Source organism: Oryx dammah, unplaced genomic scaffold, assembly GCF_014754425.2.
Source record: "Oryx dammah isolate SB20612 unplaced genomic scaffold, SCBI_Odam_1.1 HiC_scaffold_15, whole genome shotgun sequence".
NCBI lineage: Eukaryota > Metazoa > Chordata > Mammalia > Artiodactyla > Bovidae > Oryx > Oryx dammah.
In genome coordinates, this window is record NW_024070199.1 from 35,156,714 (window position 1) to 35,227,246 (window position 70,533).

The window sequence follows — 70,533 nt, forward strand, 5'->3', positions numbered from 1 at the left end:
AAGTACTCCTGGGAGTGTTTGGATTTTAAGAGTCTCGACTAAGGGAGACCAAAAGAAATGAACAACTAATGGTGGAATTTCAGACATGGTTGCCTTAGACTGAGAGAGAAATCTGGGGACCAAGGACACACGTCAGGGCTCCTAAGTGACAGACGGAGGCACCTGCAAGGGTGTTAAAAGAAGATTTTTAAAACTTTTATGTTAGAGTACAGTTGATTAACATGATGCTCATTTCAGGTGTACAGCAAACTGATTCAGTTATACATATACCTGTATCCATTCTTCTTTAAGTTAAAAGAGGACTTTTGAATTGGGTGAGAGATGATGTTATGAGAATGTTAGGGCTACTTATGAGAATGTTAAGGCTACATTTGTTCTACTTTCTGGGTATCCTCAGATAAGTGGAGGAAACAAGCATTCTCTTGATTCTGGATTAAAGAATCCAGATTTTTTTCTCTTAGACATCTGGGCCTAGTGCAAACCGTCCATAGATCCCATTTCCTCAGGGTACAGGACTTATTTCTCTTTTTCAGAATATTCTTCTATGCAGTCCTCTCTGTTTGCGGTCTCATCAAGCTCACTGCCTTAGAGAATTTAAAGAGGAATGTAGACATTGGACGAGGATGGCAGGCGGTCTTTCCTCCATCCTCCCACTTTACAGATAGGGAGGTTGAGACCTGCAAGGCCATCCTTCTTCCCGAGTCAGACTGCTGGTTGACGGAAAGGCGATTCAGAGTGTGAAGGTGCATTCTCAGCCCAGTGCTCTGTGTCCGTCTGAGGCCATGTGTCCATCAGGTCTTGCCCTGAAAGACCTGAACTTGGACGGGTCCTCTGGCTCCAGCCAGGCCCAGCCCCTCTGGAAGATGGGTGTGGCCCCGGAGCCCTGGTCCCTGGGCTGCCGCGGGCCAGCTGGTGTGTTTCACTGGGCTGCATCACCCCACATGCTGCCTTCCACATGGACTCTTCCACGGGTGTTTGCTTTTTCTTCAGTGAAAGAGCCTTCCATTGAGGAAGAATTCCAAGTATTTAGACTTTAGCCACATATAATGATTTACAAAGGAGGGCTTCACCCCGAGTGATACTAAGAATGTGGAGGTGTCTTCCGAATGCCTCAAAAGGAGATGGGGAAATAGGAAAGGCCTGGGGACTTAGGAAGAAAGTGGGCTTAGAGCAGCTGCGTGGCCGGGGACGAAGAGGAAGAGGATGGGAACGAAGGGCTGGTGCCCTGTGTGGGAAAACTTTCTGATTAGCTTTGAAGCTTGGAAACGTCAAAGGCTTTTTTCCACGTCTTGTGTGTGTGTGTGCATCACACACCCACTCATACCCATATACCCACTCTCTCTCTCTAGCATATATACACACAGACACACAGAGGACATTAAAGAAGCTTTTGCACTTGAGAAGGAATAGAGTTGGGTGTGCCTTGCAGGTGGGTGTGCCGGAGAGTGGGCAGTGAAGCAGGTGCTGGGCACAGGTGTGAGGGTGTATTTGTGACCTGGGCACTTGACTTTTCTTCCAGCAGGCCGTGCAGACTCATTAAAGACTTGTATGCAGGGAAGAGACATGGCTGCATTTTTCTTTTAGAAGGATGACTCTTTCAGCCGTTATGTAGAACTGAGGTGGCGTTAAGGGAGGGATTGGAGTGACGGGGACCTGTTAGCGCACGCTTTCCAGAGGCGGCATGAGCCTGAGGGAAGGGGCGGTGGAGACGGGCAGGAATGCACTGGGGCCTCTGGGGCTGTGGGGAAAGAGGAGATGGGGCCGAGGCGCCTGCGGAGAGGGGAGGTGGATGGAGGTGCCGTGTACAAGGATGAAGGTATATATGTACAAGCAGGATGCTTTGGGCACATGCGTGGAGGGAGAAGCACGTCTGTGTCCAGGCTTGTGGAGCACCTTCTGGGATGGCTGCTGTGGATGGACGCACACCCTTGAGGCTCAGGCAGGGATGGCGCCGGTATGTGGCTGCGGAGCCGGCTGCCGGGCTGGTGGCTGAAATGGTGTGCGTGCCCTGCTCTGCAAGCACATGTGCAGTCAAGGACTCTCTTCGCTTCCTCCTGAGTTACTACGCATCTTCTCAGCATCTCCCATTCTTTCACTGTCCTCCCTTCTCGCCCCTCCCAGAGCACAGGCGAGGCCAGCCTGCCGGTCTGGGGTCTCTCCCCACGAGCCAGCACCCTCTGTCTTCTTTTATGAAATGCAGTAATTTGCACCCACCTGGGCTCTGTAGTGGGCTTCCCTGGTGGTTCAGAGGGTAAAGCGTCTGCCTGCAGTGCGGGAGACCTGGGTTCAATCCCTGGGTCGGGAGGATCCCCTGGAGAACGAACTGGCAACCCACTCCAGTACTCTTGGCTGGAAAATTCCTGCAGGTGTCTCCTGGTTGGTCCCTTCCTGATTCAGACATCAGGGTGGGATGTCCTGGTGAGGGAGGGGATTCCTGGCTGGCTGGAGAGAGCAGGAGAGGAAGGCGGATGTCTACTTGGAGTGACTCGATTTCTGGAGTCTCACCAACCGCAGCTGGAAAATACTGGATGCTTTGCTGGATTGCTCCTGCCAGGTTGGCTAAGCAGTGACATAGCTGTATCCCATCACCTCTTGGCTCTCAGTGGTGAAAGGGAGGCCATGCAGAGGCACAGGGAGGAGGCAAGGGTAGGCAGAGCATGCAGGGCTCTGATGAAGGGGGGACGCCTGGCCCCGGAACAGCTTGGGGCTCCCAGAGTGGGAGCAAGCAGGCTCTGCTCTGGGACCCTCACTCTGGTGAGAGCGGGCCTGGACCAGGGGAGCCAGAGTAACCGTTCTTCTCCTGATGGCCTGGTCAGGGGCTCATTCTATATTCTTCTCTAGTTAAACACCAGGGTTTTCTGCCTTTTAATTTCTTTCTTTCTGCCAAGCTTCACAACACCAGGGATCTTAGTTCCCCACCCAAGGACTGGAGCCCTGGAAGCACAGAGTTCTAACCACTGGACTGCCAGGAAATTCCCAGTCAGCCCTTCGATTTCTGATGTCCTGTAAGCACGGCTGTGCCTGCGTGGTCACGGAGGCTCAGGTGGGCACTGTTTCTGCTGCTCTGGCTTCTGCTCTGCACTTGGCCATCCACATACCGGGCCCCTTTCCCCTCACTTCTCCGCTTCCAGGGTAAGGCAGAGAGTTCCTGAAGCCTGGGCCGAGGCAAAGGGCATGGACTTGGTTACTCAGCGATCCGGACAGACCAGAGAAGCAGTTCACAAAGCATTTCTATATGAGGTGCCAGAGAAAAAAACTCGAGGCAGGCAGCTTTACAGTGCTGGGCCCGGAGAGCAGTGAGATGAGCGAGAGCAGGGTGGGGACATGGGTTCAGATGCTGCACAGGTGGTTTACTTCTGGTTCATGAGGGCCGTGCCCTTAGAGCAGATCTGTGGCCCTGCCTGGGAAGGTCTTTGTGCCACCCCTTCACCTTCCTGCTCTCTTTTAAAAAATTTTTTTTAGAGTACAGCTACTTTACAATGTTGTGTTAGTTTCTGCTCTACAGCAAAATGAATGTCATGTGCTTCGTTACTCAGTTGTGTCCGACTCTGTGCGGCCTGATGGACTGTCGTCCCCCAGGCTCCTCTCTCCATGGGATTCCTTGGGCAAGAATACTGGAATGTGTTGCCATGCCCTCCTCCAGGGAGCTTCCCCACCTAGGGACTGAACCCAGGTCTCCCACATTGCAGGCAGATTCTGTATCAGCTGAGCTATGAGGGAAGCCCAAATCAGCCATACTCACACACACATCCCCTCTTTGTTTTGGATTTCCTCACTGAGTGGAGGTCCCTGAGCTATACAGTAGGTTCCCACTAGTTATCTATTTTATACCTAGTGTATATATGTGTCAATCCCAATCTCCCAGTTCATCCCACACCCCTCCTGCCTTGATATCCGTACATTTGTTCTCTATGTCTGTGTCTCTGCTTCTGCTTTACAAATAAGATCATCTAGACCACTTTTCTAGATTCCACATAAGTGTGTTAATGTACGATATTTGTTTTTCTCTTTCTGATTACTTCACTCTGACTGACACTCTTTAGGTCCATTCACATCTCTGCAAATGGCACAATTCCATTCTTTTTTCTGGCTGAGTAATATTCCACTATATATATGTACCATTGCTTCTTTATCCATTCCTCTGTTGATGGACATCTAGGTTGCTTCCATGTCCTGGCTACTGTAAATATTCCTGCAGTGAGCACGGGGTTGTGTCTTTCTGAATGATGGTTTTCTCCTGGTATAAGCACCTCCCTTGGTAGCTACTGTCTGAGAGTCTACTGTCTACTTTGTTTTAGAAAACGCTTGGATTCTTTTAAGGTGTAAATATACGTGAAGGGAAACATTATAATGCTGTTATGAGTTGTTTTGGCCTTAGTGAAAATGGAACCGCTGGCAGCAGCAAACTTTGAGAAAGGGGAGAGACGGTGCAGGAGAGGAACTGGAGAGAGGGTGAGGTGAACGAGGAAGCAGAGGGTGAAGAGGGAGGGGTCCAGCACCAAGAAGGGGTGCTGATGGCCCTGGCTTCCACAGGCTGCATGTCCCACCTCGGTTTACCCACAGGAAGGCAGCCAGAGCCTGCAGTTCACCTCAGTTTTTCTTGCCAACTCCTCAAGTGAGAACTATATTGTATTTTCTAACTGCAAGTGTTCTAAATGGTGCTCTTCACTCGTAGGTTCTGTGTGTCCTGACTAATGACAGTACAAATATCCCTCCTCTTTCATACAGAAGGAATTCTAAGCCGTAGGAGATGGGGCCACTTAGCGGGCACCCCCAAACAACCCACCACCAAGCAGGGCTGGGTCTGGGCCCCAGCTTGCAGATCTGCAGCTTGGAGCAGCAAGCTACTCTCAGTCACATAAAGGCTGCTGTTTTCTGCCCAGGTCCCATGTGGCCTGTTTGATATTCAAGTATTTAAAACATTTATTTATTTGGCTGCACCGGGTCTTAGTTGCAGCATGCAGGATCTTCGATCTTCTCTGAGGCATGTCGGATCTTTAGCTGTGGCGTGCAAGCTTTTAGTCATGGCATGTGGGATCTAGTTCCCTGACCAGGGATCAAACCCAGGCTTCTGCATTGGGAGTGCAGAGACTTAGCCACCTGACCACCAGGGAGATTCCCTGCTGTTCTGCATTTTTAACAACAGGTGTGAGAGGAGGCTTTTCCTTCTGCTTGGGCACAGGCAGGACTCGCTTGAGGGGGTCTACAAATCTCCCAAAGTTACGGGCAAAGCTCTGAGTGTGTGTCAGTGTCTGGGTGTTTCCAAGGATGGGGTTTCTCAGTGTTTACAGCACCCTCTGTGGGCCCGAAGTGGCTCAGGATGGCTGCATCAGAGCAAATTGCAATCTAACTGAGTTCCACTGAGCTGAGTTCCCTTAGTGCCGTAGCTTAGAAGGAAGGAAGGGAAATATTTAAATACAACAACAAAAAAATGCCCTTTGAATACAAATCAAATAACACACCTCTACTATGTTAGGGAGTTCTCTGTGACTTTCTGTAAAAACTCCAAATACATTAGGGCTATTGTTCTCCTTACCGAAAGTGGAGATGTTAATAATTCCTGTCCGACCATTGCCCCCAGTGTTTTGTAAGGATGAAGTCAGATAATATATATGAACTCATTTACAAACCATATGCTGTTTTTGTATATGTAAAGTATTTTTATTAAGAAGGAGAATGGGTTGATGAAAGAAAACACGGCACTTGGGAGAAAGGATGAATTTTATTTGGGGGCCTCACCTGACATCCTGTCATCCTGTGTAAAGGTGGTGCTTCCCACTGGCTGCACAGGGGGCCTGAGGCTCTGGTCTAAGCTCGATCTTGAAGCTACTATTCGGGATGCTGATGGTGGTGGGAGAGAGAATACTGTACACCGAGAGAAGGAGAGCAGAGAGAAGCTCGCTTGGCAGAAAGAACGAGTTGCTTTCTAAATCCCCAGGCAGGATTTGAGGATTTAGCACACATTTTGTCTCCGTCCTAGGTATTCTTCCTGTACCAGTTTGAACACCAGCGACATCCTAAACAGCTAAGAGTCCCAGTCATTCACACTGATGTGTATATGTGTGTGTGTATATGTGTGTGTGTGTAAATCTATGGAATACGTTACTAAATTGGTGGGCCTGAGATATGAGAGTGGTGGCTGCTATTCAAGATGGTATGAGGGGTATTCAGGGTACAAGAAGGAGGCAGCCTGGAACTGCCCGGTGACTGTCCCCAGGCTAAGTCAGGACCCTTTATTCTAGCCCCCTTTATTCTAGCATCCGAGAGAACAGATACAGGACTTAAGTACCGAAGGGACATCTGTTAAATACTGAGCCCCAGAGAGAAAACAGAGTGGGTGGCAGAGAGGGAAAAAATAGAGTTAAATATTTCCTCTGAGCAGAGAAGAATGGACCCAGGCCCAGGGCTATAATTCATGGAGCCTTAGATGAATCTCCAGCTGCTTCAGCTGTCTCCACATCTGGGGGAAGACAGGCCAAGAGCTCCGGCACTGCTGGGAGCCCGTGGCTGATGTCTCCACAGTTTAACACTTCCCAAGCCTTCCAAGAAGCTTCACAAATGCCTCAGTGGATGTTGTCTGCTTTGCCTGACTCTGGCATGGTGTCCATGAAAAGCAGATTAAACATACTTGAGACTTTCAGGGATCTTTGCCAGAGAATGCTAGAGACATACAGCACAAAAATGGTACATTCTTAAATGTATTTTCTGCTCTAAATGTGAACATGGTAAGTATTATTTGCTCAGTCATGTCCTATTCTTTGTGATACCATGGACTGTAGCCCGCCAGGCTCCTCTGTTCATGGGATTCTCCAGGCAAGAATACTGGAGTGGGTAGCCATTTCCTTCTCCAGGGACTCTTCCTGACCCAGGGACTGAACCCAGGTCTCCTGCACTGCAGGCAGATTCTTTACCATCTGAGCCACAATGAATTAATAATACCTTGTCTGAGGAGTTGAGAGACATCCCTGCCCACTGAAATCTTGCCTGGACCATAGAACTTCTTCCTCCTTTCTCCCCGACTCTTTTCTCCTTAATTCTTATTTCCTTTTTGAGAAGATATGCCAGGATGCTTGGTTTTTTCAAGAGGCAGAAGTCACCCTTGGTCCTGATGTTAGTGAATAGAATCTGAAAGGGGTGAATTCTGAGTCTCCTAAGAGAACCCCTCTCCATCCTCAGGGCATCACCCTCTGGGGCTGATCTCCTACCTGAAACCTTCTGCACCCACCTGGCTCAGCCATACCATCCACACCCGCTCGGGGGACTGTCATGGAGACTCATGTGAAAGGAAAGGAAGCCCTGGTTTTGATGAGTTTCCAGTCAAGGGTGCCTGTAGCCCAGTCCCAGGAAAAGGTGTAGCATTTAATTAGCAAAAGGCAAGCAGTTCAGTTCAGTTCAGTTACTCAGTCGTGTCTGACTCTTTGTGACCCCATGGACTGTAGCACGCCAGGCTTCCCTGTCCACCACCAACTCTCGGAGCTTGCTTAAACTCATGTCCATTGAGTTGGATGAAAGACAAGCAAGTTCAAATCAAATACTCATTTGCTAGAAATGAAATACACAAATGCTGAAGGAGCTAAGACAAAATGAGCCATCAAAGCTTTATGAGTTACATGAAGTGTTTTCCTGCAGGAGGCTAGAGGTAGAGACAAGCAGAGTTGAGGTTGAGAGGGCATCCCCGCGTTGGGGAGGGGGTGAGCTGAAGCAACAGCTTTGGAGCAGAAGAAGCCAAATTGATTAATTGAGCCAGAGCCAGGTTTTCATGGAAAGGGTAAAGAAAATGAGTTATGAGATGAGCAAAACATCTCTCTAGGCAGCCTTAGACAAGGAATTTTCTCTGGACCTCAGTGGCCTCCACTATGATATGAGGGTCCTGGGCTGGGTGACTAGGGTGCTGGGCTGAGGTCCCCTCACAGAGGGGACACAGATAATTATGGGAGGAGTATTTCAGGCAATCCCAATTTCCCAGTCCTCCTAGGAGCTAGCCTGACCCTCATTGCATTTTTGTAATTTTTATTTATTTTTCTTACTACTTTTTATTTTGGCCACACTGCACAGCATGTGGGATCTTGATTCCCCAACCAGAGATCAGACCCAGGCTCCCTGCATTGGAAGTGCAGAGACTTAACTACTGGACTGCCAGGGAAGCCCCTTACTCCCACTTTAGATCTGGAGCTCCTGGTCTGCGGTGAGAGGCTGAGCAGAGGTTAGATTTGGGTGCATTCATTCATTCACTCTGTATTTATGTGTGTGTGTTAATCCCTCAGGCGTGTCTGAGTCTTTGTGACCTCATGGACTCTAGCCCACCAGGCTCCTCTGTCCATGAAATTCTCCAGGCAAGAAGACTGGAGTGGGCAGCCATTCCCTTCTCCAGGGGGTCTTCCTGACTGACCCAGGGATCGAACGTGGGTCTCTCTCACTGCAGGCAGATTCTTTACTGTCTGAGCCACTAGGGAGAGTTCCTACTGGCCAAGCAGTGGACTAGGCCCTGGATGGATAACTGCACGAGACAGAGGAGGTCTGACTGTTTTTCTAGTCGAGGGATTTGGAGGCAGATAGTCAATTAAAGAGTAAAGATCCAAGTGAACAAAATAGGTTTAGATAGAAGTACATGCTGTGGAGAAAAATAAAATACAGGCTCATAATCATGATTTGGGCTTGCTAGGTTGGGTGGTTTAGGAAGACTTCTCTGAAGGAGTGGCACTTGGGCTGAGGCCAGAAGGCCAGGAATAGGTCAGCTCAACAGGTGAAGGGCATGATGGCCAAGCCAAGGTCTTCAGATCTGGCAGCAGGGCAGGCCCCAGTCTTTCTCTGGGGAAGAGGTGCTTTTTATTTCCCAAAGATCTTAAGATCTCAGAGGGTGACACTTGCACTGTCCAAAGCAGGGCCGCCACCAGAGTGACACTGAGGGCCCCTGAGGGGAGCTGGGAGAAGGTGGTCCCGCTAGATTTTCTCTTTTCCCACTAGAAACACCAGAAACTCCAGAAGGTGATGATGGAAGCATCTTGGAGGATCAAGTAAGGCTTGGTAGTAATAATAATAATAAAGAATCTGCCTGAAATTCACAAGATCTGGCTTTGATCCCTGGGTCAGGAGGGTCCCCTGGAGAAGGGAATGGCTACCCATTCCACTATTCTCGCCTGGAGAATCCCATGGACAGAGGAGCTTGGGGGGTTATAGTCCATGGGGCCACAAAGAGTTAGAAAGACTGAGCAACTAACACAGCAACAATAAAAATACGAACAACACTGCTAGATAACTTTAAGAATGCTTTTCTATGATGCATCAAACACTTCTGAGCATGTTTTAAAAATTCACTTATTTAATCCTCTAAATGTGGAGAAGGCAATGGCAACCCACTCCAGTACTCTTGCCTGGAAAATCCCATGGATGGAGGAGGCTGGTAGGCTGCAGTCCATGGGGTCGCTAAGAGGCCGGCATGACTGAGCAACTTCACTTTCACTTTTCACTTTCATGCATTGGAGAAGGAAATGGCAACCCAATCCAGTATTCTTGCCTGGAGAATCCCAGGGACAGAGGAGCCTAGTGGGCTGCCATCTATGGGGTCGTACAGAGTCGGACACGACTGAAGCGACTTAGCAGCAGCAGCAATCCTCAAAATGAGTATAGGACATGGTTTGTATCAGTATGCTAATTTTAATAATGAAGAAACTGAAGCTTCAGGAGGTACAGTGAGTTACCCAAGCAGACACAACTAAGATGGGGTGCAGCCAGGACGCACACGGGGTCCTCTGAGCTTTGGCTCTCAGTCATCGCACTCTGTTGCCTTCCACAGGCCTCCAGCGGTCATTCAGTATTTGATCCAGAAGTGATCTTAGATGTTATCTAGACCTGAGATTTCCAATGCAGTCTTCTGACTGAAGACCTCTGATGGTGGGTGGTCCCTCTTCTTTTGACAGATGAGAATATACAGAGTCAGAGATTCGGATAAATGACGGAAACGGAGGGTCCATGTGGAGTTCTGACTTCTACTCGAGTATTCTGTGTGCTCAAACTGCATTCTCCTAGAGCCTCAACACTGTTTAGGAACCCCTGGAAAGAGCAACTGGACAGAAGTGCAGCTTCCCAAGAGGGGAGAGACCAGGGTCACGGAAAACGATGTGCATGGAAATTGGTGTAGTGCTGAGCACAGAGTCAGGGCTCAGTGTACGCGAATGCCTTTGGGGATGTCCACATGGCCCACTTCTGTGCTCGAGGTGTGACTGGGGAAGGGGAAGTGAGGCCAACAGGTGGGGAAGGGTTTCTTCTCCTGAGCCCATCATCACCAGTGACACATCACAGTCCCTACCAAACCCCATGGATCACAGTGAACATAAAATGTCATTGGAAACCTTGTAACACCATTAAAACTGCTGCGTGTAGGAAAACAATTGCCTGCCCTGAAGAAGTGACTTATGATCACCCTTGTTTGTCTGTGTTTGTCTTGTCTTGTTTGTCTCTTTAATTACAGCCCCTCTTTAAACACTTGGACACAGAAGGCCTTTGTTGATGTGAACTCTCTCTCTCACAGATCTCCACATGCACACTCTCCCTTTCATTTCCAGAGCATAAACACCATCTCTTACTCATTCACATAATGAATTTCAGCCCCACTCTCAGCTGAAGTGGGGCCCCAGGAGAATAGTGGGCACCGGAGCACTTTTCCTGTTCCAAAGCCCCAGGGGGCTCTTGCGCCCGGATCCTTTATGGGGAGAGAATAATGGGCAGAAAGTGCTCTTTCTGGGACCAGTCCCAACATTCTCTTCCCTTCCACAGCAGAGTTGTTGACTCCAGCAGCCACTCTCCTAAGAAACTTCCAAACTTCTTCCGCACACCCCCTTCTCATGCTTCAGATCTTCATGCACAGTCCCACTCTTACATGCTCCTCCTCTTACAAGCTCAACCCAGAGCCCTTTGGTTCTGGAAAGATTTTCTAGGTCTCAGGAGAGACAAGAGAGCCTTCCTTGCTCTACTGCCCTCTTTCCTTCTCAGAAGAAAGACGTAGATTTTACTGAGAGCTAGGAAGGACCTTGGGGCCCAGAGCCTGAAACAGGGCTTCCAGACTCCCCTCAAAGTCAGCGGGAACTCGTGGCTTGATGGCATCACCACTGTGCACCCTTCAGCTTCTTACTCCAGAGTCCTTCCTGTACTTGGTCAAGGATCACAGGAGAGAAAGGCAGGGAGGAAGTACTCTTTCTTTCTTTTCTAAGAAATACTTTGAGGATGCTCCCTTAAAAAATGTTTATTTTCATTTATTTATTTAGCTGCTCTGGGTCTTCACTGTGGCATGTGGAATCTCATTCCCTGACCAGGGATTGAACCCAGGCCCGCTGCATTGGGAGCCTGAAGTCTTAGCCACTGGACCACCAGTGAAGTCCCAGAAAGTACCTTTTCTTGATGTTTTTTCCACAGTCCACCAGTGCCTCAGCCCCTCTTTGGCAGGAAGACCACCCTTTTTTCCACATCCCTGGGCACTGGTGTGCTAAATAGGGCTCTCCACCACCCAACCCCTCTCCAGTCCTGAATGGCAGCATTTGCCCCCTTGAGCGGTGTGAACACTCCCACAGGACCTGGTCCGAGCTTCTGTCACGATGCCCTGCATCATGTGGGATGTGAGATGGGCGCCACTCAGTCCTGCCCTCCTACCCTCACCATCTGCTCTCCTCCCTGCACCGCCCCCCCACCCCCAGGCTGCTGTCTGTCCTGGAGGACTGGTGGTCCCCCAGGCTCCAGAGCATAGATAATTGTGCTCAAATCATTAGGACATGATTTATAAGTTCACATAACTAAAATGTTAGTGATGACTGTGTAATAGCAAAGTTCTTGAAAACTAACCATCAGTACCAGCCCATCCTGCCCACCATCTGCCCCTGTGGGTGGGCCTGGGCAGCCATGGGTTCCAAACAAGCTCTCCATGGGCCCCAGAATGTGCCCTTCTGGCAGCAGCAGCACATGTACAGGGGCAATTCTTGGTTCTGGATTTTTTAGGGGACACTGTGATGAGGAAATTGCAACGGGAGGGCTGAGGTGGGTCTGGGAGAGAGGGTTAGCCTCCAGTCTTCATATTGCATTCCTGACCCCAACTGCCTTGAGATAAAGGCTAAGACCCAGGGCGCAGCCAGCCGCAGGTCCGGACTGATGCTCTGGGCACTGGGGCCGGACGCAAATGCAGACTCCGCCGCCGGTTGCTCTGGCCAGCCCACGCCTCCTGCCTCAGCGCAACGCCACTCCCTCCCCGCCAAGTGGCTCTGCGCTCGGGAGGCGGGATCGAGTTCTTCGGTGGCCCCAGGAGGCTGCAAGCTTTGGGAGGCTGGGAGAGGAGGGAGGGAGAGCGCTGACTGGGCAGTCCAAAGAGGAGGGGGCCTTTAATAGGCTCGCCCAGCGCTTGGTTTGCTGCGCTGTGAGCCGCTGGGGTTCGGAGAAGCGGCCGGCACCTCCCTCTAGCTCTCCGCTGCAAATCTTCGTGCTTGCACTTGACAGCAATTGTACTTAAGCTCCCAGGGCGCGCTCTGCTTGGAAAGGCACAGGTAGGAGGCGCGAGCTGCCCGGTGCACGCTCACAGCTCTGGGAGGAGTCTCCCTCCCTGGGGTTCTCCTTTCTGGGAGCTGCGGGCGGCCCGGGGCGTCGGTGGTTCCGGTGTGCGGGCTGCAAGGAGACCGTGCCGGCGGCCCGGGAGCCGGGCCGGGCCCTTCCGAGAGCGCGGCTGTGCGCTGCCCGGCGCCATGCTCCTGCTGGGCATCTTAATGCTGCTTCTTGCCGGGGCACCCGCTGGCGGCTCAGAGCCAGAGCGGGAGGTGGTGGTCCCCATCCGACTAGACCCGGACATCAACGGCCGCCACTACTATTGGCAGGGTCCCGAGGACTCCGGGGATCAGGGACTCATTTTTCAGATCACAGCGTTTCAGGAGGACTTTTACCTACACCTGACGCCAGATGCTCAGTTCTTGGCACCCGCCTTCGCCACTGAGCACCTGGGCGTCCCCCTCCAGGGACTCATCCACAGCTCTCCGGACTTGAGACGTTGCTTCTATTCTGGGGACGTGAATGCCGAGCCAGACTCGTTCGCCGCCCTGAGCCTGTGCGGGGGGCTACGCGGAGCCTTTGGCTACCGGGGCGCCGAGTATGTCATTAGCCCGCTGCCCAACACCAGCGCGCCGGCGGCGCAGCGCAACAGCCAGGGCGCACACCTCCTCCAGCGCCGGGGCGTCCCCGGCGGGCCTCCCGGAGATTCCACGTCTCGCTGCGGGGTGGGCTCAGGCTGGAACCCCGCCATCCTGCGGGCCCTGGACCCTTACACGCCTCGGCGGATCGGCTTAGGGGAGGCTCGCAGCCGACGCAGGTCCGGGCGCGCCAAGCGCTTCGTGTCTATCCCGCGATACGTGGAGACGCTGGTGGTGGCGGACGAGTCCATGGTCAAGTTCCACGGCGCGGACCTGGAGCACTATCTGCTGACGCTGCTGGCCACCGCGGCGCGGCTCTACCGCCACCCCAGCATCCTCAACCCCATCAACATCGTCGTGGTCAAGGTGCTGCTTCTCGGAGACCGCGACACGGGGCCCAAGGTCACGGGCAATGCGGCCTTGACGCTGCGCAACTTCTGCGCGTGGCAGAAGAAACTGAACAAAGTGAGTGACAAGCACCCGGAGTACTGGGACACGGCCATCCTCTTCACCCGGCAGGTGAGTCGATCCGTCATCTCTTTGGACCCAGGTAGCCCCCATTTGTTTGGGTGGCGGGAGTCTCCGCCCTTAACTCTCCGAATGTCCTTTATGCCGCGCAGGTCACCGCCTCACCCCCGAGTTTGAATTTCGTTGATCTCTTCCGACTGCCACTTGGGCTCTTCGGGGGAGACTGCCGCTAGGCTCGGCGGAGCTCTGACTCGCGTGCATGCGGACGCACGTGGGCGGTGGGAGGAACGCCCGCTCCTTCGGAAGGTGTTGGCCCGGCGCGGCCAATGACGCCGAGGGGCCGGGACCCCGGAAGTTGCCGCCCCGGAGCCGCGGTTGGTCTGCACGGCCGATAGGGAGCGCCCCGAGGATGGTGTTGGAAAGTCCAGCCCTCCTTCAAGGGGGGCGTCCGAGTCCTTCCGGACCCTCCTTCCCAGGCTTCCTTCTTCTGCTCCGGGCGGGACCTGCAAGCTGAGCGCCCGCTGTTCTTCTCGAGGGCAGCACGTTGCAGTCCTCTGTCCGTCTTGGGCCTGGGAAGTCTGGATTGGGGTGGAGGGCTCGTTTGGATTTTTTCGTGGGTTGCAGGGAAAGGACAGACTCAAGTACAGGGAGCATGCCCTTCTTCCTTGCTGCTTCTCCCTCCCCCCCGGGCAGCGCGGGGTCTGGCTCCTCTCTGAGGGGCCTTCTGGCCCGTTCAGAGCAGGCAGAGTAGTCAGAGAGTTCGCAGCCTGGAGCTCCGAGTGGAGCTTTGCTGGGAGCTGAGCTGAGTTGTCGGGTATCCCTGTTGGCAGATCGGGGGATGGGGGACCTGGGCGCCCTGAGGTAGCCCCGCCAGAGCAGGCTCACTGACACGTCCTGTGAGGGCTCCAGCTCCCTCCCCCGGCCGCGCAGAAGGAGTCAGCTCAGTGACGGAGCGCCCGCAGATCCCAGCTGCAGGGCTGGAAAGACACTGAGTCTTGGGATTAGAAAGGTCAGAATAGCACATCAGAGAAGCCTTCGGTGCTATGGATCTATTGACATTTTAGATTCATAGACTGGGTGCTGTGTTGTCAGAGTCTTGAAATTTCTCAGGTATGAGAGACTGAGAGGGAAGAGGGCAGCCGTGTGACCCGCTTCCTCTGACCCTGGGAGCTGGGGTTTGAATCAGTGCCAGGCTCTCGCTTTGTTCATGTCATAACCACAGCCTTCTGGGGGCGGCACGGAGCCCTCGGGTACCTGTGCGGTCCTGAGGCTCTGCTGTATTGCAGGTGGACTGGTGCGCTCAGGGCTGGGGCAAGAGCCTTCCACACTGACCCAGCTGGCACAGCTGGCCCTTCCTGGGGCTGAACGTCCTCCTTTCCCAGCCTTCTCCTCCCACCACCTGGTTCCTCTAGGGAGGTCTTTGGCCTGAGTCTGTTTCCTTGTGCTCATTCTTCCAACTGAGGTCTGTGGAGCTGTCACTGCCCCACTCCTCCAAGTTCTGCCCGAGTCACAGGGAAGCTGCAAGGGAGGGGGCCTCGACCTCTGCACACAGAGAGCTCGGCAGTCAGAGCTCTGCTGGGGAGAGAGCAGAGGCCGTGAACAGGATCTCTTAATGGGGAGAGCAGCTGTTGGCCTACCTGCTACCCAGGATGCCCCGTGAAGGTTGCTCACTGGTCTAATGTAACAGACCTGTGTCTCTGCCGCCTTGTGGTGTGCCTCACTTTTGGAACCAGTCCTGGGAACAGATCTCCTGCAGGAGTATAGGTCACGCTGTTGGAAGGATCGGCCTTGTGAAGCAGTAGCAATCAAACAGCGTGACAGCTTCTGTCCGTTGCTGGTGTGGGTTAGATTCCCCCCTCCCTGGGGGCCTTGTTGCCCATGCATGTTAGGCACAAGATGTGTGGCCACTTGGGTCAGAGGCAGGGGTGTGTGCGGTGTGACCCCTCAGAAGCTGTCTTTTGCTTAGGCGTCACGAGGGCAAAGCCAGAGAGTAGGGAGGCTGTGTTGGCAGGCCTGTCAAGCAGATATGTACTTTATGCTTTAGAGCAAACATCTCTCCCCCACCTCCTCATCAGCACAGACTCTGGGGCCTGCCGCGTTCTCAGAGTCTTAGGAATGGCTCATTCCTGAGCTCCCGGGGGAAGATACAGTATGAGATGAGAACGCCAGCATACAGCTGCGCTTTCTAGACAGAGGCCGGCGTGGGCTCCAGGAGTCTGGATCTACCTCTCTACGCCAACACAAGAGGGACTTTTGTTTTACTTTGTAAGTTAGTGTGTTAGTCGCTCAGTCGTGTCTGACTCTTTGCAACCCCATGGACTGTAGCTCACCAGGTTCCTCTGTCCCTGGGATTCTCAGACAAGAATACTGTAGTGGGTTGCCATTTCCTTCTCCAGGGGTTCTTCCCAACCCAGGGATTGAACACAGGTCTCCTGCATTGCAGGTAGATTCTTTACTTTTGTAAGGGTCAGGAGTAATCCTTTAAATCAGATGTGTGAGCTTCTCTGCTTATATTTATCAGAATATTGGTGTAATTAATGCTTTTTCAAACTAAAATTTGAAAAGAATCATATATGCATGCTAAGTTGCTTTAGTCATGTCTGACTCTTTCGACCCCATGGACTGTAGCCCGCCAGGCTCCTCTGTCCATGGGATTCTCCAGGCAAGAATACTGGAGTGGGTTGCAATGCTCTCCTCCATTGGGAGATCTTCCCAATCCAGGGTCAAAGCTGAGTCTCTTAAATCTCCTGCACTGGCAGGCAGGTTCGTTATCACCAATGCCATCTAAGAAGCCATATATAATTTGTTTGGATTAAACATTTTTAGAAATGCGCTTATTTTGTAAATTACCTTTGTCTCTAAAGGACCTTGAACTGACAGGTAAATTTAGATCACCTATTTCTTGGATCTCCTGGAGATATTGGAAAAATGGTGTGATTGTCTCTGATCACATGGCTGTGTTTTTCACGGGGTGGAAGCAGTTAGGAAGAGGTCGGGCTTGGCTGAGACGTATTTCCTCCTGTGATGACAAGGGGCGAGCAGCTCTGGGGAGCTCCAGGTGCTCTGGGGTGCCCGGCAAAGAGCAGGAGAAGGGCTGGACGGGCGGATGTGGAGCTCCCTTCTAACCTCTCAGTGCTGCGGCGGTGGCAGCAAGCCTGGGCCAGGCTGTGGGAGCCTGCTGTCCTCTTGGCAGGCGGAGGGAGGGATGTGAGGTGTTGAAATCAAAACACTGGGAAGACGAGACCCAGGGAGGATCCTTTACTGTCCCCAAAGGAGGAACCATGGATCACACAGCAAGGATTTTGATAATTTGAGGAGTTTCCTTAAAGATTCAGAATGAGTCTAAGTTCCTGGAGGAAGAGTGCATGTTGGATTGTGCAAAGCGATCAGCTTCCAGCTCATAACAGCCGGGTGAGGTCACACGGAATTGGAACCAGGATCTGTGGAGAATGAGAGCCAGTTGTTCTGCGTGGACTTTTATTTCTATGAGGAGAAGTTTCTATGGCTTCCGCTCTGCTGGGCAGGGGTCCAGAGGGACCACGCTTACCTGGGTCTTCTCTCTTCTTTAGGTTGGATGCCTCTGCAGTTTGGGTAGCTCTGTGGTTGGCTGACTTCCATTCATTTATCCATACATTCTCTTAATGCTTGCTGAGCGTCTATTACTTGCAGTGCTTTCCTGGGCGTGGAGATACAGATACTCGTAAGATGGGGCCTCTGGCCCCCAGGAATTCGTGTGTCAGGGACTTCCAACAAAGAAACAACCAATACAATGTGGTGTGACTGCCTTGGTGAAGACCAAGATCCCTCTTTGCTGGAGGCCAAATCATTCTCTTTAACACTGGTGTGCAGAAGCCGAGGATAAGGGACAAACATGCTGGATGGAAGGACTGGCGAGAAGGAAGCAGGTAGTGTCGATGGGACGGGAAGCTTTCTTCCTTCTTGTGGGAGGCCCGCTCCTCCAGTCTCTGCTCTAGTTTGCTCCCTGTGATGTCTCCTCCATGGGACTGACAGGTTTTAGGGTTTGTAGTTTGTGGGGTGTGCCCGCTTACTTCACGTACTTGTTTTTCCTGAGAGCTCTGAGTACTGCGCGTGCTGCTCCCTCGGCTGCTCCCTTCCCTGATCTCCCCCAAGCTCTCTTCTTCCTCTTGTAGGCTCTTCGAGGCAGGGTCTCTGTCATCCCCTTCCTCTCCTCACTCTTGCTCTTGCCTTTCTTCCTTTCACATCTCAGGCTTGGCACTCGTCTTCCCGTTCTGGCCTTGGGTCTTGTGGGGATGTGTATGTATACCATGGGTATATGTACAGCATAGATGTGTATATAGAGCACTGACTCAGTGGACATAAGTATGATCAAACTCTGGGAGTTAGTGAAGGACAGGGGAGCCTGGCGGGCTGCATTCCCTGGGGCTGCAAAGAGTCGGACATGACTTAGTGAGTGAACAGCAAATCCGTATCCTACACCGCATAGGATCGATCAGCATTCCGGAGTCTTGTTTGGAACAGAGGCCAGTTCTTTCCATAATGAACTACATGCAACATGACAGTAAAATTTAGTGTTCAGACAAAAAATGCTAATAGCAAAATGATAAATGTCTTTTATACATAGCTATCAATATAATAAAGAGAATCATAATTTTGTCAAGATCTTTTTTTTGCTTGTTTGTTTTGGTTTTACCTTGTGTTAGTTTCAGGTGTACAGCAAAGTGAATCAGTTATATATATACATATATTGTTATTGTCATTGTTTAGTTGCTAAGTCAAGTGCAACACTTCTTCGACCTCATGGACTGACTGTAGCCTGCCAGGCTCCTCTGTCCATGGGATTTCTCAGACAAGAATACTGGAGTGGGTTGCCATTTCCTTCTCCAGAGGATGGATCTTCCTGACCCAGGAAGAACTTGTGGCTCCTGAATTGGCAAGTGGATTCTTTATTGCTAAGCCACCAGGGAATCCATACATATGCGTGTGTGTGTGTGTGTGAGTGTGTGTGTGTGTGTGTACTTTTTCAGATTCAAAAGAATCTTGTCTTATAGATTATATACAGTAAAACCTTATTGTAAAATTACCTATTTTATATATCTTAGTGTATACATGTTAATCCCAAACTTCTAATTTATCCCTTTCTTAACCCTGTCCCCCTTGGGTTACCGTAAATTTTTTTCTATGTCTCTTGCTCTATTTCTGTTTTGTAAATAAGTTTATTTGCACCATATTTTAGATTCCACATGTAAGTGATATCATATGATATTTGTCTTTCTCTGTTTGGCTTACTTCTCTCAGTATGGCAGTCTCTAGATTCATCCATGTGGCTGCAACTGGCATTATTTCATTCTTTTCTTTTATAGCAGTAATATTCCATTGTATATAGAGACTGTATCTTCTTTATCCAATCATCCGACAGTGGAATTTTAGGTTGCATTCATATCTTGGCTGTTGTAAATAGTGCTGCTGTGAGCACTGGGGAGCGTGTATCTCTTGGAATTAGAATTTTTGTCTTTTGTGAGGATCTTTTTTGAAGTCAGCCTTGGAGGAAGACGTTAGCAGAGAGGGACAGAGACAGCTGTAGATTTGGTATTTAACAGTTTGTAAATCTTGATCACTAAATGGAAATTCAACTGCACTCCTTCTGGGAGGGAGGAGGCAGACAGCACGGAGGGGAGACAATTCTCCCCGTCTGTAGGGAGATGGTTCTTCTGCCCCGTTTCTTACTCACAGCACATAAGGAAGCCAAGAGTGATGGGCCAGGGTGGGGAGGAAATTTGGAGGGAGGAATGTGCACTGGAAACTTTTCTTCGCATTTTTAGACACTGGTTAGTCAGGAGAGCCAGCGAGGTCTGTCCCCTGTGGGTCCTGCCCTGCCCCTGCCTCTGAATGTCTCACAGCTGTTTGCTGTGACACTTGCCTGGGTCGCGTGGAGTGATGGAAAGAACACAGGCATGGCGGCGGGCGGAGCTGACTTGGGATCTTGGCGCTTGCATGTTTAGTCACGACACTGAATGTATCAGCTGTTTGAAGTTCTCTATCCTCATCCATAAAACAGGGATAATGATGCTGTGCAGGGCTGCTGAGGGGATGAGTTACTGAGTGTTCCAGAATCAGTGCCCTGTTACTATCACGGCCTTAGTCTGACTGTGTGTTTGCCGTTCTCCAGTTATTGCGTGTGGGCCCCTGGCTGGAGCTTAGGTTTAAGACGGCCCTGCTGCGAAGCCTTCTGCCCCATCCCCCTGCAGGGATGCCCTGACACTTCCTCTCTGTGTGGAGACTCTGGACTCTGAAGTGGCCAGTCCCAGTGATGTGTAAACTGCCTTCAGGCAGGGCCTCCCTGCGTCTGCATAGGGGCCTTGCATGTTGCTGTCACTCATGGAGTGGGAGGACCACAGAACCCTGAGTGCTCAGGTGGTTTCACCTTCCTTCCGGGGGATCATCCTCCATCGCTTGAGGTTGCTGCCTGCAGAGTCAGGAGAGGGAGCCTTAGGTGCTTCGGCATCGCATCGAGGCTCCTTGCCTCTGGCTTTGCCCTGGTGCACAGTATGGGGTGTCAGTATGCGGTCGGGAGCCAGGCACAGACCCTTCTCCCAGAGCACTCTTGGCCCCTGAGCCTGCCTTCCCCTCTGCCCGGGTCTCTCCCGGCCTCTCCCCACTGGTGACCAGCCTGAGCTCTGGGGGCAGGGGTCCAGAGTGGACGACCTTGTCCTCTTGAGCCCCTCCCCAGCCCCTTCATTCTTGGAGGGCTCGGGCCCCGGAGGCAGCACACAGGCCTGGGGAGGATCAGGCTTCATGGCTTCACGGCCTGGGTTCAGCCTTCACTCGACCCCTCCTTCCCCGTCTCTCCTCGAGCTCACTGCTGACCCCGAGCTGGTGACGCATGGTCTCCCGGGGCTCATCTGTAGACCGGGCCTGGCTGTGGCGCCTCCTTCTCAAAGGTGCAGTGAGGAGTCCGACAACAAGCAGGTGAGGCGCTTAGAACAGCATCTGCCACGTGAATGCCAGCCACCACTGGACATGGTACTCCTTGAAGTGATGGTTTCTGGAGAGAGTCTGGTCCCCTGCAAACTTTGGTTTCCTCTGCTTCCTCGCTGAGGGCATTCCTGTCTGATTCCCTCCATCTCTTGCTGTGACACCATTCCGTGCATCTCGAGGGATTTGTATTCTGGTGGAGCAGAATTAGGCTTCCCTGGTGGCTCAGGCAGTAAATAATCCATCTGCCATGCAGGAGACCTGGGGGAACAGAACCTGCAGATACACACTGCTAGGACACGCCAGCCTCTTCTCACTAGGCTTCCTGAGTCACGCTGCCCAGACCCTGAACTGATAGATTTTTTTCCTTCTAGCAAAGCAAGACCCTCTTGTCCTTGGGGACTGCAAACAGAATTGGATTTTGAGTTTGACGAGGAACTCCAGTGACGCATGAGAGAGATTCAGATGGGCAACCGACTACGGGGGCCATGTTAACACCAGTGCAGTGGTCTCCCCAGTGGTGACCTGAGCCTTAGCTCATGTGATACTCTCCAGACTAAAGGCCGTGCTACCCTGGGTGTCCAAGGGTGTGGGTTCTGACTCCATTCTTTACTTCAGAGTGGCCTGGCTCTGGCGGGGAGTCATCATAGCCCTTGGAGCCCCAGTTTCCTTACCTGTAGAATGAGAGACAGGCTGTGAAAAACTGTGAGTAGAATTCTTGGAAGCTGGGATGTGGCTTGTGACCATGAGCATGGCCTCTCATGCCCAGAAATTCAGTGTGAGCAGGAAAGCTGTCTCCATCAGAACATGCGTCTTCTGCCACATAAAAAAAAATTACTGTACTTGATGTTTTAAATTAACTTCTACTGAAGAATAGTTGCTTTACAAGGTTGTGTTAGTTTCTGCTGTACAGCGAAGTGAGTCAGCCACAGGTATATGTGTATCCTGTTAGTTTTGGATTTCCTTCCCATGTAAGTCCCCACAGGTCATTGAGTAGAGTTCCTAAGCTATACATTTCACTTTCAGATCAGTCGCTCAGTTGTGTCCGACTCTTTGCGACCCCACAAACCGCAGCACACCAGGCCTCCCTGTCCATCACCAGCTCCCGGAGTTTACCCAAACTCATGTCCATTGAGTTGGTGATGCCATCCAATCGTCTCATCCTCTGTCGTCCTCTCTCTTCATACTGCTGGAAAACATCAAGCGCCTCAGTAGATGGTGGGGAAAGTGAGACGAGGTGGAAGGAGGACTGTAGGAGGACAGCTGGTCGGGAGGGGTGGTGTGTGTGTGGCTCACAGTCTTGGTAAACATGGTGAACCCTGGGAGGTGGCGGTGGTGGTTGTGGCTCGGTTACTAAGTCACGTCCAATTCTTTGCTACCCCATGGACTCAGCCTGCCAGGTCCTCTGTCCATGGGATTTCCCAGGCAAGAATACTGGAGTGGGTAGTCATTTGTTTTTCTAGGTGATCTTCCCAACCCAGGGATCAAACCTGGGTCTCTTGCATTGTAGACAGTCTCCTGCATGACAGGTGGGTTCTTTACCTAACCGAGTGAGGTGCTATCCTTATTTGTTTCCAAATTGTGGCTCCAATCCTAAATTATTGTTATAAAAAGAGACAGAAAAGAATGATCCAGGAGGATTAGGTTCTTGGCCAAGAGGATTCTTGGGTCCTTTGGAAAAGTGGCTGTGGCTACAAGAAGAATTTGCAAGTCCCCAGAAATAGTGAGGCAGGTGGCAACTGAACTGGGTGGTGCCTGCACCTTGCAGGTGAAAGGACCCAGAAGCGGCTCTGGTTCTGGAGACAAGCACCTCCTGTAAAGCAGTTAAGGCCGCTGGAGTGCATGTGAGATCCCTCCAGAAGGGTGGGGACTCAGTGCCACAAAGGAGGCACGGTGGTCCCTGCACAGTCACCCGTGGGCGTTGAAAGCAGGAGGCCCAGCGAGAGTCCCTGAGTCCTGAGCCGGGGCTGAGGGCCAGGCAGAGCCCTTGACGCCCAGCAGCTGGTCTTCCCCCCGTGACTGGCTGGCTCTTGCGGCACGGCCGCTCTTGGCTGCACCCCGACCCTCAGGAAGGTTGCCGGCTCTTGCCTTGTTCCTCTTGTTTGATCCAGAGAAACTGCAGTTTCTTGATGGCAGGAACAGATTGCTCCTGGCCAGGAGGGGCCTGCAGTGGCACATCGGCTGCAGAGAAAACCCGCCTCCCCAGAGAAAGGAGGACAAGAGAGAAGAGAGGACAAGGAGAAAGCTCTCGGCTTCCAGGGCCTCTGGGCTGCAGAGGCGGGCTTCGCAGCAACCGCCGGACCCTGGCCTGAGCTCTCGCTCTGCTCCAGCCTCTTCCGCTGAGCAAGGCAGGGGCTGGTCCTCTGAGTCTCCTTGTGGGTGACTTCACGTTTCTGTGAGTTGCTTTTATCAGTTGCACAGTGTGCGTCGGCAGACAAGATCGGCCTTAGGTTTCCTTCCCCTGAGCTGACAAGGGGCAGAGGCTCACGGCACTTGCACTGTCTTGGTTCTCAGTGGGAGCTGGCCCTTGCAGAAGAGGGACAAGGCCCAGGGAATAGGCTGACTTGCCTGAAGGGACACGTCTGTGTCGTGATGGGTCAGGGCCAGCCTCTAGGTTTCTTGGTCTTCCCCTCTCCCACATGAGGCCCGTGCTGGGTGCCCATGGTGACCTGGGGATGGTGTGACATGTCTGTGTTGCGATGGACCAGGGCCATCCTCTAGGCTTCTTGGTCCTGCCCTCTCCCACTCAAGGCTAGTGCGGGGCGCCCATGGCGGCCTGGGGACAGTGTGCCATGCTTGTCTGGCAGAGGCTGTCCCTGTAGGCTGTGATTGCCAGGCTGGAACTTCCAGGGGTGACCACCTCTGTGGGGTCCTGTGCTCCCATATCCCCCTCACTCTGCCCCTGCACGAGCCTTCCTGCCTCCCTTCCATTCCTGTCTCCCTTCCGTCCTCTGTCCCAAGGTCATTCTGTCCACCCAGACTGCTCCTCGGTGGCCACAGTCCTTGAACCACTGTTGAGCTTCTTCTTCCCTACTTTCTGCCGTGTCCTGACAGCAGGTGTTTTCTGGGTTTCAGAACTCAGGGGCTGGGGGTGGGGCGAAAAGGAGAGCTTTCTGAGCCTTTGATGAGGAAAGGGTACTTGAAAGAGATGGAATCTGAGGTGTGCCTGGGGGGCTTGAAGAAGGGGCAGAGGTGCTGTGAGCAAGGGTGAGACGGCATTTCACCCACCAGTGACTTGGGTGTCCTCCGGTTTGGTCTGATCCCCTGGGGGTTCTCTGGCCAGAAGCCCTGTGAACTTGTGAGGAGCTGTGCCTGTCACCTGACCGTGGGAAGCCAAGCCTGACTGCTCAGGTGGTAAGCCTCTGAGTGCTTGAGATTAAGTTTTGCTGATTTTCTGTACTATGACCGCATTTCCTCCCGTGCCCCCTGGCCCCACTTATGCCTCCTGGCTGCCTATATTTTCCCCGCGTCGGCATGGGTGTGCATGCTCACACACGTGCACACACCCCTAGAGACATACAGCTGAGCACAGCTGTGTGTGTGTGCTGTGTGAGCTGCTGGGCTCCCCAGGGAAACACCAGTAGTGCTTTCTCCCTAGGGGGGCTCCAGAGGCGCTGGGTAAACAGCAGTGATGAGGCTGAAAGAGCCTGAGTGTCCAGACCCCAGATCCTGGCTAGGGCTTGAGCACCTCCGAGCTTCAGGGTAGTCTAAGGAGGGCGTCTGTGGGGAGGGTGGTGCTGAAAGCCCTACTCTGGGCTGGGTTGGAGGATTCCCAGGACTCTGCGTGTTAGGTGCAGACCCAAGGTCACCACCATGATGAGATGTGATCACGAGTCACAGGCTCCACTCTCAACAGATGTGTGTGATAACACCTCTGCCTCTTCAGCCTGTGCTGGGGCACGTGAGATGCTGCCCGTAAACTTCTTGTAAACAGCCCAGTGCCTTCCACAGTGCAGGCGGGGATAGGATGCAGATAGCATCAGTGTCACCTGTTTAAAGCGACTTTTCAGGAGGAGCAGAATGTGCACAGGGGTCCCGTTCTCGTCCTGCTCAGGGCGCCAAGGTTCCTGGCGGGTCGCTGGCCCACAGTGCTCCCAAGCCCTGTGGGATGTGCTCCCTGAGGGCTGCTGGAGGCCCTGGCCCACTGCAGCTTGTTTCAGTACAAAAAGAGGGACAGCCCTTTCTGCTCAGGTCTTGTTCCCTGTAATGTATAGTCTTTGTAGCGGCTGTCAAGCCTGTGGTCCCCTGAGCTCTGTGGCCGGTGGAGTGGGGTTTGGATCTGGGCCTGCATCTGCCTCGCTCTGCCCCTCCCAGACATAGCAGCTGGGCCTTGGGCAGGGCGGGCCCTTGGCCAGTGACCCGCTGGCTGAGAGTCTGAGCTTAATTCATGGTTGTCTGAAGGCCATCCCCCATTGAGGACCCAGGCTCCCAGAGCCGACTCTGCTGGGAGAGCGCTGGCTTTCCACCCCCTCCTGCCCAGTTAGCCACGACCAGAACCTCACCCAGCTGGGGAGCCCCCCACTTCCTGGGCTGGAAGGCGGTCTCTTTAGGAAGCAGTGGTCCTTCTCATGTAATTATGTCCTCCTGATTTCCTCCCTGGGGCTTCCCTGGGTAGGATTTGGGCAGCATCTTCTCAGCTCGAAAGCCAGCAAGCTTTCCTCCTGAGGCCTCCTCCCTAGGCCTGGGCTCATTCCAGAAATAGCAGCTCGTAACCCCCTGGGCAAAGGGCCTGGCTGGGAGGTGGGTCCCTGTGGTCTGGGAGTGGGTTGAGTGTCCTTCCTTCTCAATGAGTCCCCACATTACATCTCTAACTCCCACCGGCCTCTGCTTCTCCCCATCCCGGGCAGGACCTGTGTGGGGCCACCACCTGTGACACCCTGGGCATGGCTGACGTGGGCACCATGTGTGACCCCAAGAGGAGCTGCTCGGTGATTGAGGACGATGGGCTGCCCTCGGCCTTCACCACCGCCCACGAGCTGGGTACGCAGGGCTCTTGGGTTGGGGTGGAGAGGGCAGGGCTCCCTTCTGCTCCCTCTGGGTGTGCGCTGAGCAGGGGTGGACATTTGTCTTTTTTCCCTTGAGGCCCTGTAGCAGTGGCTCCCTCTTCTGAGTGGGCCTGCCCCATGGGTCCCCCATGCCATGGCCCCCCTCTGAGACCCCTCATCTCCCCTGCAGGTCACGTGTTCAACATGCCCCACGACAACGTGAAGGTGTGCGAGGAGGTGTTCGGGAAGCTCCAGGGCAACCATATGATGTCCCCAACACTCATCCAAATTGACCGTGCCAACCCCTGGTCGGCCTGCAGCGCGGCCATCGTCACTGACTTCCTGGACAGTGGGCACGGTGAGCGGGGCCTGGGGAGGCGGGCCACCCTGCCCATCTGTCTTCTGTTACCCACCTCACTCTCGACCCGAGGAGCCAGGCTCTGGCGGGGCCCGTTCTGTTTCCCTGGCTTCATCCTCTCCCTGCCTTCGAGACGCCGCGCTGGCCATGGCTGCCTTTCTGGGCCCGTCCCTGATGAACATCCTCGGCTCCCGCAGGAGACTGCCTCCTGGACCAGCCCAGCAAGCCCGTCTCCCTGCCTGAGGACCTGCCAGGCGCCAGCTACCCGCTGAGCCAGCAGTGTGAGCTGGCCTTCGGTGTGGGCTCCAAGCCCTGCCCCTACATGCAGTCCTGCACCAAGCTGTGGTGCACGGGCAAGGCCAAGGGCCAGATGGTGTGCCAGACACGCCACTTCCCCTGGGCAGACGGCACGGGCTGCGGCGAGGGCCGGTTCTGCCTCAAGGGGGCCTGCGTGGAGAGACACAACCTCAACAAGTACCGGGTGAGTGGACTGCAGCGGCGTGGAGGGGCGGGGGCGGGGGTGCCCAGGAGCCTCCCCAGGGGACCAGCCCGGCACAGATTGCTGCGTGGCTGTAACTGTATCAGTGCTGTGTGTGTCTCCATGACTGGCGGTGGTCCTGTCCCCTCCTTGATTCCGAGACTGGAGAAAAATGATGTGGCCAGTCAGGGAAGCTGGCAAGCCCTGAGCTGCACCCCATCTCTTTGGGAGGGGCTCCGGACCCAGATTCCAGCCCCCGAAGCTCCGACTGGCTCGTGACCTGCTCTTCATTTCTACCTTCTTTGGGTAGTTCATGGCCAGGGAGCCTGAGGTGCACCAGGCTCATTTGTTACATCCTGAACTTAGCTTCAGTTTCTGTTGTGATTTGTCATTTTTGAAGGTAAAACATAAATGAATGAAAGTTATTTTTTTCCTGATAAATAGGAATAACAACCAAACCAGAACAAATTCAAAACCCAGATATTCTCTGAATATAGTAACAGTTTTATATTCTTCAGATCTTGGGTTGGGATAGCAAAGGGATTGGCACCTTTTCCAGGCAGGAGGTCCACCCTAGATCCCTAGATCCTGGTGTGGGGACTGTCCGTCCATCTTCTGCCTCAGCCCTGGCCACAAGAGATCTTGCCTTGGGGTTTTTATGTGCTCAGAGGCAACATGATGAAAAAGCATTCATCAAATACTTTATCAATTTCCCTGAGATGGGTGTGGTACAGAATTCTGTAAAATCTTCTGTTTTGGGAATATACATTTAATTAAAACTTCAGTCATTAGGCAACAACCCACTGTATTCAGGGTTCTGGGTGGTCAGAAAAACAAAGAAAACATGGGCCATGTCAGAAAGCACACAGTCTAGTGGGGAAATTAGAAATGTGCTGTCATCCGAGGGGTGGAAGAGTGTACGCTGTGTGTTGAGACAGAGCATGACGCATGTTGCGGAGAACAGGGATGAGAGACCACTGATGATTGGAGGGGTCAGAAAAAGCCCTGATGAGGAGGGTGAACTGGAAGAGAGTCGTGAGGGATAAGTAGGGTCTCAACGGGCAGAGATGGGGCAGAGTCTGGGAGGTGGGCTGAGCTGAAGGCTTGTGGGGATCAGTGCTCCATTGGGGACATCTTTGAGAGGGTGGTTTGGAACCAGCCAGAGGCTGCCTGGACCCCTAGTCTGCTGCACAGAGGCTGGGAGTTCTTGAGGACAGGCCAGTCACGGCCAGCTCCTTCTCTTGGGAGGAAGAATCTGGAGGGTAAAGAGATAGGTTAAGAGGATGTTGGGTATAGGAAATGTGATGTGAGAGGCACTCTGGACCTCTCAGTCCATCAGCAACCAAATCCACTCCGTCCTCAACCTCATTTCTGAGCAGACTGTTGCTTCTTTACCTTGGCCCTTCAGGGAGTCACTGCCCTCAACAGTCAAGGTCAAAGCACAAAGCTTATTAATCACCCCAGTGACCTGGTTCAGGAATCCCACTCTGTCCACTGATGCCCCATTTTCCCCAGTTTAACTGCCTCTAGTTTCTGAACTCCAGCAATTCTTCAAGTCCATTTTATGTACAATCCATCCATTGATCTGACCATCTTTCCACTGTCCCTCATGCAACTCAGATCCTCATCAGCCTGTTACTGAGTGGAGACTTGGTGGTCCAGCGTTGGAATCACTCCTTCACAGACACTCCCCTATTCAATGTGTTGATTGGGCTAAGCCACCCCCCGATTGGCATCTGACTTTCTCCCATCCCCAGTGGTGCCGGCCCAGCTTTCCAGGACCAGCCTCACCTCCCTCTCCCACACCTGCTTTAATCCCATCTGACAGCAGGTGCACAGGCTTCTTTTTATTGTTTGTCTTCCCTGCTGGGATGCATTTGCTTTGAAGGCAGAGATTTGCTTCTAGTAACAATTCAACAAATACTGGGCAAATGAGTGATTGGATGGCACATGGCAGAAGTGTTTCCTGTAGGGGCATGCAGGAAGAAATGATGCCAGGTAAAACAAAGTAGCATCATCTCAGAAGCCACAGGAGCAAAGTTAAATATTGAAGACTGGGGACCACAGGCCTGGGCACGGACTCTTTCAGTCTTTAGAGGGTCACTGCTGCCTTGGCCAGGGAGCTCCTCTGGTGCAAGGCACAGCAGAGGCAGCAGGTAGAAAGAGCAGGTGTAGCTGACTCACTGAGGAAGGGAAGGGCTGAGTTGGGGTGGGCTCTGATTGGACGAGAAAGCAGGGTTAAGGGAAAGTGTTCTGCAAGATGAAACAGACACGCTGGCAACAATGAAACAAAACAGAAACTTTCTGACAGAGAACAGATGGGAGAAACGCTCTGAGCACCTACAGCAGTCACAGTGGCAGTCCTCCTGGGCTGGTGGCTTGGGATGATCTGTGGCCGTGTCTCTACCCCAGCCTGTACAGCGGGGCCTCACCCCCTGTCGCCCACCCCATGAGTTTTCAATGCCGAGAACTTAATTTTACTGTCATCCCAAGAAAAACATAATGAAGACTATAAATTCTCTATCCTCTCTCCACCCTCTTGAAAAGTAAAACAACACTGCATAATTCACCCCAAAGCCAAATAGACTTTGAGGATTGCTTAATAGTCTCTTCTCTTTATCTCCTCTGAACACAAACATTACATCTACTTGTAGCAAAACTTTCAGCCCCAGACTGAGGTGACAACCAATCTGGTTTGGTGAAAAGTCTGAATTATAGAAACCTCACAGATGAGACTATTTGGATATCTATCATGACATGGTTTACTGGCCACTTTAGACCCAGAGACTCTTGTAAGGACACTAACAATACGTGAAGAGGAGCCTTGAGCTCCTGGGGGGTGGCCAGTATTGGCCTAGGAAATATCACACAGGTTGCATCATTTCAGCCTTCCACTTGACCTTGACCTGAGGTCAGATGTGCTGGCTCCAGTGTTGCACATGAAACCCCTGGAAGTTAAGGAAGCTTTTCTGCTTTGCTCAAGACCACCCATGTGGTGAGGGCACAGGTGGAGCGTCCCTGACCAACGCTACAGGCAGGAGCTCTGTCCTGCCGTGCGGCCTGGCTTGTAACTGGGAGCGGTGGCCATTTGCTCATCTCCAGGCTACAGTGTGGTGTGTGTCCCGGGCCCGGAAACAAAGCATTTTTTGTTCTGATGGGGTGGGATGGTGGAGTCCGGCCCCATGAAGCTCTCCTGTAGGATCCCGGTGTGCGTGTGGCGCCTGGAACCCTCAAGTGTAACAGTCCCTTCCTCGCAGGTGGACGGCTCCTGGGCCAAGTGGGAGCCTTACGGCCCCTGCTCGCGTACCTGTGGAGGGGGCGTGCAGCTGGCCCGGAGGCAGTGCAGCAACCCCACCCCTGCCAATGGTGGCAAGTACTGTGAAGGGGTGAGGGTGAAGTACCGCTCTTGCAACCTGGAGTCCTGCCCCAGCTCAGGTGAGGAGGGGGTGCCTGTGATGTGGCTGGGGAGGTGGGCTGGAGGCCACAGAGCTACTTCAGCTGAGGCCCTCGCCCCTGGGGCAGAGTCTGCAGGCGCAGAGGTACCTCGTGGTATCATTTCTCTGCCCACTCACCTCTGCCAGGGCTGTTATCCTTTGAGGCCGAGGCTGGAAGGCTAAATGGTCCAAGGGGGACAGGACACTAGAACCCTCTTAGTTAAGCACTGACAAGCCCATCTTCATAAGCAGGAATTCTTTTAAACAGGTTAGCTTTTAATTTATGTGTTTTCTAAGAATAATCCTTTGCAATAACAATAGCAGAATGAAAATAAAATGGTTTAGAAAAAAAAAAAACAACTGTTACATATCCCTTGTTTGACTTTCCTATAGACCATGATCAGCTCTCTGTAATTTGCTGGGATAAAAGTAAATTACATCTTTTCCACATTCTCAGTTTCTTGCTATTGTTATGAGACTGGAATAGATACAGCCCAGCTTAGAACTCAGAGATGGTTCTTACTTACATATGAGCAGGAATTCTTCATCCAAGCCTCTTGAACTTGGGTGGGGGAAGATGACATCTCTATATTTACTAACTTTTTAATCTAAAATTTAATAATTTTTTCAGTTAGAAATTTAGTATTTTTGTTTGTTTATTTTTGCTAACCTTTCCACCTAAAATTTAGTATTTCTCTTAGTTAGGCAATAAACTGTAATGCTGGTCTGTGGCTCTGCCACCACTAGAAATCCCAGGTATTTTCATATGTTACATATTTTCATTTGTGGCAGATTTCTCAAAATGCCATTTGTGCTCATCACCACTTCACACTTAGTTTTTTTTTTTAAGCTGTAAAAAAATATTTTACTTTATTTTTTGGCTGTGTGGCATGGCATGTAGGACCTTTAGCTTCCCGATCAGGGAAATAACCCTCACTCCTTGCAGTGGAAGCTGGAGTCTTAATGCCTGGACCTCCAGGGAAGACCTCCTGGTTGTTTTTTAGACTCATCATTGAATTTTGTTATATAATGAGTTAACAAGGAAACACATGCATCACAAATATGTTTCAAAATATATTGATTGTTGTGTGTTAATATATAATTGGTATTCTTTGTAATCTGTGTATGTATTTTATGCATTTAGGAACATTCTGTAAACAGTCTCAATAGGTCACTGAAGGCTTCTATTTAGGATTCCTGTTGTAGAGGGAATTTTAGGCTGGACCACTGGGGGATGCATTGCCTGGGATGCATTATCATTTGTATCCTGCATCCTTTGGTCCCAGCCTGCATTGGTTCTTTGAGATGGGGTGGTTTCGGTGATGAGGACCACTCAGCCAAGGGTGGAGAGGAGCTGTTTAGAGCCGAGGGAGGCTGAGCAACCACACGGGGCGGGGTCCTATTCTTTGCCCTCTCCCCCACTGCCCCTCCCTTTAGCTTCCTGCGTGTGCTTCCTCCCTCCCCAGCCTCTGGCAAGAGTTTCCGGGAGGAGCAGTGTGAGGCCTTCAACGGCTACAATCACAGCACCAACCGGCTCACCCTGGCCGTGGCCTGGGTGCCCAAGTACTCAGGCGTCTCCCCACGGGACAAGTGCAAGCTCATCTGCCGAGCCAACGGCACCGGCTACTTCTACGTGCTGGCTCCCAAGGTGGGTGAGCCTGGGCAGGAGGCCAGGGGATGGGGGTACACAGTCTTAGGGAGCGTCGGGCTGAGCTGCCCCTGTTCCTCTTCTCCCTGTCCGGGGGGCCCTGCAGGTGGTGGACGGCACGCCTTGTACCCCAGACTCCACCTCAGTCTGCGTCCAGGGCAAGTGCATCAAGGCAGGCTGCGATGGGAACCTGGGCTCCAAAAAGAAGTTCGACAAGTGTGGGGTGTGTGGAGGAGACAATAAGAGCTGCAAGAAGGTGTCAGGACTCTTCACCAAGCCCATGTGAGTTCTGGGCCCTGGGGGTGTGTCCAGAATAGGGAGAGGAGGGATGGGGGCGGGAGGGGAGGAGTTACCCCCCAGGCCCTGGAACCTTGGGTTTAGTTCAGTTCAGTTCAGTCGCTCAGTCGTGTCCGACTCTTTGCGACCCCATGAATCGCAGCATGCCAGGCCTCCCTGTCCATCACCAACTCCCGGGTTAGATGGGGTAAATGTCAGATCCTGGCCAGCACCCTTGCTGTGGAGGCTACTCATGCTCGCCCACAAGAGTGATGTCCATTCATTCATTCATCCAACAAAGATGGAGTCTTGAGTAGGACCCTGCTTAGCGGGAGATGATATTTAGGGAGACAGTAAAGTCACTAGGGCCCATCTCGGGTTCTAGAATGAGACTGACCTATGTTCAGATCCCATTTCCCACTTTCTTGATGACCCTGGTCCAGTGATGCAATCTCTATGCTTTCACATTTCGCCACTTGTAAAGTGAGTATGGTGCTAGTGTATTTCCAGTCTACCATTGTGAAGGTTAAGGGAATTAATTCGAGTAACATGCTTAGCATAGTACCTGCTGCTGCTGCTGCTGCTAAGTGCGACCCCATAGATGGCAGCCCACTAGGCTCCGCCATCCCTGGGAGTCTCCAGGCAAGAACACTGAAGTGGGTTGCCATTTCCTTCTCCAATGCATGAAAGTGAAAAGTGAAAGTGAAGTCGCTCAGTCATGCCTGACTCTTAGCGACCCCATGGACTGTTCCAGGCAAGAGTACTGGAGTGGGTTGCCATTGCTTTCTCTGAGCATAGTACCTGGTGCATAATAAATGCTCACTAAATGTTCTTGATGTTGATTTAAAAAAAAAAAAACGTACCTGGGGATAGATGTGACAGTCTTCCTGATTCCCGAACATAAGGCCCTGGCCTTGGGGATGGGATGAAGGCAAGAATAGCAATAAACTTTAGGGAGACTGGGGAGTGAGCAGCTGGTGTGAGGGAGCCCCCTCCCTTGGACATGGGTGCCTGGATCATCTGGAGAATTGTCCCAGCAGAGCCTGGGCTCCTGGCTTTCCAAGGTCCAGCACAGCCCCTTTTTTTTCAGGGGATTGTGCTCCTTGGAAAGTCCAGACCCACTCTCTGGAAGAAGAGGAGGCAAGCAGAGCCCCTGCTGTCTCAGTTGAGGGGGTATGGTTGGCTCTGAGAACTTGGGGGTCCACATGCTGCTGGTGGGAAGGCCCTGATGGCTCTCCAGGAGCCTCCACTGTCCCCCCAGACAGTAACTGTCCTCTGTCGAGCCCTGGGTGCAACCTCTCTGGGTGCTCGGACACTGAGAGCCAATGGTGTTGCAGTCTCAGGGACCTGCAGGGGAGACTCAGCGGGGGGATTAAAGGTAGATCCCTTGACTTGCTTCACTAGCTAAATGGCAGGTGTCCCTTTCATAGCCTAGTGGAGCCAGAAGGAGCCTAAGACATCAGTACTTTTAACCCGCTCATTGCGTAGATGAACTGTGGAGCCCGGAGAGTCTGATTCACTTGAAGTCACCAGGGAGCTGACACCCCAGCCAAGGCTTGGTCTGTGTCCCTGACTCTGGGGCCGTATGCCTCCCTGCACTCAGGTGGTGCTAGTGGTAAAGAACCGGCCTGTCAATGCAAGAGATGTAGGAGACCTGGGTTGAATCCCTGGGTTGAAGATCCCCTGGAGGAGGGCATGGCAACCCACTCCATTATTCTTGCCTGGAGAATCCCATGGACAGAGGAGCCTGGCAGGCTCCAGTTCATGGACTTGCATAGAGTCGGGACACAACTGAAGTAACTGAGCACACACACACACCTCCACGCACAGAGCCCCAGCCTCCCCCCACGCTGCTCCTCCTCCTTCCTCTCCACTGCCTCTGGAGGATCTGGTGGTGGGTGAGGCAGCCTCACCACCACTTGGTTTGTGTGACCCTGGACGGGGCCAGGCTATGGACTCTAGCACCTGCGTGAGCCGCCGGGCGGGGGGGGGGGGTTGAGGAAGAGGAACCTATCTTGGGGTGGAGGGCAGTGGTGTCATGAGGCCTGCAGTCCTCTAACATGCATCCTTCCACCGCAGGCATGGCTACAATTTCGTGGTGGCCATCCCAGCAGGCGCCTCCAGCATCGACATCCGCCAGCGCGGCTACAAGGGGCTGATCGGAGACGACAACTATCTGGCCTTGAAGAACAGCCAAGGCAAATACCTGCTCAATGGGCACTTTGTGGTGTCAGCCGTGGAGCGGGACCTGGTGGTGAAGGGCAGCTTGCTGCGCTACAGCGGCACGGGGACGGCGGTGGAGAGCCTGCAGGCCTCGCGGCCCATCCTGGAGCCCCTGACGGTGGAGGTGCTCTCTGTGGGCAAGATGACGCCGCCGCGGGTCCGCTACTCCTTCTACCTGCCCAAGGAGCCGCGGGCGCCCTCCGTACACCACAACAGCGTCCTCAGCCTCTCCAACCAGGTGGAGCAGCCGGACGCCCGGGCCCCCGCGCGCTGGGTGGCGGGCAGCTGGGGGCCGTGCTCGGCCAGCTGCGGGGGCGGCCTGCAGCGGCGGCCGGTGGACTGTCGCGGGTCCCCAGGGCAGCGTGGCGCATCCACTTGCGATGCTGCACACCGCCCGGTGGAGACGCGCAGCTGCGGGGAGCCCTGTCCGACTTGGGAGCTGGGCGCCTGGTCGCCCTGCTCCAAGAGCTGTGGCCGGGGGTTCAAGAGGCGTCCACTCAAGTGTGTGGGCCACGGAGGGCGGCTGCTGGCGCGCGACCAGTGCGACCTGCGCCGGAAGCCCCAGGAGCTGGACTTTTGCATCCTGAGGCCGTGCTGAGCCGGCGGCCCTCCTGCCCGCTGTCAGGCCCATCATGCCGCCGCCTCCCTGCTAGCTGCCCACACAAGGCAGCGGCCTGGGGCCCAGGCCATGAGGTCACCCACATCCAGGGACAAGGACCTGGGCGGGGAAGCGAAGTCACGAAGGCACAGTCTACCTCACGCCCGGCTCCTCCGGGGCCAGCCTCACAGCGAAGCTCAGAGGGGTGCAGAGCTGGGCAGGAGGCGCGGGCCCAGCCTCCCAGGGACAGGAGGATGGACAGGCGCCTCCCAGCAGAACTTCAGGGACCACGCTCCCTGCAGGGAGGTCGCAGGCTGCTGGAAGAGCCACGGCCCGGCAGCGTGGCACCCTCAGGGGGCCCCAGGGCTCTGAGCCATCTCTGAACAAGGCAGGTCTTTTTGGTGCTTTCAGCCACTTTCTTTCCTGCCCGACCTGGACTGAACAGTGAAAACTGGCTGGGGGGTGGGCAGAGCTGAGGGGCGGGGGCAGGGCAGGTGTAACTGGAGCCTGGGCCACTCCATGTGGAATGAGGTGTGTGCAGGGGCAGGGAGCGGCCTGGGTGCGTCTTCCTTCCTCTCTCGGCTGTCCGTCCGAGGGCTCCCTCTCCTCCCAGTGTCATCTGGCCACCACACTAGTGGGAGGGCTTGTGTGCCGGTGTCCTCTGAGGCTTTGCAGGTGGAGGCAGGTGGTCAGCATGGAGATTGTTGTCTTCTTCACAAGGGATCCGACCGTCCAAAAGCGATGCTGAAACTTTCGAGGGGTGACAGGTTCTGTTGCTGAAGCAGTGACTTTGAAGGGTGATCTGGGAGGGTCTGCTGTCTTGGGGGCTAAGCTTTGAAGGCATGTCACCCTAGGGAGGGAGGAGAAGGCCCCAGTTCTGATGACTTCTTCCTCCAGGGAGGCAGGTATAAATAAGGCCGTTATCTTAAACCAGCATTGCCATGGTGCTGACCCCACTGGGGGGATGTGGGACACGCCCAGAAGGGCCAGGTGTCGAACATCCAGGAGGACGTCATCTGAAGAGCTGCATGTGGTCTGGCCTGGGGACCGTCCCACTGCATCGCAGGCCGCAGTTTCTGCAGTTGGATAACGGGGTTCACTGTTTGCTACCTCAGGTCTGCTCTCTGAGTACACACCCTTCCCTCCCCAGGGCAGTGGTGACCCTGGTGCTTCCAGCAGCCCCGGCTGTCATCTTCCATAGACTGAGCTGCCCAGATGCAGAGATGAACTAGGGTGCCTGCTTCCTGCCTCCCACAGCCTGGCCATCCCCCAGACCCCCAAATGCGACAGGGTCTCTCTCTTCAGGTGCCTTGGGGACAGGTTTCAGGAGGCAGCAACAATCAGTTAGCTGACCCAGGGGCCCTTGGTGCTGCTGGAGACTTGTCTGTCTCAGAGATACGGTAGGGGAATGGAAACCGGGATATTTCCTACAGCTCCGAGTGAGAAGATGCTCTGGGCTTAGAGCTTCTTTGGCTGAGCAGGGTATTTCTTGAGGGTGCGGCTGTGCTAGCACGGACACCAGAGTTTCTGGTTCTGAGTGCAGGTGGCGAGTCCTGGACCCCAGTGAGGTGACAGGCAGTCAGCACTTTTACCGGGTTTCCCTGCAAGTCAGAGTCTGCAGACCAGCGGGCCAGCCGGTGAGCCTGGGACCATGTTCTAACCCTGGTCTAACCCTGGCTGAGCCCTTGAACAAGCTCCTACTAGGGGCAGAGGGCAGGCGGATATCTTAGGCTGGGCTGCTCTCACCCTTGAAGAAGGTAGAGAGGATGAACCCCCTTCCCGCCTGAGTGAATGCTTGCGGGGCTGCAGGGCAGAGGTGGACCCCCGCTAGCTGACGATAGCACTGCGCCCCGAGCTTGGTGCACCCCTCCCTGGTGAGGAGAGGCGAGGTGGCACGGGGGCGTGCAGAAAGGTGGGTGGGAAGGGAGAGGCCGTCTGTGGGGGCGTCTGGCCCCTAGCAGAGCGGCTTGAGGAATCATTTTAAGGAGGGACAACCAATCTTGTTCCTGACACAAGCTGGGTCTCAAAGCTCTTTTCTGTCGTGATGTTTTTCTTTTACCCTTTTTTTTTTTTTCCCTTTGAAAAGAAGCACGAGTGAGACAAGTTGGGAGGTTATGTCTTGTCTGGGACCACATCACTAATCCAACCATGCTCTCCAAGAACATACTCTTCTCTATGAGCAGAGAGAAGCCTCAAGGCACAGGTTTCTGGTGACGGAGCCAAAAGTTACGGTGATCTCTTGTGTCTGTGGAAGAAGAGGAACGTGCTGGGGGCTGCAATGGGGTGGGGCATGCACCAGTAAGGATCTGCCTGTCACGTGCACTGACTGGAGGAGCCCATCCTCGCGGGTCTTGCCATGTTGGGGCAGGGGTGGGGAGCTGAGGATGAGTGGAAGGTCCTGAATGTCCTCGGCCTGGGTGCTGGCTCTCAACGGCGCTAGACACTGTCACTGACAGAGCCCCTCATGTGTTTGGTTCTTTTGCATTCCGGGTGCTGTAGAAGGATGGAAGGACCTGGGTGCTGGCGGGGCTGTGTATACTGTGTATACGTGGGAGCTGGCTGCTGCGGGGACGACGGCCTGCTCCCAATAAAGTTGTATTTAAGACCCGTGTCCTGCCTCCATGCCTTCATCTTCTCTCTACATACCTTCTCTCAGCACCCGCTGAGGGCCAGACTGTGGGTCCCTGCCCCATGCAGTGAGCGCCCAGGCTGGAAAAGATCCAGATGGTGACGGGTGCAGTGAGTACTAAGCGGGGTCGGCCTGGGCTGAGCAGGAGCACTGGGTCTGGGGCAGTGGGGCGTTGGGGAGGGATCAAGGGAGGAGGGCTGATGGGGAGGGGCATACTCTGCTGAGGGGGGGCTGGGGGTGGGCGCTAGAAGGAATAGCTATGCAGGCAGCCTGAGGGGTGGCCTCTGGGGCTAGACTGAGGTCAGGGGGCCCAATACGCTACCTGCCTTAGGAGGGATCCCAGATTTCCAGAGAGAAAGCTTCATTCCGTCTGGAGAACATTTCCTTCTTCCTAGTTCCGGTTTGGTCGGACGATGCTAGATTTCCAGACGGGGCAGAGGCGTGACATATTTTAAAGAACATCCAACTAAGAGTTGAGAAACTTGCAGTGATCTCAGATCTGAGACAGTCTCTGGAGCCCCATTTCCTAATCTGCCCAGTGAGGGAGGGGGTCCATGAGATTTAGGAGGAAGATAGATTTCCTATTTCTTCAGAGTGTGTTCAAGTTTATAGTCTGGGTTTCCAGGCACAGTTAAGCAGTCAACTTTGGTGGGTGACTATTTGGTTTTAATTTGGGATTCAAAGATGAAGTGGGCTTCTTCTGGAGAGGGGTCCAGGGTGAGGGGCCAGGAAGGGGGCTTGGACAAAGCTTTGGCACTTGACAGAAATTTCTGGTGGAAGGAGCAGGGGGTCAGAAGAGCCTGCCTGGCTCTCCAAGCTACTGGGAGCCTGGACAGGATTCAGAAGGGGTTGTTGGGGTTGATGTCTCAGCTGGCAGTCAGCAACTGTAAGATCTTTGTAAAATTACCCAAAATGTTGTCACATTTTTGGGGTTGTTATTTTTGTTGTCCCTCCTGTTTTCCATTGCAGCAATTGCCAGTAAAAGCTCTGAGAGGAAAAGTTCCCATGGGTTGGAGGGTAAAGGAAAAGCTGTTTCTCTACCTGCAACACTTTTGACACCAAATGTATGGTTTTTTTTTCTCCCCCCTTGCCAACCAATTTCTAGCTCTCTGGATACCAACAGGGTATCCTCTAGTTAAAGTCATTTTGGGAATTAGCATCAGTTTCCACAGGTTAAGAGCTCTGTCTCACAAGACTGCCCACACTTCAGAACCAATCACAAGTAATGGGCCCCCAGGGCTCCCATACTTCTGACTTACTTGGCTACAAAGCTGAGGGTTCCCATGATTCCCTCTCAGTTCTGAGCTGGAACCGCTCACGGAATTGAGGGAAACATTAGCTTATGTTTCCTGGTTTATCATAGAGGACAGGATGAAGGACACAGGCAAACAGGCGAGGAGGTACACCGGGCAAGGTCCAGGAGGGTCTCCACGCATGTGGGCTTGGGGCTTGTTCTCAGCATGTGGGTGTGTTGACCAATCCAGAATAGTTTCCCAACCATATAGTGTGCTCCCATCTGCATAGCTGAGGGATTTTTATGGAGGTTTCCTCACATGGGAAACTCCAAGGATTTAGGAGCTCTGAACCAGAAAACAGCATCAAAGACCAAATGATAGAAGAGAAGGATGCCTCTAGCATTTCTGTCACCAAGGAAATCACAACTGTTTTAGGAATTCTGTATCAGGAACCAGGCGACAAGGACCAGCACATGTATTTCTTATTGTGTTGCAGCAAATAAAAGAGGAAGCGGAGGGACTTCCCCCGTGGTCCAGTGGTTAAGACTTTGCCTTCCAATGCAGGGGCTGGGGGTTTGATCCTTGGTTAGGGAACTAAGATCCCAGGTGCCTTGGAGGCCAAAAAACCAAAAACACAAAAGACAACAGAAGCAATATTGTAACAAACTCAGTAAACTCATTAAAAATGGTCCACAGGGGAAAAAAAACTGTTAAAAAAGAAAAGAGGGAGAGCAGAAGTCTGCGTCCCACCGGCAGCCAGACTGGGGGCGCGGAGGCGCCTCTGTCAAGGTGCCAGAGGCAGTGACTTACACTGAAGCACGGAGAGTAGACAAATCTGCCTGTGTTTTTAGGCTTCCTGGAGAAGGATGGAGTGTCCTAACCTCCCTGGCCTTTGAAGAGAGTCAGGAACAATTTGCTTCGTAATTCCTCCTCAGGAGAGGAATGTCTTCTTGCCAAAGTGGAGAAAAAGCCTCTATAATTGCATAAAGGTCTCGACTCCCTGGGCTGCACTCCCCTGCCCAGTGAGTCCTGGCTGCCCCAGCAGTTGAGCTAGCGCAGCCCGTGGCCGCGTGTGTGACCCCAAGTCTTTCCATGGCCCTTGGCCTGCGCCCAGCCCTGCCGGCTGAGTCAGGCCTGAAGCCCGCAGTCCCAGCAGCAAGTCCCAGCAAACCCAGCGTCTCCTTCAAGCTCCCCGGACAGATCCTCACCCGCCAGCCCATTGGGCTGGGAGGGCACTGCAGTGGTATCCACACTGTACCATTATGGGAAGAGACCCCCCGCCACCCCCACACTGTGGGGCCCTAGAGGCAGAGACCCTTCACTCCTCCCTGGAAGGGGGCCCTCCCTGCCTGCATCGTTGCGGGAACTCGGAACCACCTAGCCCTGCACTCAGCTGGGAGGGCCTGGCCTTGCCTTCTTCTCTTGTACTCGCGGTCAGTACCGTAAATCACATTCCAAACACGGGCCAGAAAGTTGCCGAGGGAGGTAACAGTTCCTGGCTTCCAGAGGCATTCCGAGGAAGCAGCAGAGCTAGTTCCTTCCAAGGGAGAGTGATCTTGGCAGAAAGGGCAAGACAGAGCGAGAGGCAGGGAGTCTGCCCGAGGACAGCGGGTTTTGGGACAACGGTGCAGATGTTGTGACGGAGAAGGCTTGGAGGCTGATGAAGCTATTGCTGCACCCCTGAATTGTGTTGACGTAAAAAGGAAAAGCACAACCTGAGAGTTGCGAGTCAAATTGTATTGGGGCAGCATGAGGACTGCAGCCCAGGACACAGCCCCTCAGATAGTTCTGAGAAACTGCTCTGAAGAGGCCCTGGGGAACAACAGTGTATATGTGATTCTGATGAAGTGGGAGTACTTGCAATCGAGCACATAGGTTTTTCCAGAAGGTTTCTGCTGGTCTTGTGAAGCTTTCTGCTAGTCATGAGAAATAGCAGTCACCACGAAGAGTTTTAGTGCTTTTCTTGATTTGAGGAGATACAAGAATTGGGCTCATAAAATTGGCACATGAAAATATTTAACTACCTGAAGACCTGTTCTGCCAGTTTCTCCCAAGCACAGAGCGTCTCATTTCTGCTCTCAACCCTGAACTCCTTCAGCAGGTGCTGAAGTTCAGCAGGTGCTGAAGTTCAGCAGCTGCAGCAGCACGTGATCTAATCCTTACAGAGGTAGATGGCAGGTGCTACACTCAGTCCCCTATGTACATGCTCTCCCCTGCTCCACAGGCCACAGTCCTAGCTGGTATATGCCGGGGTTTAGGCCCCCACTGTTTGGGACTTCTGACCCCATGGACTGGACTTCTAGACTCGGCAGAGAGGACCTGTCCCTTTCACCATGGCTCATCTGGCAGAGACCTCTGGTGTTGCAGGAAGGGACACGCTTCCTAACAAGGGGGCTCTTGTCCAACATTTGGAAATGAATTGTCCGAGGAGACGAAGGTGCTGACAGGGCAAGAGATTTTATTGGGAAGGGGCGCCCGGGTGCAGAGCAGCAGGATGAGGGAACCCAGGAGGACTGCTCTGCCATGAGGCTGGCAGTCTCTGGGTTTTATGGTGATGGGATTAGTTTCCCGCCTGTCTCTGGCCAATCACGCTGACTCAGGGTCCTTCCTGGTGGTGTGTGTATTGCTCAGCCAAGATAGATTCCAGCGAGGAGGACTCTGGGAGGGCACTTGGACTGAACTAAGGCTCCCCTTTCCTTATGACCTTTACCAGATTTGTCCAGTTGGTGGTGGCTTATTAGTTCTGAGTTCTTTACTAGGATCTCCTGGGGAAAAAGTAACTCATACAAATGGTTACTGTGGTGGAGGCCAGGTTTCAGTCAGAGGTTCTCCCAACAGATGTGGTGGTGCTAGGAGATGTTGAGGAAAGAGACTTTGGAAGGCCTAAGGAAGTGTATTCAGGGAGACAATGACCTTTCTTCGGTGACCAATGCTCCTTTCTGCTGCCATGACCCTGTCAAACACCCTCGTGGGCCTGGGTCTGCAGAGCAAGGGGATACGGCCCCGCCAGCCTGTACCCACACACGGAGCGCAGGGCCTGGGGCCACGTGACCATCAGAGAGTGACTCCAGGCAGAGGCTTCCCTGGGAACGAGCGTCAGACCAAGAGGGTGAGGGAGCTGGTCCCTTCCGGGTCTCTGAAGACCCTGCTCCGTGCAGGCGCTGTTTAACCTACAAACATGATCCCACTTGACCTTCACAGCCACCCTCTGCAGGTGGACTGATCCAGCCTTCCAGATGCTGAAACCAAGCTTTCAGAATGTGAAGTGAATCGTGCGGTGACCCTGGCAAGTGGTGGAGCCAAGATTCAAGCCCGAGTTTGCTCCCTTCCAGAACTAGGCTCCTCCCTGCTCTGCTGGGCACTAGGAGGGCTCGTCAGCCTTTTGCTATGGCAGGGAAGACAATGTCCTTTCTTCAGTGACCAATGTTCCTTTCTTCTGCCCAGAAAGAGTTCTTGGAATGACTGAAAGCATTTCTTGAGGAAATGTTATGTGGTTTCTAAAGAACTCCTTAACACAACCCAGACATGCTCTGAGCCGTGTACAGCAGGCCTGGAGGATCCTGCAGATTCTGTTCCAGATCACTGCAATAAAGTGAATATTGTAATAAGTCGAGTTGCGTGAGTTCTTCAGTCTCACTGCTTGCTGCTGCTGCTGCTAAGCCGTGTCAGTCATGTCCGACTCTGTGCGACCCCATAGACGGCAGCCCACCAGGCTCCGCCGTCCCTGGGATTCTCCAAGCAAGAACCCTGGAGTGGGTTGCCATTGCCTTCTCCATCTCAGTGCCTATAAAACTTATATTTACACGATTCCGTAGTCTATTAAAGGTGCAATAGTAATCTGTCTAAAAAATATGCATACCTTGATTCAAAAATACTTTATTGCTAAAAAATGCTAACCATTATTTGATCCTCCAGTGAATTGTAATCTCTTTGTAGTACTAACATCAAAGATCACTGATCGCAGATGACTGCAGCAAATACTGTCATCATAGTAAAACAATCTGGAGCACTGAGAGAGTTCCTGAAATGGGACACAGAGACATGAATGAGCACATGCCATTGGAAAAGCAGTGCCCATAGGCTTGCTCAACACAGGGTCACTGCAAACCATCACCTTGCAAAAAACACAGTATCTGTGAAGCAACGTACACTGAAGTACAATGAAAAGAAATCCTCCTATAACCTCTCCTGATAGGAAGCTGATGCACTTGAATGCTCTCTTGGTATGTTTCCCAGGGAAGCGTCTTCTGAGGTTTTTAGGGCTGGCATTTGGCTCTTGGAACCACTCTGCAGCCAAATGAACCTCGAGTTCAGAGATGCCCCAGAAACCTTTGATGGTTTGTGCTACTTTGAGTCAAAGAAGCAGAAAAGAATGAGGAGATGTGAGCAAACCATCCTCATGTGCCAAGGGAGTCCAGCAACCCCATGACTCTTCCTTTTCCCTGGAAACCTCCATAAGTTGTTTTGTTGTTTCCTTAAAATATTTATTAAATATTTGTCACATATAAGGAACAAGGATTAATAAAATAAAGCCTAGATGCTAATCACCCAGTGTACAAATAACACATCACCAGCAGAGTTGAGGCCCCCTGTGGATGACTCCTCCTTTGTGCCCCTCCTCCTTTGCTCAGGGTGAGGGAGGGGTTACCATGACCTTGAATTTGGTGTTTAGTATCCCCAGCCATTCCTTCCTCTCTCACTACATATGTCTGTATTTCTAAACGATGCCTAGTTTGCTTGGCCTGCTTTTCAACCACACATGCAGGGTAGCACCTGCATTTACCGGCAGGAAATGGTGTTCTTTGACTTCTTATATTCCTTGCTGAACGTTCTGTTGATAGGAGTCATTCATGTGGGTACACGTAATTCTAGTTCGCTCACTTTTCAGTCTGGTGTATTATTTCATTACTTAGATAGGAATGATGGACATTTATATTGTTTCCAGAATTTTCCTGATATAAACAGTTGTGCTGGGAAGATTCCTGTACATGTTCTCCAGAGCGTGAGAGATGTTACGGGTGGAATTTCTGGGCATAGAGAATTTGCACATTCAACTTCATGACGAGCTATTTCCAAATTGTTCTCCAGAGTGATTCTACCACGCCTAGAGTTTTCCCAAACTGTTTCACTTTCTTTAAGGGGCTGCCTTATCCACCAACCGGGGTTATTTTCTGACCTGTTTACTCGCTGGGTAGGGTTCACCTGTCTCCAGTTTCTTTTTCTTACTCTCACCCTCTTGCTCCCAGGATTCCAGCAGGAAATGGGCACACTCAACTTCGGATGGTTTGAGCAGAGAGTTAAATAAAGAACATATTACAAAAGAGTGGGCTGGGGTAAGGAAGCCCCAAGGGTTGGTGCAGCACCCCAGGAGGTAACTGTTGGGTTTAGTTTCCACACTCCCTAAAAGGAGAGCTGAGAAAGGTGGTGAAGGCCTGAGTTAGGAAGGTCTAGGTGGCCAGGGAGCCAGACAGGTGCTGAGACTTTTGATGGGGAAACACAGCTTCCACTGCTTTAACTCTGAAAGAGGAAATAATAGCATTCACCTCCTGCAACTTCTGCGTGACTCAGTGGACTAATGTGTGCCGTGCTGGGGATGTGCAAACACTCCACAAATGCCAGTTAATTATTACCTCAAACTGGGAGTAAGTTACACAGCCTCAAGAATTCTCAAAGAATTTTCATAGTTGTTATTTCCCAATCTGTGTTGAAAGAGAAGTGGGTTAAGGTTACTCCTTTCATAGTTGTGCCTCTGACCTTTTTTAAAAAATAAGAAATATGCTATCTCCATTTTCTGCACTTTGCTGGGACTCTGCCTACTCTCTTTTCTCTAACTGTTCTGGAGTCAGTGTGGTTCCTGCCCCCTGTATATAGCAGAACTGTTTTTGCAAGATTAATCTCCAAGATTCTGAAGAATAAGTTTCTTAATCTTTCCCTCAATTTTTTTATTCTGAAATATATTAGACATACAGAATTGGGAGGAATAGAGTCATCCTCTGCTTCTTCTTGTTGCTGTTTAGTTACTAAGTTGTGTCTAACTGTTTGTGATCCCAAGGACTGCAGCCCGCCAGGCTCTTCTGTCTATGGGATTTCCCAGGCAAAAATACTGGAGCGGGTCACCATTTCCTTCTCCAGGGAATCTTCCTGCCCCAGGGATCGAACTTGCATCTCCTACATTGTCAGGTAGAGTCTTTATTGCTGAGCCACCAGGGAAGCCAACCCACTTAGAAAGCGTAATTACTATTTCACTGTATTTTCTTTGTCTCTTTCACAGAGAGACCATTTTTGTCACGCATTTGGGAGCTGCACCCTGTCACTTCACTCCTAAGTACTTCGGCTGCATTTCCTAAGAATAAAGACTGTCTTCTACATAAACATGATACCATGCTCATACCTAAGAAAATGGACAGTTCTGGGACAGCATCAGATATCCAGTCCATATTCATAATTCCTCAATTGTCCCAAGATTCTAATTTATAGGATTCAGTCAAGCTTCTTGCCTTAAATTCCTTTCTCTGGTTGTTTCCTCATGGTTCCCTTGACTTGTCCCTTCTCCCCCTGTATTTCCCGTGTGGCTCTCACGTTGTCTCACATCTGTAGGTTCATAGCACTGGGTGTTCCACTATTGGTGAAACTGTGGGGTTACTTGTTCTCCCTGACTCTGTTGTAAATACCTTGAGGACACGCACGCTCTCTTTCATCCTCGAGTGGACTTCAGCCCGCCATCACTCCTTGGGTTCCCTGCTCTTCCTCTGAAGTCCAAGGTCCCTCTCTCCTTGATCGTCAACATCCAGAAGACTCTATTAGGGTAAAATAATAGGTGTGCTCCTACTTCTATGAAAGAACTTCCAGCTTTAAGTGGGTCATTTGAAATCAATGATTCACTAATTTATTCTACAAATAAATCTATCCATCTGCCAGGTATCAGACACTAAGAATATCCACAATGTTCCTTTCACTGCTTCCTTGCTGCTTCTGTGCTGGGCTCCTCGGCTCTGCCTGGCTGTTACCACTCAGTTGCCCTCACGAGCTCCCCTTCTTCCTCCAGCCCTTCCATGCTGCTCCATGCGGCTCTCTGCGCAGCTCATTTCTCACACCTCCCTCCCCCAGCGCCCCATCACGTGCTCTCCTGTTACTTCAGTTAAAACCAGCAAGGGGATGGCTCCTGCGTCTGCATTCTCAACTTCCCCCAGGCCTGAGCAGGCCAGACTCTCCCTGGCAGGGACCCCACATCTCATCATTCACTAGTCACACGACTTCATTCCACCTCCGAAATGTCTTTAAAGTTGTCCCCTCTGTTCCTGTGCATGGCTGCTGCCTTGGTGCAGCCTGGTGTCACGTGGGGAATGTCAGTAGCCCATTCCTGTTCTCTCTGGTTTCATCCAGAGATTCATCCCCTTTCAGTCCTTCCTCCAGGAATGACTTCCAGCCCATTTCGTGTGCAGCCTCCATGTCCTTCTGACATTGCACTAATGGTTTGTCTGTCACTTAGTACAGCTAATGGTTGTACTCTGAGGACCGAGAGAGTAGGCAGAAAGTGAGATTGGTTTGATATTCTTGCTGTCCAAAGTACTCTTAAGAGTCTTCTCTAGCACCACAGTGTGAAAGCATCAATTCTTTGGCACTCAACCTTCCTTATGGTCCAACTCTAAGGACATACACATCCCAACATTATGGATGGTATTAAATTATTGTCTCCTCTTGGGTGTCAAGAAGCCGGGGGCCAGAGATGTAAAGGGCCTGTTTTACAGTACGTTTTCTCCCAGCTACTAAGTTGCAGAGTGTGGTCTCCAAACTCTGTAGTTATTAAATGAGTTATAGACTGAAACCTCTTGTCCAGGTTCTCAGGAGGCTCACCTTCTATGGGGGGACAGGCAGATGGCTGTGATGGGGTGGGGGAAGTGCTGGGCTCCAGGCATGTGTTATGTCTATGGGATGATAGAATTAGCAGCTGTGGTGATAACCTTCAGAGGATGTGGGGTGACCTCACAGAGGAAATGTTGCGGAAGCTGGGTCTTGAAGAATGACTAGAATTTGTCAGTAGATAAGGAGGGAAGGCATTCTTCACTGTGGGGCCAGTGTGGACAATGGTACAAGAGAATTAGAAATGAAATACTTGCTGCGGCTGAATTGCAAGTGTGCCGGGTCAGGAAGATCCCCTGGAGAAGGAAATGGCACCCCAACTCCAGTACCCTTGCCTGGGAAATCCTACGGACAGAGGAGCCTGGTGGGATACAGTCCATGGGGTCGCAAGGAGTTGACACGACTGAGTGACTTTCACTTTCAGTTTTGGGTGGGAGATGAGGCTGGAAGGTTGGGTGGGGAGTCTTATCATGAAGGGCCTTCCATGTATGTTAAGGACTTTGTGTTTTGTCTGGTAAGTAATAGGCAGCCATGGAAGGATTTAAAATCAGATATTTAACTCAGATTCGATTTTAATCAGCTCACAAGTGTGGTGAGCTTGAGCAAGCCTAGATTGACTAGGACAAGACTGTTGGCAGGAAGACAGTTCTGTAAGTAAGAGGTTCCTGCAATAATCTAGATTCAAGGCCATGAAACATAGACAAGGGCAGTGGTAATGAGATGACAAATTCTAGAAATGAGTAGAGTTAAGGGCTTATAGAGCCAGTCTTGATAACTGTGTACAGAACAGTGCCGTGAAAGAAGTGTCAGAGGAAAGTGTGGATGAAGGTATTTCCCCATCAGTGACGTCCGTGCTTTACGAAGGAAGTATAGGGTTAGGTCATTCGTTGACACACGGATATGACCATGGAACAAAGGGAGAGGAAAGTGGATATTCTTCTTTATTTTTTTATCTTTTAAAGAACCGAAGTATAGTTGATTTACAGTGTTGTATCAAAACTCTGCTGTATGGCAAAGTGACCCAGTTATATACTGATACCCACTCCTATATTCATACACATTCTTTTTCATATTCTTTTCTATTCTGGTTTATCACAGGATATTGAGTATATTTCCCTGTGCTCTACAGTAAGCCCTTGTTGCTCATTCATTCTTAATGTAATAGTTTGCATCTACCAGCCTCGGACTCCCAGCCCAGTCCTCTCCTTCCCCCTTCCCTGTTGGCAACCGCCGGTCTGTGTTCTGTGTCTGTGAAAGCAGATATGCTTGATCGCCTCTCTGGATTAAGTTTCTGAAATATAGGCCTGCCAGAATTCAGAGGGATGGGATGGCCGGTAGCTTTCTTTCCTCCTGTCACTCCTTACTGCCTACCACACCTTCTAACTAACTGCCTTAGTTCCTGGAATCACAACCCACTCCCTCTAATCTTAAATTCTGTGGTTAGCTTGGCACCAACAAAATATATAAGGAGACATGGGAGGTTGAAAGGAAAAGGACAGAGCAATTAGAGGAAAAGACAGAGAGATTGTTCACTATCTTTTCTTCTATAAATAGTTGAAAGCAACTGTAGGGTAGTTCAGATGTATTCCAGCATAGGTCATATAAACAGATTTATTTTTTAAGATACCCCCTGTATCTTTCAATTAACCATACATTGTGCATAGCATATTTCAATACACATCTCTCAGGATGGGAATAGCAGAAACATATGTTAACAGAGTTATATTAACTCTAGGGACAATACTACTGGGTTACAAGCTATTATGGCTCCATATGTTACCCATAAAGACTCCTGTGGCTTTAATGTGTAACACACTCTGTTTTGGATTGGCAAATGGATTGGAGTCAGGCTGAGAAAAAATGAGGATCTTCCGGACAAGAAAGTTTATGTACTGTTCTGGGCAAGAAAACCTTAAAAGCACACTGGGTAAATTTCCTTGTTGCCCAATCTCTATCTAAATGAAGATTCCAATGGTTGGGCTATATTCTCTCCCCACCATCCTGGGAAAGGCTGACACATATTGCCTTTGAGATAATTAGATAAATACCTGACTCGTAATGGGTAAGTCTCTCCTGGTTCTTATGCGCCCAGGGCACTATGTCTGAGTCACTTTGCTCTTATTCCTTCAAAAGTCACCTATTTATACATGCATGGGTGGTGGCTCAAATGGTAAAGAATCTGGCTGTAATGCAGGAGACCTGGGTTCTGTCCTCAGGTTGGGAAGATACCCTGGAGAAGGGAATGGCAACCCACTCTAGTATTCTTGCCTGGAGAATCCCATGGACAGAGGAGCCTGGTGGGCTACGGTCCAGGGGGTTACAAAGAGTTGGACACTACTGAGCAACTCAGACACGCCAGTGGCCTGGACAGTCATGGCCTGGGGGTCAGAAGAGCTAAACTTTTTAGGCTCTGCTACCACCAGGTGACCTTCTGCAGGGGACTCGTTTTTTCTCAGAGTCCGATTCCTTTTTAGGTGATGCATTAGACTTGACCATTAGTTTCATGGTCCCTTTTAAACTTTAAAGTGAAGTGAAGTCGCTCAGTCATGTCCGACTCTGCGACCCCATGGACTGTAGCCTACCAGGCTCCTCCCTCCATGGGATTCTCCAGGCAAGAGTACTGGAGTGGTTTGCCATTTCATTCTTCAGGGGATCTTCCCGATCCAGGAATCTAACCCGGGTCTCCCGCATTCCAGGCAGATGCTTTAACCTCTGAGCCACCAGGGAAACCCTTAACACTCACCAATTCCATAAACTGGAAATTAAAACTCCAAGTGGATTTTCAAAAGATTTTGCCTGTTACTTTTTCTGAAACAAAAGAAGATGTATCTTTTGGGCTTATACATTGGAAATGCCCTTGCTTCTCTATTTTGGGGGGAGTTTTCCTATCCAAAGCATGCCCATCCCTTCTTCTATCTACAGCTAGCCCTGGAAGGAGAACAGCTCTCTAAAAAATCTCACTGCAAACATAGGTTTGCTACTGCCTCTGGGAAGTAGCCCTTCTTGACTGTTAAAGTAGTTTTGGATGTCATGGACCAGAAAAGTGATATTAAATATTTCCATTTCTTTCCTCTGCTTACCAAGCCCGTACTTAGACACCAAAATCTGTTTTGAACTCTGCGCTGCCGCCCAGTGGGTAGCTCCCATCACTGCATTCTCTTTACACTGGGCCTTGGGGAGAGAAACCTGGACACATTTTGGAAGGTGTTATAATAATACAACGGCTGCTGCTAATAATGGGAGATTTTCTACATCTCATTGGGGCACTGTTAAGTCTCTGTATGTATTTATAGGTTATAATTATTTATATGTTACATGTCATCTGTCCTCACAGCAGCTTGATGGCTAATAATAGAACAATAGAGTTCTATTATTAATCCCATTTTGCAGGTTAGAAAACTGACATTGATTAAGTGACAACCAGGTTGGTAGAATTTAGGGCTAGAAACAGTGAGAATGGTTCGAATGGTTCCTCCTGGGCCTCTGATCTCACAGAAATTCTCAACAACTGAGTTTCTGTTTCAATGACATCAAAAGAGAATGTATTTATTTGTGGACAGTGTCTTCGGTTCAGTCCGATAACTTTAGATTGCAGCATGTGCTTAGAGCTTTCTAAGAAGGAAGCCCAAGAAATGGTCCTTGCCCTCAAGAGACTGAAGAGTCTAGTTTGGAGGGTTTTTTTTTGCATATGCTTAGGAAATAAATGAATAGAGCAGAGCAGTCCAGAAAGTTTCTGGAGGAGGAGTTGAGGTGGGTGTGGGCGGCACAGCTGAATCTGAAAGCTGGAGAGGGTGGATGGGTGAGGGCAGAGTGTGGATAGAGGGGAAGTTCGTCTCTGGAGGCAGGCACTGCGTCCTTCCTTGTGATTGTTCTCCCTTTCCCACCTTTTCCATAGTTATCATCTTCTCACTAGAATCCAGGAATGTGGACTAGGAGACATGGTTTCTGCACCCAGGGGGCTCACAGTCGAAGGGAGAGACTGTGAAATCAGCCTGAGCAGAGGCAGCGGGAGGGGTAGTGAGGCTTCTCTGCGACGTGACAAGGGAGCTGGCTTGGTGCAGAGGAGCGTTGGGGAGAGGGCTGGTGTGTGCAGGTGAACGCGATCCAGGCCTTGAGCCCCAGCCCAGAGAGTTGGGGCTTCATGCTGAGTGACGCGGTGCGTTGGTTTCTAAACAGGGACTGGCATTCTGAAATCATATGGTATTGTCTTTTTTTTAAGAAAGAAAAATGAGGAGAGGAGAGGAGAATACGGACTCGTATGCTTTGTGCCAGAAGTGAGTCTCTTTGTTAATGAGTTGAACTTTTTTGAAAGCAACTACAGGGAATTCTGGGCTTCCCCTGTGGCTCAGTGGTAAAGAATCTGCCTGCAATGCAGAAGACGCAGGAGACACTGGTTCGATCCCTGGGTCTGGAAGATCACTTGGAGGAGCAAGTGTCAACCCACCCCAGTACTCTTGGCTGGAGAAGCCCGTGGACAGAGGAGCCTGGTGGCCTACAGTCCGTGGGGTTGCAGAGACAGACACGACTGAAGCAGCTAAGCACAGCACAGTACATATGTATACCAAAAAGCATTTGGAAGGCTGTGTGTCAAACCTTGAGCAGTGGAAATTTGTGGGAAAGAGAGGGGCATCGTGGTGAAGGGGATATGGCTGTGTAACAGTGGATTATGGGGACTTTCCCCCCATTTATTTATTGTATGAGTTTCATTTTTAATATGTTTGATTTTGGAGATTAGGTTAGTGATAAAGAGCTCAAATCCTTAGACCAGAGTTGTTTGCCTCATGGTTTGAGTACAGGCTCAGATCCTGGCTTTGCCTCTTTGTTACTGCTTCTCTAAACCTCTGGGGCTCTTTTTGTAATGGGGAAAATAACAACAGGTTTTTTCAGACAGTCACATTAGATGATGAATATGACACATGAGGCAGAGTGCTTGGCACCTACTAGGAGCAATGAATGTTAGCTATCGTTATTACTGTGTTAATAAAGAAGAAAAGCTCTCACTTGCAACTTGGGGTAAAGAGGTGTGTCCTCCCCCTAGAGGGCTGCTCATTGAATCTGGTTCAGTGGAACACATAACTGAAAATGAGGCGCTGGGATGAAACATGCAGAGCAACAGCGTCAGTCAGGTCACTGCCTGCCAGTGAGCGGTTCACGACAGGCAGAAGGGCTGTGTCGGCGAAACAACTCCAAGGCATGCGAGTCTTGTGACTGTGTAAGGGGGATACACCTATAAACTGTTTGGTCAGAATTCAGTATAAGGTAGCCATTATTATTGTCATTATCATCCTCTCTTATAGTAAAATCTACTTAGAAAATTAAATTTAGGAGGTAGCCCATGAAGGACAGACTCAGGGAAATTACTCAAGAGAGGTGACACCAAGCCATGGACGTTCCGGCCCATCCCAGGCATGTTTAGAAGCAGACAGAAACACCGGCAATGGCTGGTAAGCCTGCGGTCTCCCCCACGCGGGGGCAGGGCTTGGGGTGCTGATCCATTTCCTTTTCAATATTTCTTATTTTCTCTTTATTCTTTAGACTTTATTTTTATAAACTTAATTTTTTTTTTAAAAACAGTAGGTCCTTGTTGGTTATCTATTTCAAACCTACTGTGTGCATGTCAGTCCCAAACTCCCAAGGCTCCTTTCTGGTCACCAAGAGCATCTTTCTATAGCTGCATGGCAGAGACAAGATAGAGCCTGGCCTTTTCCTGGCACTTCCTCCACGAGGCGTGGAGGCGTTCCGAGAGCTTCCTGCGGACTCTTGTTGCTTGCTCACCCTGAACCTTGGAGCACAGTTCTGTTAGTGGTCTCCTGGCTGCTGGCCCTTGGTAAGGCACACTGCCTGATCTGGTCGCTGCTCAGGAGTGACATCTGGCACCGGGGCTTTACCCTCTTGGGCTCATTGACAGGCCCGGGCTCTTCATCTCCCAGCGAACGGGGGTCGGCATCCATTCTGCCCCCTGGGCTCCCTGTGTGCCCACCCACGTTGGCTCCTTTCGAATCCTCCGTGTGACCCTAAGGGACTGGCTTATCAAGGCCCAGGTGACTGAAAAGTTAAAAAAAAATTTTTTTTGCCTAGAAAAGAGGAGCAGTTCATGCCTTCCTTTCTTTTGAGAGAAGTTGTGTGGAATTGGCCTTTCAGTGGGAGAAACGTATGTCTATGTGTGTGTGCAGGTACGATTGTGTATATGCATATATATGCATAGGCTTTGGGGCCCTGAGTATTTGGGCATACATGCATACGGGGAGCTGGGAGAGGCTGGACAAGGGGCTGCAGAAGAAGCCCAGGGAGCCAGCGGAGGAAGAAGGGCTGAAGGCAGTGCCGAGTGCTGGTGGAACCCCAGTCTCCAGGCGACAGGGAAGCTCAGCTGAGCTGCCCTGGAGTGCGGGACCTTAGGCAAACCAGCTTTCCCTTGGGTCTCAGAGCCAAGGGTCAGGTTCAAGGCGGGTCGTCCGAGAACTACGGGTGACCTTGGCTCCTTATCTGTACCTGGAGGTGATAGCAGTACCTGCCTGGGAGGTTCGCGGAGGGGACCAGGTGAGGCGACCTGTGAGAAGCACTTGCAACCCTGAGTGCCTGGCTGGCGGACTTCTTGCCACCCTGAGCTCGAGGCGGGCAGATGGGGGCTCGAGGCCTGTGGGGCAGGGAGGCGGGGTCAGGACCCTGCCTCTCACAGGAGGTGTGACTCAGGCAGATTCCGAGGGAAACGTCCCCCTCCCCACAAGGTCACTTTTCCAAGCCCCCAGGGTTGGGAGGGGGCAGGCACCAAGGTCCCTCTGTCCTTGTTGGATCTCATGGGTCTGGCTGGCAGTGAAATATGCCTCAGCCGACGCGGTCCCCAGATCACAGCAGAGCCTCCCTCCTACCCTTCCTGGAGGAGAAGGGGCGGGTGGGGGGCTCCCCGGGGCCCTCGTGGTGGAAATATGAAGTGTGACTTCCTGCACACCCGGGAGCCTGAGCCAGCCTGGGCGCAGCTTATCTCCTTCCTCAGCCCAATGTTTGTTTTAGGAAAAATCAAAGCACGGTCCCCTTCTGCTCTCTTCAAACAGAGCAGGAGTGAGTTGGCTGCTGCCGGGGCAGGGAGCCTGCTGGGGGGTGCAGAGGGGTCAGCCTGGAGCTCCCCTCTTCTCTGTCCCCCGCTGCTTGCCTGTGTGCTCCTTCCCTGCACTAATGGCATCAGATTGCGTCAGAGGCCCCAGGCTCCGGCCGGCCGTGCACCCACCAGTCTCTCTGCATCCAGCTCTGGGAGGCGAGGCTGCACGGAGTTCACCCACGTCTGAGGACCTCCTGGTTTCCAGGTCTCAGCCCTCCCGTCCCTCTGTGGGGTCCCCTCCTCTGCTCTGGGCTCCTCTTTGCTGGATCACCCCTCTTGACTCTAGTTTCTAGGTCAGGAGCTTGCAGACAGAGAGGCCTTGGCTGGACAGAAGAGCTACCTGCCCTCCTCTGATTCCTGCTCCTTCTCTTTCCTTCCTCCCATCCCAGGGCCGCCAGTGCTGAGGCCAAGGCCACGTTTTCCCTCTCCCACTCCAGGGAGGCTCAGGGTTCCCCCGTGTTCCTCTGCCTCCACTGAGGGTTAAAGTTTCTTATTGCAGCCATCGAAGGAGCAGAGACCAGCTCTCCCAGGCCACCACTGGACTGGGAACAGACAGTTCATTGTTTGAGATGCCTTTTGGAGCACTCAGAGTCCAGTGGGTCCCCGGGTGTCCTCAGCCAGGACTGGGGTCAGGCCGGCGTGTGAACTTGGGAAAGCCACTTGGGGTGTTCTGGAGCTGAGTCGCAGCAGTGGCAGTGAATGAATAGTGGATAACCCAGGGAGGGCTTTTCAGGGTTCAAACCACTTTTCATGGCCAGAATCTTGCAGTATAAGTTGCAATGCTCTTAGGTTTAAAGTTGTTTTCTTTTTAAATATGGGTATTTTCAAACATACAAAAGCAGAGCGAATGGAACAATGAAAGGCCAGGTAACCTGTTATCAAGATTCAAAGAGCCCTGACTTTTGGCTGCTGTTGTTTCCTGAGCTCTGTCTGCCCCCAGCGCCCCCAACCCCCAGCCACCGCCCCAGTTCTCACCTGTCTCTTTGCAACACTCTTCTCTTTAACTTGCAGGCAATTGATGACTTTTAAAATGAACTTGGCATATGCTCTCCTGACACAGTGATTATCATGGTTTATTATCATAGCTTATTTTTTACACTCAGGAGACACGATATATTTTAGTAGAGAACTTAATCCAATGGCAATTTATTGTCAGAGAGGACAGCCGAACTTCATGCCAAATGGGAAATAGTTGTTTCAGGCAGGCATTTTCCTACACCCCGTCAGACAGCATTAAATAATGACGTGACTGGCCAATTTTGCAGCTGCTTGGGGCTGGTGGGTCGGCTGGGGCCCTGCTCTTTACTGCAACCCTTTCTGATGCTCACCCAGAAGCAGGGCCTCCCAGGGTGAGAGGCTGGTCCTCAGCATTGCTGACTTGGGGAGGGCGCAGTTGAGGATGATGCCTACAATGTTTTTCTTCAGACTTAAAGGGAAGGACACCGTCATTCCTGCCAAAGGCAGCTCCTGGAAAGGGTTTATCTTTGCCAATATCTGGTAGGATCTTTTTTTATGACAATGAGAACTAAGAACACTACCACTTTGCCTTTTTGCCTTGGCTACCAGGAAGCTTAGCACTCAATTTAGAGCCCAGTCTCAGTGACTTTCACCCAAGGTACCAGTTAGTTTATCTCTCCCATTTCCTCAATACATTTCCGATTTCTCAGTTTTATCTTTATATACCAGGGGCTTAGGGTTTTATTGTACCCAACCTTCAATTTCATTCTTTTGAAATTAGGAGTGGTAGAAATTAAAAACAAAAGCAAATGAAGCAACCTCACCTTCCCTATGATCCCTGTTCACAGAGCCTTGTCTGTGAGATGCCAAAGAGGTGAAAGTAATAGGCTCGGATCCCATGGTAAGTAGGAGGGGAGAAACGACCAGACCTTAGATATATGCCATGACATTACACTTTATAATTTTTTTTATTTTATACTTTTAGAAGAACTTCCTCATCTGGAACAAATGATCTCAATTTGTCCTTGATTTTTTCTTTCAGCAAATACTCACTGCCTACTTTATCTGTGTCATACTGGGCACTATGGGTGGACAAACAAAGGCAAAACAAACACATGTCCAAAACAAACACCGGGAATTTCCACTTTAGTAGGGAATGTCAGACATGTTCTTCTAACACAAGATAAGAAGTGTGCAAAAATGGTATAGGTGATCTTATTTGCAAAGCTGGAATAGTGACACAGAGGTAGAGAATGAATACATGGAAACCAAGTGGGGAGGGAGGGTGGGAGGAATTGGGAGATTGGGATTGATGCATATACACTGCTGAGACTATGTATAAAATAGGTAATCAATGAGAACATACTGTACAGCTCAGGGAACTCTGCTCAGTGCTTGGTGGCTAAATGGCAAGGAAATCCAAAAGGGAGTGGATGTGTGTACATGCATGCCTGATTCACTTTGCTGTACTGTAGAAATTAACACAACATTGTAAAGCAGCTGTACTCCAATAAAAATTAATTTAAAAGGGAGTATTTTAGATAAAGTTTTTAAGGGTTGAGAGGAGGGAGGAGGTATTTGAAGATGATCAAGGGGAGACTTTGTATGGGTGGTTGGCATTTCAGATGATTCTCGAAGGGAAGGGGAGGCATAGAGATAGACCCTCCTATCTCTCTATGACCTCCATGTAACAGAGGATGAAATCTGTGCAGAGAGAGGAAGGCAGGGTCCCCACATCACCCAGGTGGAAGTCATTATTACTGTTGTAATCCACCCTTCTGTCTCTCTGTGTTGACGCAGGTTCTGTGGCTTTATGGCAACTGAAGGAGGGATTGAATTTGTCCTTAGGTGCCAGCTATTCAATTCATGGTATTTAAATTGCCAGAGTCTAAGCCTCGGGGCAGTGCTTTTTTTTTTTTTTTATCTTGAGCTAACTTAGGGTAAAAAGTGGCAATGCATGGAGGCCACCAAGCATCTCAGATCATTTAAGGAGGTGCTGAGAAACCAGCGAGGGCTCAGGGACAGCTGGTACAAGGCAGAGCATGTCACAAGGAGCTGCTCTTTGTATCCATGGCTCTCAGATTGTCAGCCTACCTCCCCCCCAACTTTCCTGCTGTCTCCAACCTGTGCACATCCCTAAGGGCTGAACTTGAATTAGGAACTTTTGAACATGGGTGTCTTTTCTCCTTGGATGTCTGCCCTTGCTGTAGTCTGATACAGAAGTTATTCTTTGTCTGGTTCCTTTGAAAGCAAAAATTGTATGTACACCCTCCGTTCAGCCTGACCCTCCATGCCCCTTGCAGTCCTGAGGCAGAACTGGCTTCAGTTGGTTCTTTGGACGGGGCAAGACAAGGTGGCTCAGACAGCTGGTGTTTAACATCCCCTGCCACCATTTCTGGATCTCTCCGGCTCTCCTTCCTCTATATTTTTATTTTGAGATAGATGTAGATTTCGGGTAGTTGTAAGAAATCATACAGAGAAAGGTCATATGCCCTTTACCTAGTTTCCCCAACGACAACATCCTGCAAAACTCTAATATCACAGCCAGGATACTGACCATGATACAGAGCATGTCCAGCATCACTGAGCATCTTCATGCTGGCCTTTTATGTGGTTTCACCTCACTCTCACCCCCCTCTTTTGTTGTTGTGTAGTCAAAAAATCACGTCCAACTCTTTGCGACCCCATGAACTGCAGGCATCTTTTTGCCTTTTCATACTGTAAATTAAAAGACGCTTCCTCCTTGGAAGAAAAGTTATAACCAACCAAGACAGCATATTAAAAAGTAGAGACATTACTTTGCCAACAAAGGTTCGTCTAGTCAAGGCTATGGTTTTTCCAGTAGTCATGTATGGATGTGAGAGTTGGACTATAAAGAAAGCTGAACGCCGAAGAATTGATGCTTTTGAACTGTGGTGTTGGAGAGGACTCTTGAGAGTCCTTTGGACAGCAAGGAGATCCAACCAGTCCATCCTAAAGGAAATCAGTCCTGACTATTCATTGGAAGGACTGATGTTGACGCTGAAACTCCAACACTTTGGCCACCTGATGTGAAGAGCTGACTCATTTGAAAAGACACTGAAGCTGGTCTTTTGAAGGGGGGAGGAGAAGGGGACGACAGAGGATGAGATAGTTGGATGGCATCACCAACTCAATGGACATGAGTCTGAGTGAACTCCGGGAGCTGGTGATGGACAGGGAAGCCTGGCGTGCTGCATTCCATGGGGTTCTCAAAGAGTCGGACACGACTGAGCGACTGAACTGAACTGAACTGAACTGCTGGCTGTGAGGCTCCTCTGTCCATGGGATTTCTCAGGAAAGAATACTGAAGGTTGCCAGTTTCTTCAGTATTCAGGGGGTCTTCCCAACTCGGGGACTGAACTTGCATCTCCTGCATTGGGAAGCAGATTCTTTACTGCTGAGCCACCAGGGAAGGTCCACCCCCTCCTTAGCCACTGGAACCGCTCATCAGAGTTTGTTCCTCTTTGTTATGAGTTACAGTCCACGGTATGGCTGTGCTGAGGTGTGTTTCAGCAACTGCACTCAAGTGAAAAACCCTGCTATAAACATTTGTATACACATTTTGTTTCCTTCCCTCCACTTTCTTTGGGTTTATTTTGTTCTTTCTCCCCCGCTAGGTTATTGCAGTGGGAGCCTAGATGATAGATTTGGCTCACACTATTTTCTAATGTATCATCTCATTCTCTAAATTTCTACTGAAGAACAGCTTTATTTGTGTTCTACAAATTTTTATATGTTGTATTATCATTTTTATCCAGTTCAGTGTCTTTTCTGATTTCTCTTGAGACTTCTTCTTTGACCGATGGATTATTTATAAGTCTGTTGTCAATTTCCTTGTTATCTTTCTGTTATTGATTTCTACTTTGATTCCATTGTGGTTGGAGAACACACTATATGATTTCAGTTCTGTTAAATTTGTTGAGGCTTGTTTTATGGCCCAGGATATGGCTTATTTTGGTGTATGTTCTGAGGGAACTTGAAAAGACTATGTATTCTGCTGTCATTGGGTGGAGTGTTCCGTAAATACCAAAGAGATTCTGCTGGTTGATGATGGTGATGGTTTTGAGTGTTTCTATACCCTGCAAGAGAGTTCCAGAAAAACATCTATTTCTGCTTTGTTGACTATGCCAAAGCTTTTGACTGTGTGGATCACAATAAATTGTGTAAAATTCTGAGAGAGATGGGAATACCAGACCACCTGACCTGCCTCTTGAGAAATCTGTATGCAGGTCAGGAAGCAACAGTTAGAACTGGACATGGAACAACAGAGTGGTTCCAAATAGGAAAAGGAGTATGTCAAGGCTGTATATTGTCACCATGCTTATTTAACTTCTATGCAGAGTACATCATGAGAAACGCTGGACTGGAAGAAACACAAGCTGGAATCAAGATTGCCAGGAGAAATATCAATCACCTCAGATATGCAGATGACACCACCCTTATGGCAGAAAGTGAAGAGGAACTAAAAAGCCTCTTGATGAAAGTGAAAGAGGAGAGCAAAAAAGTTGGCTTAAAGCTCAACATTCAGAAAACAAAGATCATGGCATCCGGTCCCATCACTTCATGGGAAATAGATGGGGAAACAGTGGAAACAGTGTCAGACTTTATTTTGGGGGGCTCCAAAATCACTGCAGATGGTGACTGCAGCCATAAAATTAAAAGACGCTTACTCCTTGGAAGGAAAGTTATGACCAACCTAGATAGCATATTCAAAAGCAGAGACATTACTTTGCCGACTAAGGTCCGTCTAGTCAAGGCTATGGTTTTTCCAGTGGTCATGTATGGATGTGAGAGTTGGACTCTGAAGAAAGCTGAGCGCTGAAGAATTGATGCTTTTGAACTGTGGTGTTGGAGAAGACTCTTGAGAGTCCCTTGGACTGCAAGGAGATCCAACCAGTCCATTCTGAAGGAGATCAGCCTGGGATTTCTTTGGAAGGAATGATGCTAAAGCTGAAATTCCAGTACTTTGGCCACCTCATGTAAAGAGTTGACTCATTGGAAAAGCCTCTGATGCTGGGAGGGATTGGGGGCAGGAGGAGAAGGGGATGACAGAGGATGAGATGGCTGGATGGCATCACTGACTCGATGGACATGAGTCTGAGTGAACTCCGGGGGTGGGTGATGGACAGGGAGGCCTGGCGTGCTGCAATTCATGGGGTCGCAAAGAGTCGGACACGACTGAGTGGCTGAACTGAACTGAACTGATATCCTGCAAGAAGATCCAACCAGTCCATTCTGAAGGAGATCAGTCCTGGGTGTTCTTTGGAAGGACTGATGCTAAAGCTGAAACTCCAGTACTTTGGCCACCTCATGCGAAGAATTGACTCATTGGAAAAGCCTCTGATGCTAGGAGGGATTGGGGGCAGGAGGAGAAGGGGACGACAGAGGATGAGACAGCTGGATGGCATCACTGACTCGATGGACGTGAGTCTGGGTGAACTCCGGGGGTGGGTGATGGACAGGGAGGCCTGGCGTGCTGTGATTCATGGGGTGGCAAACAGTTGAACATGACTGAACGACTGAACTGGACTGGACTGAAATGATACCCTTGCTAATTTTCTAATTTTTCTTTTAATTGTTGAATAGGGGTAAACCCACTCCAGTATTCTTGCCTGGGAAATCCCATGGACAGAGGAGCCCGACAGGCTACATTCCGGGGGGTCACAAAGAGTCGGACAGGACGGGGTGCCTGGGCACACGGGGCACTGAAGTCCTCAGCCGTAGCTGTGGGTCTGTTTGTTTTTTCCTCTCAGTTCCATCAGTTTTTGCTTCAATATTTTGCAGCTTTGTGGTTTGGTACACGCACATTTAGGATTGCAGGGGAAGGCCGCCTGCTGCTGCCAGGTGGCAGTAGAATTCTGAGTCCCTCACTGGACATCCAGTGACACCTGAGGGGGCTCCTCATTACTGCTGGGCAGCGGGTGGGGGGTGTGTTTCTGGCTCCTCACTAAGCCTTCACTAAAATGTCCTGACCGGCAGGCGGAGGAGTGCCTTGTTTTGCTCCCCACGTGGCTCCACTGATGTCAGGGAAGGGGGTGTGTGTCGAGTTCATTACTGCTGAGTGACAGTGAGACCTGTCTCCTGACACAGACTCTCTGCAAGCTGGGGGTCACCTTGTTATTTCCCCATGAACCTGATGTCCAGGTCTCCATTGGTTTCCACCTGTACCCCGAGGGAAGGTGATCTCATAGCCTGGTGGGCATGAAGCTCCCAGCTTCCTGCCTGACCTCCTGTGACAGTACCAGGCAGTGACATTGGGGGTGTCTTGTTGCAGCATGAGGGAGAAGGTGCAAGGTAGCCTCCCACCCAGCCCTCTGTATCACAGCCCTTTTGCAGATGGCTGGAGCAGAGTGCTCATTGTCTGCAAGTTTTCTGTCTTGCTAGGCTCCCTTTTCCTTGTTCTTTAGCCAAAGAGAGGAGAGTTTTGCTGGGAGTTGGTCTTTTGGCCTATTTGCCATCTTCTGCTCCAAGTCTGCTACATATGAGGCAAAAAGTAAGCCCAGAGAACCGACTGCTGCGTTATCGTCAGGTCCTGAGGCCCCTCACCATTCTGCCTTTTTCTTTCCACCTTTCAGAGTCTTTTTGTGTTTGTTTTGTACATTCTATTCAGGGCTTTTAGTTGTATATAGTGGATGGAACAGGAAAAATATGTCTACTCCATCTTCCCAGAAATGGAGGTTCAGCTTTCTCTTTGAACCCTCACAAAAGTTATCACAAATAGTCTAAATTGGGGGCTGGGATTCTGCGGAAGAGTAGAAATTGCTTTTACAATTTTTAAATTTAACTTTTTTATACTCTAAATGTATTTAAAATGTATATTAAAAATCTATTTAACACAAGAATTTGCCTGTCAGTGCAGGAGATAAAAGAGACATGGGTTTGATCCCTGGGTTAGGAAGATCTCCTGGAGTAGGAAATGGCAACCCACTCCAGTACTCTTACCTGGAAAATTCTACAGACAGAGGAGCCTGGTGGGCTACAGTCTGTGGGGTCACAAAGAGTCGGATTCAACTGAGCATGCTGGCACACACACATACACGTGTATTAAGATTTAACAGCTGGGAAAAGTGCAAGCTGGTTTACAAATATCATCTCATTTAATCCTCATGATCACCCTTCGTTTGATCACACTGGCTTTACATTGTGGCTCAGCTGGTAAAGAATCACCTGCAATGCAGGAGATCTGGGTTTGATCCTAGGGTTGGGAAGATCCCCTGAAGAAGGGAAAGGCTACCCACTTCAGTGTTCTGTCCTGGAGAATTCCATGGATTACAATTCATGTCGCAGAGCCAGACACGACTGAGTGACATTCCCAAATACACACACACAGATCAGGAAACTGGGGCCTGGTAAGTAGTTTACCAAGAGTTGCTCAGGTGGTAACTTTAGGGCTGGGCTCTGAACCAGCACCTGATTTCAAAGCTTCTCCTGAGATGCTGAACTCTGTGCTGTCTGCGAGGTCTCTTGGCAGGCTGCTGGCTTGTTGATGGCTGTTCACCGAAGGAGTTATATGTCTGTTTGGCCAGAATCTTATTGCTGTGGTCATTGGTGCCTTTTAGTACTCTCACTGACCCAGGAGGGTACTGGGGACAATTCTTAGAGACTCAAGGGTTGGGTCCAAGATCTCAGGGATGTTTCTCCTTTTTTTTTTACAGTCTCCAAACCTTATAAAGAGTCTACTTCCTCATAGGAACTTGCATTTGTTTTAAAAGTTCGACCAGTTATTTAACTAGTACCTAGCTTTGTTTGTACCCCTGAGTCTCTAAACTAGAAAAGAAAGTCTTCCTCAACCTAAGGAAGCCTCTGGCTGTCCCCATGTCTGTAAGAGGAGGTTTTCCCTGTCAAAAGCTTGCTGGGGTTCTCGCTGAAGAGGCCTGGTTTAAAAACAAACAGCTAACATTTGTCTTGGATCTTAACCAACTTCACCAACCTGATATTCTCTTTAAAGTGCAGTCATGACCGCAAAGTATGTGGTGAAGAAAAAAAATGAACACCCTTCACGCACCACATCTCCACCTCTGGCGGAGCTGAAAGCCCACTTTTAACCCTCTTTCCTGCATGGGACCTGCTCCTTCTGAGGAAGCAGCCACAGGAGAAGGGGAAGGTTGGGCATCAAAGAGATAGAAGTTGTAGATTTCAGGGAAATATAGCCACATGTAAACAGACATGTGGGTGCACCTCAATTTTCACTTTCTCAGAAGTGACCCTGTACCAGGTCTCTTTATCTTCTCCAAATGGTCTTCCCCTGGTGGCTCAGACGGTGAAGAATCTGCTTGCGATGTGTGAGTCTGGGGTTCAATTCCTGGGTTGGCAAGATCCCCGGAGGAAGGCACGGCAACCTGCTTCAGTATTCTCGGCAGAAGATCCCACCTCTGTCCATGGGGTTCTCCAGGCAAGGATACTGGAGTGGGTTGCCGTGCCCTCCTCCAGGGGATCTTCCCAACCCAGGGATCAAACCCGCATCTCTTACATCTCCTGCATTGGCCGGCAGGTTCTTTCCCACTAGTACCACCTGGGAAGCCCTTACCTTTACAGTGGTGGCACGAAACACAGTATAGGTTTTCTGAGGAATCTCCTAGCAGCCACTTCTCACTAGCTTTGGGGTTAGAAGTTCAGCCAAGTAAGGAAAGGGCAAGACTCCTAGCTCAGCCACGCAGAAATTTCTTCTGGCATCTTTTCCCACAACTCTCGGTCCTCCTTCCAAATCACTGATCTGCCCAAGCAGCCCAGAGGGGTGCAGTTTGTCCTGGAAATTGAACACAGAGGAGTTGTCTCACACTCCTGGTGGTACCAATCTTTATTATATGGATTTTTCTGCTGAAACTTTAATTTCAGGACCCTTTTATACACTTAATTGGCCCAGAATTTAAATCTTTTTAATTTGAGTTACATTCCCTACCTGCTAAATCCTGGCTGATTTCTTCCCTCTGTGCCCTCCTGACAAATGGCTGGGCATGGTTACCCCACTAAGTTTACCCTCCTCCCCATAGTTTTGGAGAACCAGTCCCAGCTGATGGCACCGATGGTCTTCAGTGCTGAACTGATGAGTGGACTGTGGCCGGGGCTCTGCACTGGCCCTGCTGCCCCAGGTGGGGGGCAGGGGGAGCCTCAGGCTGGAAGTCAGTGGTGTATCCAGCGTCAGGTTCAGCTCAGAGCTGGGGGAGGCTGCACTTCGGAGGACAAAGGGGTGGTAATGGAGAAGGCTCCGCTCCAGGCTGCTGGTGTCCTGGAGCTTCCCAGGACCTTTTCCTGTCTGGGCTCCCTTCCTCGCCCACCTCTCCTACTCGCTCATGACCTCCTGGGGAAAAACCTCCGTGAGAACCTTGGCAAGGAGAGAAGGGAAGTGGGGTGTAAAGTGCCCTTCCTGATCCCCGGGGGAGGCACCTGGGTGAGCATCTGAGTAGGACCCTGGCCAGTTGGGTTCTGTGCTCCCCACTCGGGGTCTCCCCAGTAATGTGAGTGACTGCAGCCTGAGCTCCGAGCAGGCACAGGGACCAGCTCTGCCATCCTTCCCCTGCTTGGCTGCTGCCCTGCACGCTGGCTCCAGCAGAGCACACACCTAGTTCTCAGGCTGGAGCTCAGGCCAAGTGGCCTCATCTCCCCTGCAGCCTCCGCGTGGCTCCAGCTGACGATTTATGGCTGCCCATTAACTCTAGTCAAGCGGCTCAGCTCATGGGAACATCTGCTCCACAGTCGAGCAAGCTGTGTTTGCAGGGACATATGGTCAGGCTCTTCTGGGGATGGATTAGGCTCACGGAGGGACCGATGCCCGAGCTTCTGCTGCTGGGGGAAAGCCACGCTCCCTCCTCGCTCATCAGAGAGCAAGCTGAGCTTCTCCTTTCCTCTGTCTAGTGCCCCAGATGGCAGCAGGGTCCCAGGGCTCTGCCCAGCCCTCTTGCCTCCAGTACCTACCCTCCTATTCTCCCTCGGACTGGAAGAGAAGAAATCATAAGTCTAGTTTTTTTTTTTTAAAAAAAACAAACTTTCAATTTTGTGTTGGGGTATAGCCAATCAACAATGTCATGATAGTTTCAGGTGGACAGCATAGGGACTCAGCCATATATACACACGTATCCATTCTCCCCCAAACCGCCCTCTCATCCATGCAACATAACATTGAGCAGAGTTCCCTGTGCTCTACAGTAGGTTCTTGTTGGTCCTCCTTTTTAAATATGTGCATGTCATCCCAAACTCTCTAATATCCTTCCCCCTAGTCTTCCCCTGGGTCACCGTAAGCTTGTTCTCAAAGTCTGTCTGTTTTGTATGTAAATTCATTTGTATAATTTCTTTTTAGATTCCACATATAAGGGATGTCATATTTGCAGCAACATGGATGGATTTAGAGGATGTCATAGTGAGTGAAGGAAGTCAAACAGAGAAGAACTATCAAATAGACCAGTGATTCTTAAACGACAGAATGGTGGGCCCACTCCCAGAATTTCTGAAACAGCAGGGTCTGGGGTGGGAGCCAATAACTTGCCTTTCACACAAGTTCCCCGGGGGGTGTGATGCTGTTGGTCTGGGAGCCCCATGAACCACTGGTCTTGACTAGTCACCTCTCTGGGAGAGGTACAAGGGCACCAGGGCTGAGTGGAGTCTTGATTTGCTTAACTCCGTGTTGACAGAAGATAGATTTGGGTGGGAAAACTTTGAGGTGTTGAGTTCAAAGCAGAGAGTGTAGGGAGTCAGTTTGCCAATTACTGTGTTGTTCTGGAGTGGAGATCTCTCAAGGGTCCCGAGGTAAATTGCACTTGTTGATTTAATCAGCCGCAGATGTGTCTCAGAACCCAGAGTCAGAATCGGGGTAGAGAGCCTGATGAGTTTGATCCATGGGCACAGGGCTGGCCTCTCCCAACCTGTCTGGTTGTCTGTTGAGAAGCGTGGTCCACCCAGAGAGTGTCCTGTGAAGAGTCCACGTTTCAGCCCACCTAGTGGAAGGACTGTCCTCTAGGGAGGCGGAGGGAAGCCCAACATGGCCTCTCCAGCTTGACTCCAGCAGGACTCTGCCTTTGGACGCCTTGTCCCCATCCCCTGCCCACTTCCCCCCACGATGAATGGCACCTGCGCAGAACCTGAGCTCCAGTATCGTCCTTGGGGCTTTAGGAGTCTCCATGCATGCATGTCTGCTCAGAGCCCCAGCTCTCAGGTGACCCACGTGGTCTTGGTTCCTGTTTAGGGAAATGCAGGGTGTAGGCTGGGGCTGACGGAATCCTGTAGGAATTTGAAGGAACCTGGGCAGACAGGCCACCCATCAGGCTGGAGAAGCAGGCACGGGGGTGGTAGGCAGTGTGTTAGCTCCCTGAAACCACAGTGGTGCACATAAGGCTGGCCCCGAATGAAATGGACATCTCAAAATGTGACCCTCTGCTCCAAAATCCATCTTTGGATGCTTCCTGGCAGGCAGCCTGGGAAGGGCCATGTTAGGCTGCCTCTCTCCTGCAGATGCTCCCCCCTGCCCATCTCCTTTCTGGCTCCTTCTGATGCCTCCTCCACCCGCTCAGCCCTTGCCTGTTTGGCTTTGGTGGATCTTCCTTTCCCAGCTGCTGCCCCTTGGATGTGGGGTTGGTGGCCAGCGTGGAGAGTCACAGGGGCGGTGGGTTCAGAGGAGGGGGTAGTGATGTCCAGTTATGTATTGGCCCTTTGGTACAGCTGAGTGTTGCAGAATAACAGGAACAACAGAGGAGAAAACTGAGACTCAGGAAGGTTGTCCAATCGCCTGTGGTAGTGATGAGTTGGCAGAACTGGTTTTGGTTCCAGGAACCCATGCTCCTGAGCCTGGACTGGTTTCCTCTCCTCGGAGCTCTGTCATGTGAGTGCTCCTCTGAGGCTAGCCTTAGAGTCACCGCTATTTGCGGGAGTAACAAGAGGCAAGTGTGCCTTGGCATGTAAACTGCCATTTGTCCAGATATTTAAAAAGTCTGCTCTCTCTATGTGTCAGTCAGGGTTTAGGCAGAGAAGCAGATCCACCATTTGGGGAGTTATGGGAGAAGAGATTTTGCAAAGGAATGGATTCTTGCATGACATGAGCAGCACCAGGAAGAGCTGGAAGTGTGGCCAGTTGGAGAAGCCCAGTTGCTGAAACGGCCCCCTGAAGCAGGAGGTGTGGGCAAGTCCACTGGAAGCCAAGTATCTGATGGCCAGGCCCCTGATGGAGACAGAACCAGGATTCAGGAGAAGAGGTGGGCCTTCAGGCGCCCCTGTGACAGGTCTGATGGAGCAGAGGCTCCATTTCTGCCTCCAAATCTCCCGAAGCCCCACTTTGGGCCAATTTTAACCCAGAACCATCCAGGGGAGGGGTTTCTGGGAGATGGCTCCAGTGTGACCCAGCTGTCAATAGGACCCTTGCCATGATATGTTTCTGAGTTTCTCAGTGAGCAGGCAGCAAGCTTAATCCCCACCTTCCTCTACCTGCTTTCTCTGACGGTAAGCCTTACACATTTAGGGGCTCCCAAAATGTCCCTGGGAGAACGTCTCTGTTATATGTGGAATCAACTGATTTTCCTTAAAAGGTACATTCTTCAAAGCCAGCCATGCATAGACTTTGCCGCGAGCCCTGTAACCAGGGGGACCACATGGCCTCATCCCCCAGCTCCAGTTTCAGCCGTCATCCTGCATAATTATTAGCGATGCCTCCTTGCCATCTCAGGAGGATGCTGGTTTGGAGGCCAGAAGGTAAGGTTGCTTGGCCTTTAGCTCAGCCTTGAATTGCTCTTGCAGGTGAGGAGGGTGGAGCTGAGGGCAGAGGAGGGGGGCTGCTTGGATTCCCTGTGGCCCCCACCTCCTCCCCCCTGCCTCTCGGTCACCAAGGTGGAGGGAGGGGAGGGAACAGGCTGCATATCAAGGTCTGGTTCTGAAACAGGGAGAAAACCAGACTAAATGTCCCCGTCCCAGGGCTCCACTGCTTCCGGGAATTCCAGGAAAATTCCTGCCAGGTGTTCCTGTTCTGACACCTCCCTCCTCCCTCTCCCCCAGCCCCACCCCATCACGATGGATCTGGGAAACACAGCCACCATGGTGCAGTGCCCACTGCAGCCACACCTTCGCTCACCTGGGCTCGTGGTGTTGCCCAGCTGCGGTCTGGGGCTGCACTTCTGTCTTCATCTCCTTCTCATACCTCAAGTCCATTGGCTTAATTTAGTTTTGGCTCCATCTAACACTTTCTTTGAGGACTGTAACTTAAGTCAACAGTTAACTGAAATCCAAGACTTTTAACACGTATTTCCTTCAAGTCATGGGTTTACTACATGAATGAGTGAATAAGATGGATGGAGAAAGGAGTAGCTTAGGTAAATTTGACTGTGGGAAAACAATTAGGATGAATCTTAGCATTAAATTTGCCTTCATGAGAGTATTCCTCTGGCTGCTGTGGAAACTATGATGTTTGGGCCCAAATAACACAGGGAATTGGGAAGAGAAAGCTCAGGTTTTGTTTGGGGCGGTGGAGAAGGGGGGCAGGAATGGGTCCTTCAGCAGGTGACTTCAGCTCTCCAAACTAAGCTTGGTGTTCAGTCGCCAAATTGTGTCCAACTCTTTGTCACCCCATGGACTGCAGCATGCCAGGCTTCCCTGTTCATCACCAGTTCCCACAGTTTGCCCAAGTTTATGTTCACTGAATTGGGCATGCCATCCTCCTATCTCATCTTCTGTTGCCATCTTCTCCTCCTGCCTTCAATCTTTCCCAGCATCAGGGTCTTTTCCAGTGATCTGGCTCTTCACATCAGGTGGCCAAATTATTGGAGTTTCAGCTTCAGCAGCAGTCCTTCCAATTCAGGGTTGATTTCCTTTAGGATTGACTGGTTTGATCTCCTTGCTGTCCAAGAGACTCTCAAGAGTCTTCTCCAGCACCAGAGTTCAAAAGCATCAGTTCTTTGGCACTCAGCCTTCTTTATGGTCCAACTCTCACATGCATACATGACTACTGGACCTCACCTTCCTCCTCTGTAAAACCAGGATGACACTACCTGCCTCACAGGATGATTAGAGATAGGGAGACATTCTTTATATAAAACCTTTATGTAAATTGACAGTTGCCTGGCACTAAGTCATCACTTGGAAATACTCTTGGGGATGCTGGTGTTTATTCTCAGCCCCTCCCCCAAAAGGCAGCTCTGGGACTCTTTTCAGCATCCTCTGACCACTTCTCCCTCATCCCCAACCTAGCCTCATTGAGGCTTCTTCTTTTTTTTTTTTTTTTCCATCGAGGCTTCTTTTTGCCCCCTGAAATGCTTCCCATCCATTCTTTTCCTGCCTGAGTGTTTTATGAACTCATGAAGTCCCATCTCACCATGATGGCTTCCTGAGGTCTCTACCTCTCCTCTGAGTTCCTTCCTTCCCTTGGTATTGACCACACGCTGCTTTGGGTTGCCATGTGCCCCTCTGTGGACAGCTGTGGTCTTATCTCTCCAGTGAGATGGTCAGGTCCTTGTAGATGGGAAAGCTTTCTTTTGTATGCACTCTGGGTAAAAGTGCCAGCTTCTGCATGTAGTGGGGTCTAATAACAGCTTACAGGATGTCAGATGCACCCCCCTCTCTAGCACTGGGCTTTTATGGGAAGACGAACTTGAGAACAGTGAAGTGTTTATGCCACAGATTCCTCTATTTCCCAACAATATCCTCGGGATTGCATCTGTTCTCCCATCCACCCTCATTTCCCAGCATGGACTTCTGGGTGTGCAGCAGACACCCAAGGATGGAGTGACCCCAGGTTTGAGGGGGTTGCAGAATGCTGTGGTTCAGCTAAGCCAGGAGTCTGATGCTGGAAGCATGAACATCCTTCCTCGTGAAAGTGTTGCTCCCAGAGCCAAGGCTGATGCCCACCATGGCTTCATTTGCCATTTCATCATGGTATCTCCAAATAGCCCTTGACTCGCCAAGAACATCAAGCCTGGTCTTGGGAGGACTGCTGTGTGCGTGCATGCGTGTGTGTGTGTGTGTCTGCATGCATGTGTACATGTAGAGAGCATGTAGAGAGGGTTGAAGAAGTGGGGAGAAGATGGGGCTGAAACTTCATCCAGGTTGACCCCATATATTCAGATGTGCAACAAATATAGGAACTACATGAACATGGGTTTATAGCCATGACAATCTTTTTCTTTTTTAGGTTTTTATTTGGCTGTGCTGGGTTTTCATTGTAGCATGAGAGATCTTTATTGTGGCATATGGGATCTAGTTCCCCACAAGGATTAAACCCAGGCCCCCTGCATTGAGAGCTTGGCGTCTTAGCCACTGGACTGCCAGGGGAGTCCTGCTGTGGCATCCTTTCTTCAATCTAAAGTTTATTTAGAGTCTGTATATAAAGCACACCAAGGTGGAGCTGCCCTGGGGGAACCCAAAGTTGGGTTCAAGGACGCTCGACCAGGAACATTGTCAAAACTTGTACCATAAACCTCATTTTTCTTGCCATATAAAGGAGGAATAGCAGTGTCTTTCTCATTTGTAGAAAGTGCCGAGCATGTGTAGGACCTGATGTGTGGGGCTCATTTACATTTCACATTTCTCTCTGAGATTATAGAGCCTAAAGGCGGTATTGTGCTCAGGGCTCCTGCCTCCTTTCTGCTCTGCTGGTGATGAACGGCAGACAGGAGGTGTGCAGACACAGCAAGTGACGGTGTTAAGGGAACCATGTCCTTGGCAGCGTTGTCTGCATCCAGGGCGGAGGTGACAGGGTAACCCTGAGAAGCGCAGAGGGGTGCAGTGCGTGAGGTGGGTGTCTGTGTGAGGCCTGGGGGGGATGAGGCCCAAGGGTGGTGGGGGGTGTGCACGTCCTGCTGTGTGTGGTCCTGCCAGCCTTGCGGGCCATGGAGGCTGGGGTTTGGGTGGCACTCTGCGTGTTGGAGGCCGTGCTTCCAGCGGAGCTAGCGAGTGTTGAGGGGCCGCGGGTGTGGGAATGGCACCCGCCGTCCCTGCTCTGAGATGGCTGGTTTGCTCCGTGTCCCTGTGAGCAGGCAGCATGTCCCAGGCTGTGTGGGAAAGGAGGGCCGCCCAGGGGTGGAGACAGCCTGGGAGGGGCCTGGGAGGGAGGCCGGAGTGGGCGTCTTGAGGGAATAGGAGAAAAGGCTTGGAAACCCGGATAAGGCATTTCTCCAGTACTTGGCTCTCTTTATCTCTGAAAATTAAAGCCAGGCCTCTGCTGGAACATTCCGCTTGAGATTCTGCTGGG

The 70,533-nt window shown here is 51.1% G+C and overlaps 1 protein-coding gene across 1 annotated transcript; it reads left to right on the plus strand.

Annotated features, from left to right (window-relative positions):
• The first annotated feature begins 7,938 nt into the window (after positions 1-7,938).
• On the plus strand, positions 7,939-37,187 carry ADAMTS15 (ADAM metallopeptidase with thrombospondin type 1 motif 15). Its single transcript, XM_040255882.1, has 8 exons — positions 7,939-13,676; positions 25,427-25,559; positions 25,755-25,922; positions 26,120-26,403; positions 29,658-29,835; positions 31,301-31,482; positions 31,589-31,764; positions 33,838-37,187. Exons 1-8 carry the CDS (start codon positions 12,720-12,722, stop codon positions 34,577-34,579), a joined length of 2,820 nt encoding a protein of 939 aa, XP_040111816.1. The 5' UTR covers positions 7,939-12,719; the 3' UTR covers positions 34,580-37,187.
• The last annotated feature ends 33,346 nt before the right edge of the window (positions 37,188-70,533 follow it).

Coding starts and splice junctions, on each gene's coding strand:
- ADAMTS15 (XM_040255882.1), top strand. CDS start 12,720: ATGCTCCTGCTGGGCATCTTAATGCTGCTTCTTGCCGGGGCACCCGCT. Junction 26,404..29,657: donor ACAACCTCAACAAGTACCGG/GTGAGTGGACTG, acceptor CCTTCCTCGCAG/GTGGACGGCTCCTGGGCCAA. Junction 31,765..33,837: donor GGACTCTTCACCAAGCCCAT/GTGAGTTCTGGG, acceptor CTTCCACCGCAG/GCATGGCTACAATTTCGTGG.